Raw genomic sequence first — 69,615 nt, forward strand, 5'->3', positions numbered from 1 at the left:
AACTAAATTATAAATGCATTAAAAAACATTAGCTCAAACAAAAACCTAGCTTACGTTGGTCTTAACAGGGAGCAGTTGGATTCAGCCATATGAAAAGAGGCAGACCAGAGGGCAGTGTATCCACCCTAATCAATAAAACTAAATGCAAACACTTTCAAAATAAACCATTACGCCATTTTAATTAAACGAATACTCGAAGCAACAGAATTTAATTTGAATATTTTTTTCTAATCGAATACTCGAGTTAATCGATTAATCGTTGCAGCACTAGAAGTAACGCTACTCTTACTTGAGCTTAGCTACTCGACCCACCTCTGAAGATATCAGTTCTAACATCAAGGTCTTATTATAAAACAAAATAAAAATGAACAAGTTCCACGTTAATTTAGTGATTTACTGTATATTGACTGAATTGTGTGATGTGATCATTGTTGCTCTTGGATGAGAAGATGTGCGCGCCTGTTCGGAAGGGTGGGGGCTGAGTAGGCGCACTGTACAAAATGAGCGAGTGGGCTTCAGAGAAGAAGCAGATGCGAGAGGCGCACGTAAAATCCACACAATAAAACCACGGATATGTCAACTGGGATAATTGGATTATGAGGATTTGAGGAGGAGAAATCACTTGAATCCGGGATTGAATCGGACTCCTCCGGTGTTGTCGCCGCTATGGGGATAGACCGGCGGCGGAGAGCATCGCTGGCTCTCACCTTGAACTTTCTGGCTTTGTTCCTGGCGGTGTCGGCTCTTGGAACGAGCCACTGGTGCGCCGGCACCCGCAAAGTGGTCAAGCCGTTCTGCACCGGTCCGGTAACGACCAAACAGTCGTTCTGCATCAGGTTTAACAGCTCCAATTTAAACGACACGCGGCTGGTGCAGTACATCTGGGAGACCGGTGAGGACAAGTATGTGATGAGGAAGTTTCACACCGGGATCTGGTTCTCCTGCGAGCAGAACATCAACATGACCGGTAAATTGTTTTTACATTGATGCTGAACGTGAAAATGTATCAGTGTAAATTGCTGTTATAAAGCGTTTTCATAGTCTAATTTTCCTAACAGGAGGTTGCCTCTAGTGCATTAAAGCATGAAGAGAAGAGGTTCAAATTCTGAAACTCAGAATTTCAGGGCAGATATGAGCCTTATTAAAAATTGACTATCGTTATCTGCTAAGTTGAGGTGAGGCCAGTACCTTTGCAAAGCCGAGGCTGAGCACGGACTTGACTGGATCTTGTAATCCGGCTCGAAGGACCATTTAAATGTCAAGTTCAAATCCAAATCCTAAGGAGGACATTTATACACATTACGAAAATCAGGAGGGAAGGCACTCGGTTTAGTTGAAAAGCTTGCAAGGAGAAGGAGGGAAACTATACAATGCAATACTAGACTACAAAATACAGTTTCCACAATCATCCTGAACCTAGCCACCTTTCTTTTTATTTGGTATGGCCCTAGCAACAAGAGAGAGTGTCAACCTTAAAAGGAAGGCGAGCGGGCGACACCTCAATGAATTTGTTTACGTATGCATGTAGATGGGATAAATACATGTGTCAGCACATTTCAGCAAAGTAAGGCTGTCTTTGTCCTGCTGTCCTTGTCTCGAGGAGGTAAAGCTTCAAGGCAAAGCATTAATGATAAGCAATTACCATTAATAAGCAAAACATCTCTTCATTGCGAGCAATGCGAGCAATTGATTAAAGCAAATATATATTTTGGCTGTCGAACGTTCCAGGCGAGTACAAGAAGTTCAAGCCATAGACTTCATAATGATGTTGATGGGGCGCGGGGCTGATTAAGAGGGGGCCTGCATTCTTGGCGTGGAATCACAGACAAAGAGCTTTTTTTCGGTGAAAATTCTTGTAAATAAATGCTTAAATCCCTGAATTCTTTATAAATATGACGAAAAAAATCTCGATTCTTGGTTAAAAGCAAAAAAAAACAAAAAAAAAACGTGCAGTTAGCATTATTTTACGTGATTTGTCGAAGAATGATGCTAGTCTGTTAGTCAATGTGGCGACTGTGATATGTAAACAGAGCTTTTCCGGTGAAAATGTTTGTGAATAAATGCTTAAATCCCTGAATTCTTTACAAATATGAACGTTAAACAGTCTCGATTCTTTGTTGAGAGAGCAAAGAAACGGGCAGTTAGCATTTACTTTACGTAAACATGTCGAAGAATAATGCTAGTCTATTAGTCAATGTGGCGGACGCCATATGTAAACAGAGCTTTTCAGGCGAAAATTCTTGTGAATAAATGCTTAGGTCCCCGAATCCGGTTTAAATATGAACGTCAAACCGTTTCCATTCTTTGTTAAAAGAGCAAAAAATAGGCCATTAGCATTTATTTTACGTAAATATGTTGAAGAATGATGCTAGTTTGTTAGTCAATGTGGCGGCCGCCATATGTAAACAGCTTTTCCGGTGAAAATTCACGTGAAGAAATGCTTAAATCCCTGAATTCTTTATAGCTATGAACTTAAAACAGTCTCGATTCCTTGTTAAAAGAGCAAAAAAAACGGTCAGTTAGCATTTACTGTGTTTTACGTAAATATGTCGAAAAATTATGTTCGCTTAAGTCCCCAAATCCGGATTAAATATGAACGTTAAACAGTTTCCATTCTTTGTTAAAAGAGCAAAAAAACGGATTAAATATGAACGTTAAACAGTTTCCATTCTTTGTTAAAAGAGCAAAAAAATGGCAATTAGCATTTATTTTATGTAAATATGTCGAAAAATGATGCTAGTTTGTTAGTCAATGTGGCGGCCGCCATATGTAAACAGCTTTCCCGGTGAAAATTCACGTGAAGGAATGCTTAAATCCCTGAATTCTTTATAGATATGAACGTGAAACAGTCTCGATTCTTTGTTAAAAGAGCAAAAAAACGGGCAGTTAGCATTTATTTTACGTAAATATGTCAAAGAATGATGCTACTCTGTTAGTCAATGTGGCGGCCGTCATATGTCAACAGCTTTTCCTGTGAAAATTCTTGTGAATAAATGCTTGAATCCCCGAATTCTTTATAGATATGAATGTAAAACAGTCTCGATTCTTTGTTAAAAGAACAAAGAACCGGGCAGTTAGCATTTATTTTATGTAAATATGTCGAAGAATGATGCTAGTCTGTTAGTCAATGTGGCGGCCACCATATGTAAACAGAGCTTTTCCGGTGAAAATTCTTGTGAATAAATGCTTAAATCCCCGAATTCTTTATAGATATGAACGTAAAACAGTTTTGATTCCTTGTTAAAAGTGAAAAAAAAAAAAAAAAACGGGCAATTTGCATTTATTTTACCTAAATATTTCGAAGAATGTTGCTAGTTTGTAGCGGTTAATTTCTCCCATTGATTTTTTTTCACATTATTCTATGAAAAATATAATAATTACCTTGAATCCTCGAACATATCACTCCTGAGGCAATCCTTCCTGCTTGTATGCGGTACAGCTTTCGTACTTTTTCAACCTAAATCCGGCGTTAGATCGCTGCACTAACTGCGACCGACTGCGAATAACTAAAGCGGACTGTAGGACAGCCACCTACTTGAAGGCGTGGCACCGTGGCTGACGGATGTGACCCGTCAATACAATTTTGAAGTCTATGTTCAAGCTTTTATGTCCAAGTTAGAGTTGATTTTCTTTATTCACTCAGGAAAACCATATGCCCGAATAATTTTTCACTTCCAATTAAACCATCTGGGAGCAACATGATCCCCTCGCAGCATCCACAAAGCTTCTTGAGCATTTCTCTGGTAGACACAAAACCCTTCAAATCCCACAACACTTTTATATTCAAGATAGAAGGCCAGTTGTTTTGGGAACGGTCTGGCTTTTTCTGACACTCTGAGGAAATCCTTTCATGGATCGAACTGGATTATCCCAGCGAAACTTGCAGAATCCTCTAAAGCGAATGCCAATAAGCGAACTGTGACTATTCAATGTTTTGTCTTGCAGGTGAAAACTGCAGAAGTTTTATCTACGTTGCACCTTCAAATGAAAGAGGTGAGCCGGCAATGTTAATGGTCAATGATATTTCTATATGTGTTTTTGTATGGACAAACTTCATGTTTACACCAGTGTTGTGTTTGGCAGCCGTTTTAATTTTCGTCTCAGTCATATTTCAGTCATTTGAAAAAGTGTTTGTCTAGTTTTAGTCAACAAAAACTCAAATTTTGTCTGTGTTTTTTAGACCTGCAGCTATGGATTATTTTAATAGTCGATTAATCTATCAACTAGTTAGTTCGAATAATCAAGAAATTGAATTAGGAACATTTAATGTGTTGCAGAATACATTTTCGGGATGTAAAACAAAGGCTTGATATGATTGCGCTTTCAAAATAAAATTCCAGAGTGTTTCTTCAAACTTTGCAAAATTACACTTTCATTTGAAAATAAATTAAAATACCCGAGCTTTTTTTTTTTCGAGAGTTTGAGGCTAAACTCAGGTATTTCAATCTATTTTAATGAAAGTGCAATTCTGCATAGTTTGACAAAACACTTTGGAATTTTATTTTGTGTTCGGATTTAATGCTCATTTGAAAGTTTTAGCAAGTCTTTGTTTTACATCTCTTAAATTTTACTCTGCAGCACCTTATGTGTTCCTAATCCGATTACTGGCTGATTCGAACTAACTAATCGATATATTAAGCGACTACTATAATAATCGATTGCTGCAGCCCTAATCGAGATACCTATTACCAGATAGAAAGTAATTTTTGGACAACTCTAGTTCCTTGGCACCAAGATGCTACATGAAGCGCCAAAGAACTACTTTTATATTAGACATCTTGGAATGGCTTGTGTTAGTCAGTAGAGATTCTTTGGTTTCTTTTTGTTTCTGTGATAGACAAAAGCAAATGTGCTACCATTTTTGTGAAGCAATTCTGGCTAAATTGCCTTTGATAGCAGTCTACGGACCTTTTTTGTTCTTTTTCCCCATCACTACTTGAGGCACAAATCATTCCGTCTCCCGCTGCATATTTACTCCAAAATAGTGCAACACCGTAAGCTGCTACCACTTAGTGCTGATTTACCTTCTGCCAGGTAGGAGGTGAAAATCGATCTCCTGCATTGATGCATTCTCATTTGCCTTATCAGTTCCCTCAGCTGTGCTGAATCCGACATACAATTCCCTCCTCAGTGTTAACGCTGATGATTTTTTTTCTATCCCTGTTCCATTTTCTTTTTAATATTACTGGTGAGATTGCCGATGTTCCTTGAGATAAATATTTAACTTGTGACAGAAATGGTTATTCAGATTCAAACAGTGTTTGGCAAACAAACCGTAAACATGTCCCAACGGGCACAATGCACAACTTAATATGTAAATAGAAAATGAGCAAACCTGCAGCTACAGGAAAGAGATATATAGAGTAGAAACAGGCCAGATGGCTGCACATGGCTTTCCAGGGAACACTTAAATGCTCTTTCCATATTCTTCGGCCAGCAATCTGTGTATGCAGACAACATTAATTGGGAGGCGTACCAAAGGCCTCGGTTTGCATAGGGACGGTAGGGACATAACATTACCGATTTTTCAGGATGCTCAGATTGTCTCCACCAACTTTTAAGCAACCTTATTTGCATTATATAGTGACTTCAGTTATATAGGTAATTTCGACTGTCTTCCCATATGTTGTAAGTATAGATGTCCCGATCGATCATGTCTTTTTTTATCATATATATATTTTTTAATTAAATCGTTTTCTAATTGTATTTAACGTTACAGACAAAATGTCTTACACTCATCTAGAGTCTTTAGTTTTGGCTTAAACTAGGGCTATGATTGCGCGTTCAGTCTACAATGGCACCGTTTTACGTATACATAGAGTTAAAAGGCAATGTTAAATGAGTAGAGAGAATTTTGGCAGCCTTTGAAGCTTTTTTTTTTTAAATTGGCTAAAGCCTTACAATCCCTCTCTCAGCAATTAGAAATATCGTGGGAAGCAATGTGAGGAAGAAAGGTAGTAGTTGATCTTTTTCTTAACTCCGTATTTTATTTACCAACGTAGAGAAGATATATCAGCTGGTACCACTACGCACAGTCATGGTTGCACTTCCCAACATGCATTTGGGCAGAAGTTAAATGACTACAGTATCATTTACTGAAAGCTCAACAAATACACTAGATGGCAATATTTAGACACAATATACAAGGTCACATTTATCCTTTAGGAATTACAAGTCTTTCTATCCGTGGATCCCTCTCACAGAAAGAATGTTAATAATGTAAACGCCATCTTGAGGATTTATTGTCATAATAAACAAATACAGTACTTATGTACTGTATGTTGAATGTATATATTTGTCCAAGTTTTATTCATTTTTTTCTTAATGCATTGCCAAAATGTATATGATTGGGAAAAACTATCGGGAATGATTGGAATTGAATCGGGAGCACAAAAAAAAATCAATCAGATCAGGAAATATCGGGATCGGCTTGGGAGCAAAAAAACATGTTTGGAACAACCCCAGTTATAAGCATAGGCGGATCTACTATTCAGGCGAAGTAGGCCTTAGGCCCCCAACCAGCTGCCCTTGCCCCAACGAGCAAAGGCTTGGGCCACCGGAGCCAGCAGCACCCCCAACTATACGTCATGTATAATTATGTCAGCATAACAAACAAACAAATAACAAAACAAAAAAGAAAGCCATTTGAATGCTGCATTTATATTATCTCTCCCACACACACATGCACAACAATGGACTGTTCCACGACAGACTGAGTATCAGTCGCTTAGCTTCATTTAGCGCATTTAGCTTCGCTGGCTTAGCTCCGTTTAGCATCGCTTAGCTCCGCTTAGCTGTTTGTTAGCTTCACTTAGCTATTCCGCGTTTTTCACGCCACTAAGCTCGCTATTTTTACAGCTCACTTGCTACTTTGCACATCGGCTATTGTTTATTTCGAACACATGCGCAAACGTACTCTCCACGAGAGCCAAAGTGCAGTGAGGGAAAAGTTGATAACAGGCTGCTAATGCCTCTAACTTTCCTCTTCTTCTTCACACCAAACATCTGGCATTTGGTAAAACTTTATTTGACAGTGGCACCATAAAACTGTCATAAGACCATCATAGTTATGAAATGATACTGCCATGAGCTTTAATGACATCATGACAAATGTCATTTTGTGTCATCCGGCAAATTATCTCACTTTTGAATAGAATCAAAAGATCCGAGCTGGACATATATGGAGTGTTAGTGACATAATTTGCCAGATGATACTTAATGACATCTGTCATAAGCATTAATTAACGGCCATAATAGTGTCATAATCATGTCATAATTATGACGGTTTTATGGCAATCTTATGAAACCGTTGTCAGAGTGTTACCTATTAACCCAAATAAATCAACAAATAAGCCGCACTGGACTATAAGCCGCAGGATTCAAAATGAGGGGAAAAAGTAGTGGCTTATAGTCCGAAAATTACAGTAATTAATTAGATTACTCACTACTGAAGAAAATAACGCCATCAGTAACGCTGTTATATTCTAACGCCGTTATTAACAACACTGATTAGACTACCCCAAGAGATTGGTCCTTGGATATCTCAGATTTTCTTTCATTATTTTTTTCCCCCAAATCAGGTTTATATTACAATAATTTAGTTTGAGTCTAAGGGTGCTCCAGTGTCACATGAAAATTAATACAGATTTATTTTGCAGTGATCATTTAGCCTATTAATTAATTAGGTTAATATTCGAGAGAAATGTAGCTCAGAATCCCGTTAAATAATCTGTTTGGTTTTATTAATGTCCCGTCCCCAGCAAAAAGTGTACATGCATGTTATACTGTTATATCGTCCCTACCTAGCTATGCCCTTGCTTTTGCGCACTGTCTCTGTGGATCCGATATCCTTTCTCAGTCTGTGAAGGTTAATCATATGGGTGACAGGGTCACCCATCCACCTTTACTGACTCATTCCCCACACCCCTCTTTGCATGTCCTCTCCCATTGCCCTTGCTTACTCATCCCATATTCTTCAATTTCCCTACCCCCATTTCCCATTTGACTGCTTACACCCCCTACCCCGCATCAGTCACTCAACCACATCTTAATGCACTCCAAAACCTTGAATACGGCCTTCTCCCTCTACTTCTTTGCTATCTCCAATTTCCGTAGGCGTTCTGTGGCTTTGCATCGTCGCAGAGTGCCTGTACATCATGCTTTTGGCCACTGGGGGCGTGCTAATGTCGATCGAAGTGTGCCAGTTCGGCAACGTCATCGACGGCCTGAAGCTCAATGCCTTTGCTGCCATATTCACAGTGCTTTCAGGTGAGTTGAATTCAGACATCGAAAAAACGTAAATGTTAAAGGCCCTTTTAAATGCCCAGAATGTTGCTCATAACAGCTGGATTCGCAATATCAATATGCAGAGGTGTGTAGAATAGACAAAAATTTTACTCACGTAAGTGTAGTGTTACTTCTACATAATATTACTAAATGTAAGATATGCTTAATTGTATGACCTTTATATTCTGCGGGTCATACAAGAGTTCTCCCACAGCTATTATACTCGCACTCACATGCTATTATGAAGAATGCAGTTTTAGCCCATAATCATGTGCTTACATTTTTAGTACCGGCAGTTGCTCACATTCTGCTGAGAAATAGATCACACACATAAGTTGATTCATCACACAACGTCTCAGTAGTTTTCCACCACGCTACTTCGAGTGCAAATGTGTGTTCAAAACAAAGTTATCTTGCCCGCACAAGAGTGTGACTGTTAATTAAATCAAGAGTGTGACTGTTAAATCAATGACTACAAGAAGGAACTTGCCCGATCGAACTGCCACGTTGGACAACAGTGTTGTAACCACATTCCGCCCAGCAACAAGCCCTCAATAAAAGTCAGCAGCGCGGGGAGTCCGGAGAGAGACCTCGGTGAGATTCCGATTTGGCATGTTGCGCTCTCAGACTCTCCCCAAAACTGCAGTTTTGTAAAAGTCTACTCTCGGACTCCTGCCTCCTTGTGTCCTGCCTTTTATCACTTCACTCTGGGTCAACAGCTCAATTGAAGAAGGTGTTTTAGACCCAACACTAATGTAAAAGTAAAAGTTGTTATCCAAAAATTTATTTAAGTACAAGTAAAAAAAAAAAAAGTATTAAATGAAAAGAATCCTTAATAAATGAGTAACATTGTGAGTGACTGCTTACAATGTCAGATTTTTACTATTAGTATATTTTTTCAGCACAAGTTCATATATGAACTGTTATTATTACACTGTACTATAACCTATTACAATACCATAGAAGGCCAAGAGGATCACATACAAAAATTGTCAATTTCAGACCAGAAAGACATTATGAGACATCACCCGTCCAAATAGCATGAGTACCCTCTAGTGGAGAAAAACCATTGTTACCTCTGATTTAAGGCTGCAACAAGTAATCGATTCAAATCTCTTAATTATTTGCCAACTAATTTGACGATTTGATTTTTTTTTGCGGGCAGCTCTGAGCAGTCCCGTTTGGGTCCATGTTTGTGTGTAGTGTGAGGCTGCGCGTGCGTGCCAAAATGTGGCCCAAACACAAATCAACATTACTTCAATCAAAAAGTTGCTTCAATTAAAAAAAAAACGACTTCTACAAAGAAATAAATAAAAATGAAAATTAATCAAAGAAAAATAGCTTTCACGTGCATTTTTTTTTTGTTTGTTTTTTTTTTAGTTTTTTGAGTTACAAATTTTTTGGGCATTCAAACACTTTTTTGTTGAGGTGACATTTTTGGGGTTGATAATATATATTTCAATTGAAGCAACTTTTTTTTTTTTTTTTTTAATTGAAACAACTCCATATGGCTACGCCCAGGAGATACCATTTTTGACTGGGGTAACTACATTGGCACAACACCGACGGGCCTACCAAATTCAATGGGTGATGATTTTGACGAAGAGTATTGCCTAAGCAGCCTGATATAGAATTCTCCTCAAGAATGATGGGAAACAAAAACACTCATTGTCAACTTATTATTTTAAATATTCTTTTAAGTTAATTTTATTGACACATCTGTTTGGGGTCATCAACATATTGTGCCCCCCCCCAGCCCCAAAAGTCAAACTCCACCTATGGATAAAACTACTTGAAAGAAGTACATTTTTCTGGAAATATTTACTCTAGTAAATGTAACGTGTCACTACCAACCTCTGTATGTAATATTGGGTGTGTCCATCAATATCAAATACTGTAAAAGGCTAAATGTCTGATTCAGCCCATATCGGACATTGATGAGCGTCTCTTTGACTTATAAAAGTGATTGCAGTCAAATCACAAAACTCAGGTCACGCACTCATTTTTACCTATTTTACCATAAAACAGTGGGAAAAGATTGGAGTCTCGCAGCGGTAACCTTTTAATCTTTGTAAAATATTGAACACATGCACACTCACTCCTGAAATTTAATAGTTTCACTCCGCGTTTGGAATGACGATTTCCAACACTTCTTAACAAGCTGTTTTGGCAGAACTCCGTTCCTGACCCGTGGGGATTGAGTTCAGTCAAAACATTTTGAAAATGTACACCCCCGAAAAGCAAAATAATTTTCTCATCCATAATGCAATACCAGATTGACTTTGTTGCTACAATTTCCCTGAAAAAACAACAAGTCCAGAGGCGCAACTTGGATATCCTCATTTATTTAACATTGTTATTGTCACATTATTTCTGCATGCTTTACCTGCAAGGGATGGCTGAACTTTAGCAAAATGATTCGTTATGAATAATTCAGATAATGAAATGAGCTGAACCACTCCATGTGCTTAGGGCTATAAATTTACCTTTATTGACCCTATTTTGGATGCTGCATCATACATAGAGTACGATATGACCGATGTCCAATGGCATCTCTATTTTTGGATCTCAAAAGTTTCAATACAGCACAAGTAAGTCAAATACAATGATCCCTGTGAAAATCGAAAATCCACACAGTAAAGGCGGAGCCTATTTTCAATTATAGAATTTTTTAAAAATGTATGTTCAATGTATTTACTGTAGTTTGCGGACTATAAAGTGCCCCTGACTATAAGCTGCAAACCACCAATTTGACATGAAAATGGCATTTGTTCATAGATGAGCCGCACCAAACTATAAGCCACAGCTGTCCTCACTGTATTATGGGATATATACCCCAAAAGATTCTAACCGGTAACACTTTTTTTGACTGTGGCATCTTAAGACCAAATAAATCACTATGAAGCTTTGAACCAACTGGCTACAAAGCTTCATTGCTTCAAGAAGCTTCATTTGGCCATCACTGCTCCATTGGAGGAGAAAGTCAACCTCTGCTGCCAGCTGCTGTCAACACTGTTGACATCCAGTATGCCTCATAGCATGCATTGCAGCACTACAGACAAACAACATTCATGTCCTGTGCTAATTATTTCTTCAGTTACTGTTCTAATTGTTTCATTAATTGCTAGTTATTGTATTTTATTGTTTATTGTCATCATCATCGGTATCATTGATAGTTACAAGATACCATTGTGATCATATTAACCCGAAGAAAACCACATTTTGGCAACACATTCGACAGCGGCGTCATAAGACTGTCGTAAGACTGTCATAATTATGACGTGACACTGTCACGAGCATTCATGAATGCTTATGATGGACGTCGTTTAGTGTCATCCGGTAAATTATCTCACTTTTGAATAATATTAAAAAATCCAAGCAGGACATAAATGGAGTTATTGTCTCCTGGCAAATTTTGTCACTGACGGCAATGACGGTCTTATGACAGTCTTATGACACTGCTGTCAAATAAAGTGTTATTATATTATATCTTGTTGATTTATTTGGGTTAATAATAGGCAACACTTTATGACATGACATTATTATGGGCATTAATGAATGCTTATGACAGATGTCAGTAAGTGTCATCTGGAAAATTATGTCACTAACTCCATTTATGTCCAGCTCGGGTCTTTTATATCCATTCAAAAGGGAGATCATTTGCCGGATGACATAAAATGACATGTCATAAGTATTCATTAATGTTCATGGCAGTGTCATGTCATAACTATGATGGTCTTATTACAGTCATATGACCCCACAGTATTACCAAATTCCATGACTAGCAATTAATGAAACAACTAGAACAGTGACTGAAGAAATAATTAGCACAGAACATGAATTTTGTATTTATTTACATTTATAGTGCTGCAGTGCATGCTAGGAGGCATGTTGGACATCAACAGTGTTGACAGCAGGTGGCAGCAGAGGTTGACTGTCTCCCCCAAGGAAGCAGTGATGGCCAAATGAAGCTTCTTGAAGCAATGAAGCTTTAGCCAATTGGTTCATGGTGGTTCATTTGGTCTTATGACAGTCGTATGATGCCGCTGTCAAAGAAAGTGTTACCGGTTCATATCTTTCGGTGAAAATGTCCCATAATACAGTGAGGACAGCTGCAGCTTATAGTCCGGTGTGACTTATCTATGAACAAATGCCGTTTTGGTTTAAAATTTGGTGAGTGGCAGCTTATAGTCAGGTGCGCCTTACAGTCCAAAACTTACAGTAATTAATATTTACGATGTGCCTGTGAAGGAGTATGACCTTCCAGCCAGCCAAACCGCCGAATCCGCGCTGGCGCAGATCCAACGAGTCAGGTTGGCGGGATGCCGGCAATCCGGCCAGAAGACCAAACTCCTCACATTCACCTTAGTCATAGCTCTTTCTACTGACTCCATTTTGAAAGGTATAAAGAAGGCTCGCCGAGAACAAGTTGACAATTTATTCGGGTCGACAGCGAGCAAACAGAAAGGCGAAACAGACTCAGGCGAGGAGGCAAACTCCTTCCAAGGTCACCATATCAGAAGTCAACAAAAGGTTCCCAAGAAAAATGACAACGCTTCGTTAAACATTGTCTTTTGAAGGCTCTTGCTGGGCGGGCCGTGGGCAGGAAGAAGGATGTGCTTGGGCGTTGTTTAAGATTATTGTCTGTTTGTGGATTGGACAGGAAGATTCAGGAGTTACTGTTGTCAGGGCAACGAGGGTTTTTGATTTTGCCACCTCAGCATCAAAGGGGCTCTTGTAGTCTTGTCAGTCTTGTCATCAGTTGGATATCGGGTGTTTGCTTTCCTTGTATTGGGACAGGGCATCCCGCCATTTGTTCTGGACTGTACGGGAGAACTGATTGCAGAAAATATTGAATCAAATTTGCTGCTTCGAGTATTCGTTTAGTTAAAAGTGGCGTCTTTAGAGTTTGTTTTGACAGTGTTTGCATTTATTTTTATTGATTAGTGTGGAAACACTACACCAAAAGTGAAAATGAAATAATTTATTTAACATGGCTGAATCCAGTTGCTCCCTGTTAAGACCAACATAAGGTAAGATTTTGTTTTATTAATGCATTCGTAATTTAGTTATTGGTATACTGTACTTAGGCATTCTTTGTGGGAATATGTGTGTGAAAAATTTATTAAGATCATCGTAAAAAAAAAAAAAAAAAAAAAAAAAACTTTTTATAGCATTTACGCTAGCGAACTTTTGCTATGCAAGTTAGCCAATTGTTCTTTTGTTTTACTTGGAGCCTCATTTTTTTTTTATGTGTTCTTAATCCGATTACTCAATTATTCGAACTCACTAGTTCACGGATTAATCAACTACTAAAATAATCGATAGCTGTAGCCCTCATTTATTCATCCGAATTTTATCTGAGACTTTAAAACCGCTCTGTGTGTTGTCTGTGTCTTAAATAATTGGAAAGGGAAACGTAGCTCCTACTGTCTGTAGGTTTTTATAGCTTAGTAAGAAAAAATAATAATAAATTTAGCCTCCATTTTATAGCGCACTCCAGGCTTATCACTAAATTTGCTTGTAAAATCTTTAGACATAGCTATTAAATGTTGTTGTTCAACAGGATTAATTGATTGGAGGTGGTCATGGTCGTCAGTACAAGAGGAAAAAACCTCGGATTACTCTTTTATTAGCAATCAATCATCCATGGTTATAACACGAGGTATAGTAGCGTGACAGTTTGTGCAAGGACAATACAAAGATCAGTTTTATTGCCTGACGAAGTTGTGATGTGGATGGCAAGCTTTACTGTCACTATTAAAGCAAGGCTTTCTTTCGGCTTTTACTGTCTGAGAGGGTAGAGAAGAAACATAAAAGTCAGTCTATACAGACAAAAGAAGTTAAAAGTTGACAAAAGAGGCTGAAAATCACGTCTTGTGCCCAGAATTCAAAGTACACCCTTCTATAGTGTATCTGGCAGTTGAACTAAGAACAAACTGCTGCCATAAAGGGGTGTCCGTAATTAATTATGAAACTAACCATGTGACAAACATTCGATGCTTTGGGCCTGTATTTCTGTTATGCCTTGTTAAACTACTACACCCTGAAGGCATGTACTGTTGAAATTCTGCAATATGGAGCTATTGTGGAATTTTGCTCATTTAAAGAAAAAAGGCTTACGTTCCACATGAGAGAATGTGCCAAGACTAGAATTTCCGATGCGTACCACTCAATCTGACACAAAGCTATCTGAGCTGAGACTGTACGTACAACGGTTGGACAAAATAATGGAAACGTATTAAAAAATCAACAAAAACTAATTTTGATATGGTGTAGGTCAGCCTTTTGCAGCAATTACAGACGCAATTCTCCGAGGTTTTGATTCATACAAATCGTGCATCGTTTCCAAGCCATTCTTCAGTTAGAATACCGTCTAACCATAAGTGGAGTTTAAGGGGGGCCCCCGGTGGCCGAAAAGTATAATTGCATGCAATTGACTTTCCTTTATACAGTGATACCTCAGCTCACGAACGCTTAAGCTCACGAACTTTTTGCCTCAAGAACATTAAATTCGCGAGCATATAGTCTCTGCTGACGAACTAGTTTTCAGCGGACAAACAGCGCCACGAGAAACTGACGCACGCTCACGGCGTCCCAGTTCGTCCCCTCCCTTTCGTTGAGTGCGGACGTGGTTTGTGTTTGATAGACATTTTGGACCATATTGAGTGTACTTTTGCTATTATGAGACCGAAAAAGACCCCACCACAGGCTAATGTCAAGCCTAAGAAGACATTAAAGAAAATAAGGTATATTTTTGTGTAGTTTTAAGGCTTATTTAGTAGAAAATTATGTTTTATGGGGACCTGGGAACGGATTATTCTCATTTTAATGGTTTCTTATGGGAAATAAATGTTCGGAAGACGAACTTTTCGCCTTACACACACTTTCTGGGAACCAATTATGTTCGTGAGCTGAGGTATCACTGTATATATAAAAGTTGTAAAGCAAGAAAATAAACAACAAAAATTTTCCAGAATTAAAAATAGGGAAGGGCAATTTTATTTTTCAGATGATTTTTTTTCTTTGATTGAAAATGTTTTTTTTTTTTTTTTTGATTGAAGCAACTTTTTGGGGGATTGAATGATTTAGACATGAATATCCTCACCATAAAGGATTTCTAAAAATCATAGAAAATGTTTTTAATGAAAAATGAAATGTCCAAATGCAAAATTTTGAGTCTCAAATATTTTTTTTTCTATGATTGAATTTTTTTTTTTTTTTTTTTTTTTTTTTGATTGAAGTGATTTTTCTTTTGAAAATATTTTTTTTTGTATGAAGCAACTTTTTCTTTGATTGAATAATAAAGACACAAATGTCCTAGCCAAAATGATGCCCAAACACAAAACATTACTTCAATAAAATAAGTTGCTTCAATAAAAAAAAATTGACTTTGATCCAAAAAAAAAATCAAATAAAAAAAAAAAAAAGCTTTCAAATGCATTTTTTTTTTTCAAATTTATTTTTGCATTCAAACACATTTTTTTTATTGAAGTGAATTTTTTTTTCATTGAAAATATATATTTTGATTGAAGCAACTTTTTTTGATCGAATAATGGACACAAATCTACCTCCATATGGCTCCGCCCAGGGGATACAATTTTTGACTGAGGTAACTACATTGGCACGACACCCTCGGGCGTACCATACTCGATGGATGGTGATCTTGGCGAAAAGTATAGCAGCCTGATTTAGAATTCCCTCAAGAACAATAGGAAACAAAATAACGCTCCTTTGCAACTTATTATTATAATTATTCTTGTAAGTTAATTTTATTGCTCACACTGTGTTTCGGGGTCATCAGCATGTTGTTGCCCCCCCTGCCCCAAAAGTCAAAGTTCGCCTATGCGTCTAACTCTTTTAGCGGTGGAAATCGACATCTTAATTGAATCTCTAAAACTGACCATAAATGCTCAATATTGTTTAGGTCTGGGGTTTGTGTCGGCCATACGAGATTACCAACTTCATTAAAATGTTCTTCATGCCATTCTTTAACAATTATGTTCAGTGATTATCATGCCAAAATGTTAGGGGTTTCAATTAATTTGTCCAACCCCTGTATGTGTGTCATGGCTTTATTTAGTTATTTTCAGTCACTACTTAGATATGTTATATAAATTAGTGGCAAATGGAATATACGCACAGCAAGTGTCTATGAGATAATTCACCTAGTAAATTGTGGTTGGATGAAAAATGTAACACGTTAAATCACTAATACCATGGTTAGTAGTCCGACTGGTCCATGGTTGTTTCTAATGTGGTACTGACACCAAGTGGTAATGCCAGAGAAGTGCACCATTTAGACAATGTACAGGGTGGTTCAAAAAGAATGAGAATATTTTAAGATGAAATATTTTATGAAGGAAAAATATCAACAACCACCAAAAATTATGATAGAAGTATCTTACTAACAGTCTAGTTTTAAAGACATGTTACAAGTGCTTAATATGGCCACCCGTTGCAGCACGAACAACATCAATGCTATATGAGAATTCTTCCCTAAACACACTGGGTCATTCTTTTTGAATTGCCGTAATTAAAAAAAGAATATTTACTGATCCCCCCAAACACTGTTTTTTTTTTTCAATTTAATTTTTTATTCAAAACAATTTTAAACAAGTATTTATGTTACAAATATACTGTGTATATATAATATATATAAGGGCTGTCAAAATTATCGCGTTAACGAGCGGTAATTAATTTTTTTAATTAATCCCGATAAAATATTTGACGCAACTAACACACAAATGCCCCGCTCAAACAGATTAAAATGACAGCACAGTGAATGGTGTGCTTGTCGTGTTTTTCGGAGTTTTGCCGCCCTCTGCTGGCGCTTGGGTGTGACTGATTTTTATAGGCTTCAGCACCCATGAGCATTGTGTAAATAATTATTGAAATCAACAATGGCGGGCTACTAGTTTATTTTTTGATTGAAAATTTTACAAATTTTAATAACAAGAAAACATGAAGAGGGGTTTTAATATAAAATTTCTATGACCTGTACTAACATTTATCTTTTAAGAACAAGTCTTTCTATCCATGGATTGCTTTAACAGAATGTTAATCATGGTAATGCCATCTTGTTGATTTATTGTTATAATAAAGAAATACAGTACTTATGTACCGTATGTTGAATGTATATATCCATCTTGTGTCTTATCTTTCCATTCCAACAATAATTTACAGAAAAATATGGCATATTATATAGATGGTTTGAATTGTGATTAATTGCGATTAATTACGATTAATTAATTTTTAGGCTGTAATTAACTCGATTAAAAATTTAAATCGTTTGACACCCCTAATATAAATATATATATATTTATATATTTATCCAAGCATGTTGACAGGCTTTTTTTAAACGAATGAATCCATAAATATACGGTTTAAGTAGTAAAAAGTAATTGAAAGCAACTGAACGTGTAAAAGTAAAATGAGTGACTTTCTGTTGCCACTAGTTGGCGCTGTAGGGTTGATACAAATGACCCCTAGATAGAGGACCCTTCAGGGTACGACACATGTCGAGCACGGGAAGTTTAGGGAGGATATGTGGTATATCTGCCAAGTTATGATTGTTCAAAATTTGTGAGACAAAAGGTGACGGTCATTTTCACTTTCATGTTATGACCCCTCTGCTTCAACGAAAGCATGTCTTCAGGCCACAGATGGGTAAAGTGGCGAAAAATTTTACTCAAGTAAGAGTATCATTACTTTAAAATAATATTACTCAAGTAAAACTAAATGTAGTAGTCCAAAAAATTTACTCAAGTACAAGTTAAAATTTATTTGGTGAAAAGAATATTCAAATAATGAGTAACGTTTTGAGTAACTGATTGTATTTTTGTTGGATTTTTTTTTTTTTTTTTTTTTCAAGCCAAATAAATACCAAAAAAAATAATAAAATAAATCATTGAATTCAGATGAGAAAAAATATATATATATAAACAAAGCATTTTTTCGTCCAAAGAGCATGACTGCCCTCTGGTGGAGAAAATAATTTGAATAGTGTAGAGTTCCTTTATAATTACTATTTTGAAATTAAAAAGGTCATATCTGCGGTTTTCCGTGGTCAATCGGTGCCAAATAAAAACTGGTAGAGAGGCTAAAATCCACGCTTTCAAGTCATGTTGAGGACAGCGTTCTATATCCAATACATTTTTTACCGTGCTTAAATTGAACAGACTGGCGCGACGATAGAAAGGTAAGCTTGCATCTGATTGGTATAATGCAGTCATGTGATTATTGTTGCGTCGTCTCATTGGTAAAACCGGTAGAGCTACCTGGGTAATACACCAGGCACGTCTCTACAATTGGAATCGGCAAAATAAATAAATAAATCTAATACTGTATGTCGAATAAAGAAGAAAAATTTAACGACTCTTGTTTAGCCCAAAGTAGCGGAATAAGAGCAGCGTTTTTTTTTTTCTTTTTTCACAAATCTACTCAAGTAAAAGTAAAAAGTATAGCAAAGTAAAACTACTCTTAGAAGTACATTTTTCTCAAAAAGTTTCTCAAGGAATTGTAACAGAGTACAGGTAACACGTTACTATCCACCTCTGCTTAAGGCTCCCCTGATGTAGGTTTGAGGTCAATTGATTTTTTTTTCCCTTGGAGGAAGAGCCTGTCTAGTTAAAAAAAAAAAAAAAAAAGAAGAAGAAGCAGGAGGCGCCAGGCCTAAAAGGTAATATTTCAATGCAGTTGCGTTAAGGCTTAGGTACCTCACAAACATGCCAGTTGTAAAAAAGAATGAACCTTGTATCAGGGAATTATTAGTCATTTACTGAATTTGGCGTGTGTCCCAAAAAAATGGCTGACTTAGGCACCCCGCCCAGGTTAGGCCCGTGAATGAAAACTCACCATTGAAAACTTTGGCTCTCATGTGTCTCATTAACAGTCTTACCAATTCTGAGGAGGATCCAACTAACTACCTGCAGTAGGTGCCAATGTCTCAGAAATGCATCCAGTAACGCGATATAAATTTCACATTCAATCCAAATACCCGTTTTCCTGTACGGTTTGGAATATGGGTGCAAAGACTTTTTGAAGCAGTTTTGCACAAGGTATCGACTGCCCAAATTTTATCGCTTTATGTTGAAAAAAAAAAAAACTTAATAGGAGAGGCCTTTTTAAAAAATTCAAAGGAGTGCCACAGAGACATTTTGTTACGTTTTTTCGCAAGGTCACAAAATTTACGTCAAGCCACATGTACTGTATGTGCAAATTTTGGTGAGTGTTAGTGCATGTAAAAGCTTTAATGTTTTGCATGGCAGGGTTGCTGGGTATGGTGGCACATATGATGTTCACAACAGCCTTCCAACTGACTGTCAGTTTGGGCCCAGAAGACTGGAAACCTCAGACATGGGACTACAGTTGGTCATACATGTAAGTCACTGTGCATACGTTTGACATTTTTCCACACGAATGGGTGAACTGGAGCCCATCCCAGCTGAATTTAGAAATAAATTACTAGTGAATAGTCCTAATCGGCTCATATTCTCGAGTGTTTAATTGCTCCTTGCAATTACTTGCAATTAAACTCTTCTCATTTTTAGATTAGCATGGAGTTCCTTCACAGCATGCATGGCATCCTCGGTCACCACCATTAATCGCTATACCAAAACCATCCTGGAATTCAAGCACAAGCGACGGAACATTGAGAAGAACTTAAAGATCAAGCAGAAGCTATTAGAGCTGGACGCTCCCGAGCAGGTGTGGGACATGTACATCAGCTCGGTGCCGAGTACCGCAGAGGAGCTGCTGGACCTTTCGTCTAACGGCCGAAAACTCTCCAACACCTCCATCTTCTTGGACCTCAACGACCTGCCCGACCCGCAGGTTGAGGAGTACTGCTAGATGGTTAGGGTAATAGATCAAATGTTAACATTGCACTTTCATTTTTGTGAATTATTTTGGATTATTTATGGACAGGAGGAAGTACACCACCAATCATAAGAAATGCAGATTGTAATGTCTGATTACAAAAGTGTTTTAAAGATTTTACAGTAGCAGATGTCTCTATAGAATATGCTGAGTGCCTTTGCTCACAGCAGTATGCGTTTCATTAAATGCTCAAATATGGCGGAAAACACAGACAAGACTGAAAAAGCAGTTTCTGCTCTTGCACCCTTCTTTAAATTTAAGTGCTATATTCTAAGCCAAAACAACTGTTGTGTTTGATAGAACAATATGTCTATATGCTGCCATAGCAGATTCATGTCGCATTAAGCCCCCGAACTATTTTTAATTTGTCTGTTTTACCCTGAAAACCCCTGTTTACAGACGTCGCGCAACCGCTTTTGTTTCAACCTAGCCATAAAAATCAGGTAAGTAATTATATTTATTATTCAAAATGTCTGTCATTTTTAGCTTAGAATTAGGGCTGTCAAAATTATCGCGTTAACGGGCGGTAATTAATTTTTTAATTAATCACATTAAAATATTTGACGCAATTAACGCACAAATGCCCAGCTCAAACAGATTAAAATGAGAGCACAGTGAAAGGTGTACTTGTTGTGTTTTTCGGAGTTTTGCCACCCTCTGCTGGCGCTTGGGTGCGACTGATTTTATAGGCTTCAGCACCCATGAGCATTGTGTAAGTAATTATTGACATCAACAATGGCAGGCTACTAGTTTATTTTTTGATTGAAAATTTTACAAATTTTATTAAAACGAAAACATTAAGAGGGGTTTTAATATAAAATTTCTATAACTCGTACTAACATTTATCTTTTAAGAACTACACGTCTTTCTATCCATGGATCGCTTTAACAGAATGTTAATAATATTAATGCCATCTTGTTGATTTATTGTTATAATAAATACAATACTTATGTACCGTATGTTGAATGTACATTATATATCCATCTTGTGTCTTATCTTTCCATTCCAACAATAATTTACAGAAAAATATGGCATATTTTATAGATGGTTTGAATTGTGATTAACTGCAATTAATTACGATTAATTCATTTTTAAGCTGTAATTAACTCGATTTTAAAAAATTTAATTGTTTGACAGCCCTACTTAGAATCAATCATTGATGTCTAATATTTCGTTTAAAAAAAAAAAAAGACTTTAAAAAATTATTCACTCTCATATTTCAAACTTTTTAACAAATTATGTAACAATGAAAAATTTGGCGTCTGTAAAAAAGTCACGGATATCTACCTCATCACTATCGCTTCATTGTATTTTTATTTTTTTGTTACTGTCGCATTTTCCCTGATATGTTATATGATAAATAATCGATCCAAGCAAAGAAAAATTGAAAAATAACGTTTAAAAGGGTAATTATATGAAAAAATCTCAACCGCTCCTTGTTGTCTGCGATTTCTTCATCGCGACCCTTGTTTTATCACCATGTTTCACCCATAAAATCCCCCAAAAATCTGGCTGTGGCCATTCACAGCTGTGTCTTGACACTCAGTGATACATGCTACATGGAGTTTTTGGATCGAAACAAGGTAAGTACGCGATAATATCTCGTTAGAATCGTGGCGTCTTTAATTCTGCTCTTGCGTGCTCTCCCCTCCATTTAGGGTTTTATTGTTTTTTTTTTTGTTTTTTTTTAATGCCCTCCTGTTCAAATTTTTTCTTCCACCAGAAAATTGAAATTCTAAGCTTTCCAACGATGCATCACACATGCATACAGGACAATTTTGAAATTTGGCCAATTGGGGGTCTCAGAGCAGAACTTCAAGTCGCCTGAGTGTTTTCCGCCATATATAAATTAACAGGGGTGTCATGTGTCTGGCTCTTGTGTTGCTATATAAATGTACAAATGGTGGAACACAGTAGCAGAAAACAGTCATTTCAAATGCATTTATAAGAAAATGTTGTCTCTATATGACATTTGTTTGAAGTGAAATATGTGAATAACTATCATATGCTATGTTTTGATCATAAGTCATATTTCATTGGACTGAGTACTTCAGCATGTTTTGTAGTAATGTACATTTTTGTCTTGTTCTTGGTCATACATTATTTATTTGGAGTTAATATTAAAATTGATGTTTTTACCATGTTGGCCACAAGAGGGCAGAACTGTCTCAATTGTGTCAGTTGCCCTCATATATAAAATAATGGTTCCTCAGAAGTTTATATGAAACGCACTTGTAGACATAGGCGGAGTTTGGCTTTTGGGGCAGGGGGGGCACAATATGTTGATGACCCCGAAACGCAGTGTCAGCATTGAAATTAACTTACAAGAATATTCATAATAATAAGTTGATAGTGAGCGTTTTATGCTTCCCATCATTCTTGAGGGGAATTCTAAATCAGACTGCTGGATGCCCGCTGGCGTCGTGCCAATGTAGTTACCCCAGTCAAAAATTCTAGCCATATGGAGGTAGATTTGTGACTTTATTATTCAATCAAAAAAAAATGTTTGAATGCAAAAATTGAAACTCAAAAAAATGCATGTGAAAGCTATTTTTCTTTATTATTATTATTATTATTTATTTATTTATTTATTTATTTATTTTTGATTGAAGTAATGTCGATTTGTGTTTTGGCCACATTTTGGCTTGGACGTTTTTGTTTTTATTATTCAATTAAAAAATAAGTTGCTTCAAAAATATATATATATTCAAAAAGAAAAATCACTTCAATCAAAAAAAGAAAAAGAAAAAAAATCTTTAAAAATGTTTTTGAATGCGAAAAAATATTTGAGAATTTGAACACAAATATTTTCTATCAAAAAAAAATATTTGAAAAAGAAAATTGCCCTCCCCTAAAATGTTTTATATATAATTTATATATATGTATATATATACAGTGCATATATTTTTTTTTTTGTTTTTTTGTTTTTTTTGGGGGGGGGGGGTATGCAAATCAAATGACCGTCTAAGGTGTCTAAGGTATCTGTTCGAAAAAAAATAATTTTGACCCATTATAACAATTTTTTTTTTTTTTTCCCATTTCATTCATTTTTGTTGCACTTTTATTGCTTTACAACTTTTATATATACAGTATAGGAAAGTCAATTTCATGCAATGACACTTTTCGGCCACCAGGGGGCCCTGGCTCCCCTGCCCCCCTTAAAATCCGCTAATGCTTGTAGACCATAAAAACTGCATTAATCAAAAGTTGAAAACATAGTTGCTGCAATTCTAGTTTTATTTATTTTTTCAATAAATGGACATACAGTGCATACGTATTTTATCCTGGAAAAAAAACACCTTAAAAACAACCTGATGCAATATGATATTAATCACGTTTTAATCATGTAAAAGCAATCCCAACGAAATACGAAAATGTAACAGGTTTCAAGTTTCTATATGTTTTTTCCCTGAAAAAATAGTTTCCATTTTGTTTCAAACTAGTGCAAACACATGCAAAAATAAGACCCTGTCAGTCAATAGGCATCACCAAGCCTGGCATTTTTAAACATCCGAAGTGAGAACCAAGACCCTGCGTTGTTCTCAACTTCTCGTATGGGTTTGTCATCCATTTGGACATCTCACTCCCCCAAATGTGTTGACCCAAGCCACATCACACACACTTACAGCCCTGCCTACAAGTGCTTAGGGGCCAAGTGATGCACATCACTTCCACCACCTACATCCATTTAGCCACATTCATTATTCAAGAATACAAAACCACTCAGTCTGACGTGAGCTCATTTCAAGACCCTCTCGCTCCTCCGTCTCAGTCGTTAGCCACATAAAAGATTCATCCCTTTTTTAGAAAATTATACTTGTGTAATGTCACACAGTAGGAGCGGATTGATTGGCCTTGTGGAAAGTAGAAGTAACAGGTAAAAATGAGCTAAAGTTGCAACTATCATCGTGGATGTTAGGTGCCACTTTTATACAACTAACTGCAATGTGTTTTTTAGCACACACTAGCAATCCCAGGTTTTGCACTGCTCTCTAGGCTGCGTTCCGACTGGTAGCCAAAATCTGATTCCAGTCGTATTCAAGTGTCCAAATCGGATCTGGTCCACATTATTGACACATCGGACAGGCTGCTGTGGCAACAAAGGTGCCATCCAGCATAGAGTGATGTCACGGACAGTCAAATCCCATCTGAGCTGTTCAGATTGACAAAGCAACTTGTCCATATCTGATATGAAACTATCTCCCATATGTGGTTCCAATGCATCTCGCAAAAAACAGATGTGCGTGCTATGTGTTGAATCAGGCTACAAAAAAAAAAAAAAAAATCTAGTTTCATTTTGGATTGGATGATTTTTAGTCAATCCAGAATGAAACTGGATTTGAATCCGATTTTTACAAATCAGGTGTTGTAGCCCATCCAGATTGAAACTGGATTTGTATCCAATTTTTTAAAATCTGCTTTATAGTCCATCCAGATTGAAACTTGATTTGAATCAGATTTGTAAAAATGGTTTTTAGCCCATCCAGATTGAAACTGGATTTGAATCCAGTTTTTTAAATCTGATTTTTAGCCCATCCAGATTGAAACTGGATTTGAATAAGATTTTTACAAATCTGATTTTTAGCCCATCCTGATTGAAACTGGATTTGAATCCGATTTTTACAAATCTGATTTTTAGCCCATCCAGACTGAAACTGGATTTGAATCTGATTTTTAAAAATCTGAGTTTTAGCTCATCCAGATTGAAACTGGATTTGAATGTGATTTTTACAAGTTAGATTTTTAGCCAATCCAGATTGAAATGTGATTTTAATCCAATTTTTCAAAATCAGATTTTAGTCCATCCAGATTGAAACTTGATTTGATTCAGCTTTGTAAAAATCTGATTTTTAGCCCATCCAGATTGAAACTGGATTTGAATCAGATTTTTGCAAATCTGATTTTTAGCCCATCCAGATTGAAACTGGATTTGAATCAGATTTTTAAAAATCTGATTTTTAGCCCATCCACATTGAAACTGGATTTGAATGCGATTTATACAAGTTAGATTTTTAGCCAATCCAGATTGAAACGTGATTTGAATCCAATTTTTCAAAATCAGACTTTTAGCCCATCCAGATTGAAACTGGATTTGAATCAGATTTGCAAAAATTTAATTTTTCGCCTATCTAGATTGAAACTGGATTTGAATCAAGTTTTTTAAAATCTGATTTTTAGCCCATCTAGATTGAAACTGGATTTGAATCTGATTTTTAAAAATCTAATTTTTAGCCCATCCAGTTTGAAACTCGATTTGAATAAGATTTTTAGCCTATCCAGTTTGAAACTGGATTTGAATCCAATATTTACAAATCAGATTTTTAGCCCATCCACATTGAAACTGGATTTGAATCCGATTTTTAAAAATCTGATTTTTAGCTCATCCAGATTGAAACTGGATTTGAATGCGATTTTTCAAAATCAGACTTTACAGCCCATCCAAACTGAAACTAGATTTGAATCAGATTTTTAAAAAAGTCCCAAAGCACAGAAATCTGATTTTTGCGGGACTGATTGAAGCCGCATACGGGAGGTAGTTTCATAACCATTATGGACAAGATGCTTCTCAGTTTGAACAGCTCAGATGGAATTTGGAAACTTTCTAGAATAGTGTGAACAGTCAGCCCTAAAAATCCAATTTGAGGAGAATCCAATTGGAATCAGATCTGCCTTCACTCTGAATGCAGCTTAAGGTCCGACTCTGCTTCATATGGCTCGTATGTATTCATTTGCAAATGAGGCTATTTCTTGAGGAATGTTTGCATTCTCCCTGATAAGGGAGGATGAGCAACCGAAGGGGGGTTGCCCCCAACCTCAGACCCTTTTTGCAAAATTTGAAGGCGGAGGGAAATTAGCCAATTAGCATCGCATTAGTTGTCACAACAAACGCACATGTAAACCAGGGAAAAGAGTCAAAAGACTCTTCTCTGGGTTGCAGAGGTACTGTGTCAGGGGTCTCCAAATCGGTCCTCAAGGCCTGCTCTGTGTCCTGGTTTTTGTTCCAACACAGCAGCACAGACAGTTGAACCAATCAGGTTTCTGCTAAAATATTCAGCAACTGATTGCACTTGTCAAACACCAGATTGATGAAAAGGTGTCACTTTGTTTTGTTGAAATGAAATCCTGCACCCACAGCGGGCTTTTGTGGAACAGGTTGGCGACTCCTGCTGTATACGAGTCAAATGAAACAGGGCTGGGATTGCTATTGTTAGAAGCTTGAAACAAGGTGTCATTCGTGCGTCTTCAAGCTTTATACTGTATGTCCTAGTACCTACTGAGCTTGAACTGTAAAGTGAGGAGCTACCAGAAAGCAGGAAAGTACAATGAAAATGAAAGAGCAGTAGAAGAAAACAAGAAGCTAGGCATCTGTTACCGTACAGTGAAAAAGTAGTATTAACATTTATTAACGAGTCTCACAGAAAAGGCTTTTTAGTATATCTCCATTATTGAATGAGCTCATTGCTAACAAAATACTATTTGACGTCCTATTGCCACCCAAAGTCTTGTCCCGCCATCAAATAAAAACGCTGGTTGTGAGGCTTGTAAAAATCCCTCAGTTTCTGCATCACCTCCGGGTCGATTGAGGCATGCGTCCTTCCTTTGGTTTTCCCCAAGCAGTGGGGTTTACTGCTCCCCTCGGGCTTCTTCAGGCAGGGGAATCCTTTCGTTTTGTTGAAGTAGAAGTGCTTGTCTGTGACAATCCGCTGGAGGCCCAGAAAGTCCTGGACTTTCCCCACTTCCCCAGCAGGATCTGAGATGAGTCTTTCGCCGCTGACCAGATGGACCTGATTCCGAGGGAACCATGCCAGCCATCGCTCCAGGTGCTGGGCGTATAGGCCGATCCATAGAGGGCTCCACTGAGCGTCAATCTGACCTGAAACACATGTTTTCCTTATTATAGTTAGTCACCAGATACAGTAGGATAACTCTTACCTGTAGTACGGTTCTTGAAGGCGAGGCTCTCAAAAGAAGGGATGTCAGGCGTCTTGGAGATGATCTGAGTATAGTCAGATATAGCTCGGGTCACCGGATCCCGCACGACTACAATCAGCTTCACGTCTTGTGACATCGCGTGGACTCTTGAGGGTGTTTCCACGGTAACAAAGTAGCGTGGCGTCTTCTCCATGACAATCTGGCCATCCAGTGCTTTGGGCATCATACTCCTGCAAGTAGATTGCAACAAAGGAACTTGAATCTTGTCAAATATCAGTCATTTCATTTTTATTTTATACAAAGTGTGTATGACAGGATGTTAAACTATGTGCTCGTCTGGGCTCCAGTGTTTGAAGCTGAGCAGATGGTGTTCATTTAGAGGTAAATGACTCAAGAGGACCCACGGGACCAGACAGAGACATCTGCTGTTACACCTGCCAAACACCTGACCAAATGACCAAGCAGCATCAACCACTGAATCAGCAACTGCTATTGTAACCGTAGATGTCGGCACCTTATTTCTGAACCTCTCGAGATTACTTTTGATTCATTGTCTGAGACTGAATCCCTTTGTGATTAATAGCGAAATGTACGAATCAGTGATCGTGTCTTATTAACATCCACGGAAGGCATTTTTCAATTTTCATTCCATTGTTCTGAGTTGAACTAAAGACTTTCATCGTCATCCAGGCGCGAGGCCCTATTGTTTTGCAAAGGATTATTATTATTCCTTCTTCATGGCAAATTAAAATGGCCAATTTGGAGGTCTGAACATGAGCAAAAACTGACCAAAATTTGCACTTACTATGCGAAAATTTCGATAATTGTGCAACATTGCGGAATATGTTGTGCAAAGGTGCTCCAAAAAGTCTCTTGCACCCATATTCCAAAGCAAACAGGAAATCGTGTATTTTGGATTGAATGTTAAAAAACATGCAATTTTAGTCGAAAACCAGCGTGCACATTTGAGACCATTGCGTCGAGGCAGTTAGTTGGATACTCCTAAAAATTGGTGAGACTGTTGATGAGCCATATGAGATGTTATCAAAATGGTGAGTTATCATTCACGGGCCTGACCTGGGCTCGGTACCAAAGTCGGACATTTTTTTGGCTACGGGTCAATTTAGTAAATGACTAATAAAACCCTGATGCAAGGTGCAATCTTTTTCATATCTGGCATGCATATGAGGTATCTCAGCCTGAACACGACTGCATTGAAATATTACCCATTAGGCCAGGCGCCCCCTAGTGGGAACAGGAAACGCACTTTTTTACGAGAAAGGATCCTTCCCCTCGGGAAATAAATCAATTGACCCCAAACCTGCATATTGAGTTTTCGTTCTTCTTCTTCTGCATTCTTCATGGCAAAAGAAATTGGCCAATTTGAAGGCCTGAACATGCCTGAAAACTCACCAAAATTTGCACATACATGCGGCTTTGCGTATATATATATATATGCATGCATGAGGCATCTGAGCCTGAACACGACTGCATTGAAATATTACCCATTAGGCCTGGCGCCCGCTAGTGAGAACAGGAAACGCACTTTTTTACAAAAACGGATCCTTACCCATGGGAAATAAATCAATTGACCTCAAACTTGCATCAAGGGAGCCCTAAGACATGTAATGAGGTATGTGATGAAAAATATTGAGTTTCTGTTCTTCTTCTTCTTCTGCATTCTTCATGGCAAAAGAAAATGGCCAATTTGAAGGCCTGAACATGCTTGAAAACTCACCAAAATTTGCACATACATGTGGCTTTGCGTGAATTTAATTTATTTTTGCAACGTTGCAAAAAAAAAGTAAAAAAATGACTCAGTGGCGCCCCCTTAAAATTTTTAACGTAGAGTGATGAAATTTGTGGAGTATATACCTTGAGCATTAGTGCTCCAAAAAGTCTCTTGTCTCTCTCACCCATGTTCCAAACTAGTGCTGCAATGATTAATCGATTAACTCGAGTATTCGATTAGAGAAAAAATATTCGAATTAAATTTTGTTGCTTCGAGTATTCGTTTAAAACCCTTGAGAGTCGAAGGACGCGCGCGTCCTCAGCGCACGTCGTATTTGAAGCGCCCTCACGTTTTAAATACGTCACCCACATGCCGTTGGTTGGTCTCGTTTTAAAGTGCGGAAGTTGTGGTTTACTCTCGTTATTATTTGAAGTCAATCGACCAATTAAAACGTGAGATATTGTCATTTAAGTTTTATAGTTTTATTGTCCTCTCAAAAAAACATTAAAACGCTGCATGGATCATTTGTTTGTGTCTATATTTCCATCATTTCTTGTCCTTTTTCAAAACGGAAGCTCCATGAAAAAAACACAAATCAAACGAACCCTTTCGAAGTCACAGTGGAAGCACAAAATGCGTTTTTTAAATAAATATAACTGCCATGCGAGGTTCCACCGAACAAGAGGGAGGAGTGTTCTGAAGCAGCGAGGTGGCGAGCCGACGGCCGTTTGGATCGAGCAGCGACTTTGTGTGACTTTGAGAATGAACGGAAAACTAAATTTAGCGTAAGCAATTGTGCTATTTGATCAACGTGAGGAAGAGGATGGTCCAAATTCGTCATCATCGTCTTCTTCGGAAGAGTCCTCGAGTGAAGATAGTGACGTATTTGAACACGTGGGTGACGCCATCGACGAGCAGAGGTAAGCAAACTCACTTTTGTTTTTTTAGGCTGGAAAAAGTTTCTTTTGAAAGTTTCTTTTGATATTGCATGACAAAGTTCATTTTGATGCAATATAAGTGTGTGTTTGTGTATATAATAATAAAATGTGCATATCAGATCAAAGTCGTACGTGAACTGTGTGTATCCAAGGCAGGAATTTATAATTGTGGTGATCTTCTTTCTATATGAAGATTAGGGATGTAGCACATATTCAGCTATGGTATTCTTTCTATTGTCATACATATAGATTTCCATTATTATTTATTGCTGTATATATTTTTATTTTATACTTTATTATTTTCATAAATCCTGACTTTTTTTCATGTACATTTATAGTGACAATGAAAGTAAAGTGAAATGAAAATGGAAGGGTGGAAAGAGGACCAACACCCCATGGAAGTGTGGGCTGTGTGATGTCGCCCTGTTTCGAATTCCAGGACGAAACTGCTTTTCGGAGTGGCATGCCTGAAAAAAATTTAACTTGTTTATTGTAAATATTTTTGAAAATACTTTTTTTCCCCCAATGTTATATATATATATACATTTTTTCCCACAATCAGTCTTCTCAATTTGTGTATATAAATGTGTGTTCAAGAAGCTTGATTGTGTGTACATAGTTTTCATCAGGTGATGGGCCGCAATACCTAAACTCATAAAGAGATGGCCTCTAAACACTTTTTGTGTTAGATGGTATATATTTTTTCACTGTTCGGTCTGCTGTATATAACCTGTTTTGACTAGAGCATGTATAAAGGCAAAAAACGCCTATGCTATACCTGTTGTTTATGTTGAATTGTCAAATATAAGACTATTTATTCTAAATTTTTTTGGTTGAATGTTCATCCTAACATGTTGAATAAATATTACAAAGTTTCAAAACGGTTCGTTACGCATGTTTGGTTGTCAATTGGACATCAAAATTAAAAATTTTGACAAAACGATTGTGGAATTTTTGGTCTTTTTGGGCCCAAAATGATGATTTATAATTGGTCAGTGACGGAAACAACAGTTTGGACATGAAGTTCAAGGTGTCACAAAAAAAGGGACCAAACCAGGCCATCGTAAACAATTCTTTCTTTGAAATATAAAGGCAACTCAAAGGCATGCAAAATCAGACAAAATAGGCCCAGACCTTAAAGGGTTAAAGTGGTGTTGTAATGATTTATTTTGAAAGTGTTTGCATTTAGTTTTATTGATTAGGGTGGATACAATGCCCTCTGGTCTGCCTCTTTTCACATGGCTGAATCCAACTGCTCCCTGTTAAGACCAACTTAAGCTAGGTGTTTGTTTGAGCTAATGTTTTTTTTATGCATTTATAATTTAGTTTAAAGGCATATTTAGCTATTTTTTGTGGTAATATATGTCTGAACCATTTGTTAAGAGCATTTAGAATTTAGCAAAAACTTTAGCATTTCATAGCATTTGAGCTAGCGGACTTTTTCAATGTAAGTTAGCCAATTGTTCTTTTGTTGTAAATAGTTCATCTTTTAAAAAAAAAAAAAAAAAGGGAAAAAATTATACCATTAGAGGCTCAGCTCAGGTATTTTAATTTTTCATGTTCCTTATCCGATTACTCGATTATTCGAACTAACTAGTGAATGAATGAATGAATGAATTTATTGTCATTGTCATCATCATCAAAAAAAATCATTGACAGTTTCAGAGTGTGGAATTTTACCCGAAGGAAAGACGAAGACAGACAAAGAAAGACGGGAAAAGCAGATGCTTATCGAAACCCGTCCCCCATCAGCCCGGGACGCACAACAGCATATTGTGTATCAGTCCATCGATTAATCAACTACTAAAATATTCGATAGCTGTAGCCCTATTCCAAACACAACAGGAAATCGGGTTTTTTATCATCACTTTTACGTATTATTATTCCTTCTTAAAGGCAAATAAAAATGTCCAATTTGAAGGCCTGCACATGCTCGAAAACTCACCAGATTTTGCACATACGTACGGAGAGCGATTAAATTTTGGGAGTCAATACGTCGTGCAAGGGCCCATTCGGTCCTGCTTACAGGGCTAGTGCTGATTGTGTTTACAGGCTTGACTACTAGCACTCTAGTTTCTTTCCCTACCGAACAGCAGGTGCCGCTGAGCCACTCTATCGACATAAAGCACTCACAGGTGGACACACTTTTAGCTCCCTCTCATTGAAAGACCAGCATCCGCCACTGATGCCCATGGATCCCAAAAGTCGAAGAACAAACAGAAGGAGACATTGAGCACACAAGGAGCGAGAGCCAATGGCTCCGCCGTCGTGCCTCTGTTATCGGTAAAGGTTTCATGTGCTTGTAACTAAAGAAGCCATCAATACAGTCACATCCCAGAGCTGTCTGACTATTATGAATCGTACATACACACACACACACAGTGAATAGATTTGATCGGATCAGTGTGAGACACACAGTCTGCAGACTTCCTTTGTCCTTCCAATCGCCTGAGCAGCAGGAGCCTCACAGTCTGCACGCACGCACAGATAGACACTTAGTCAAGCATTTTGGGAGAAAACATCTGCTTTCTGAGCATTGTTGTGTGTTGTTCATACACACTCCTTAACTCATTCACTCCCAGCCATTTTCACCGGAGCAAGACCCTTCGCTCCCGGCCGTTTTACTGGATTTTGACTGATTTTGCAAGGCCCACAGAAAATTCTCTTCTATTGCAATATAAACCTGAAACCCACCAAAAGAAAGATTAGACTCACTTTTTTTCCTGCTGAAAGAAGAAAGTTCATATCTTTTTCCATTCTTTAGAAATCAGCATTAGAAAATAGCCTAGTTTGAGCAATTTTCCAATTTCTGATGAAAAAACGGAGAAATTGAGCTTTTTGTAAAAGCATACATTTCAAACATAACTGACTTTAACACAGCTATTTTTTTGCTTTTGTGACATAACAAACATCTGAATAATGTTTTCCTTCTACAAAATAACATAAACAGCAAGACAAATAGTGCTTTGATAGCAAAGTAACAATTTATTTACACGTAACTAAACTATTGAACTGAGAGATGATGCTGTTGTGGCCGCGACAGCTGGGTTAAACTTTTCCGTCATCGCCACCTGTCTCATCAAGATGAATTTTTTTTTAGCCTTTCTGTTGTGGTGACCACTGCCTCGTGGCGGAGTTCACCTGGGGAACTTGTGTGGGGCATGTTGTGTTTCTGGGGGGTTGGCTGGTTTGGCTGTGCACGTTTCTGGCTGAGTCACGGGACACTGGAGGGTAGCAGGAGACGACGGCGCGGGCTCTGCTCGGCGAGCAGCACGGACTCAACAGCATCGTCCGCCGCACTGGTGGTCCCAGTCGTTCTGCTCGGTTGTCTAACGTCTGGCATCCTGGGTGTCCTCCCGGTTGTTCTGCTTGGTCGTCGGCCGCCTGGCATCCCAGAAGTCCTCCCGGTCGTCCTGATCGGACTACCCGCGCCTGGCGTCCTGGTCGTCCATTTGATCGTCTTCCGTCGACGCCCCCGACGTGCGGTCCGTTCGGTCCATTGAATCGGGTCGCGGGTCTTCCTAAATGCACCACTGCCCTCCAGTGGCCAGTTTAATTGCTTTAAAATGAATTTTCAGCATTGTGTTTTGGAGCTAAGTTGCATCAGAACATAGAGATGTCTCTTGTGAAAAAACACGTAAAAGACGTTTATATACGTCTTTGGGACACTGAAACAATTAAAAATAGAACGTATTCATACATTTTTGGGAGCAAATTTAGTTAGGAATTTTTGGGTCTCAGAACATGTGAGCCCTGGTGTGCCTGGAAGAGCTTTCTTAATGAAAAAGCTGGGTGACAGATGAAGGAACGATGACACTGGATACAAATACACCCCCATTAGCAATCTGTCTGCAAATCGCCAGGAGCCAAGAGCATCCCATCACACCATGTCATTGCCTTAACACAAAGGACTAATTAGTGCCCTCAAGAAAAATGTAAAAATTTCATGTGTCATTTTATGATGTTGGACAGACATACTAATCGACTAACCCAAAAAAAAAAGAAAATCTATTCATTTATATGTTAATCAAACCATTGATCTCAGAACTGTGAGGCAGTGGTGGATGAAGTTCTCACTTTTTTTACTTAAAGGGAACCACGGATAGAAAGACTTCTTCTTAAAATATAAATGTTAGTATGAATTATAATAATTAGGGCCCGAGCACCAACTGGCGCGAGAGTCCTATTGGAATGCAAAGGATTTTTTTTTTCATAGCTAATGAAAATGATCAGTTTGGAGGCCTCAACATACTCGAAAACTCACCAAAATTTGCACATACATGCGGCTTGGCGTAAATTTGGATCATTTTTCAACGTTGTGAAAAAAACATAACAAAATGGCTCAGTGGCGCCCCCTTGAAATGTTCAAAAAGGCCTCTTCTATTATGTTTTTTTCCAAAGTAGAGCGATGAAATCTGGGGAGTTGATACCTAGTGCAAAACTGCTCCAAAAGGTCTCTTGCACACATACCGTATTTTTCGGACCAGTCGCACCAGCCATAAAATGCCCAACGAAGAGAATAAAAAACATATATAAGTCGCACAAGAGTATAAGTCACACTTTTGGGGGAAATTTACTTGATAAAATTTGACACATAGAAAAGATATGTCATCTTGAAATGCAATTTAATATAAAAATTAGGGCTGTCGAAATTATCGCGTTAACTGGCGGTAATTAATTTTTTCAGTTAATAACGTTAAAATATGTGACGCAATTAACGCAAAGAGTAATGTCCGCTTGTTACTTGTTTTTTGGTGTTTAGTACCCTCTGCTGGCGCTTGGGTCCAACTGATTTTATGGGTTTTTAGCACAATGAGTGAGCATGGTGTAATTATTGACATAAAAAATGGCGAGCTACTAGTTTCTTTTTTGATTGAAAATTTTACAAATTTTAATCAAACGAAAAAATTAAGAGGGGTTTTAATATAACATTTCTATAACTTGTACTAACATTTATCTTTTAAGAACTAAGTCTTTCCATCCATGGATTGCTTTAAGAGAATGTTAATAATGTTAATGCCATCTTGTTGATTTATTGTTATAATAAACAAATACAGTGCTATGTATCATATGTTGAATGTATATATCAGTCTTGTGTCTTATCTTTCCATTCCAACAAAAATGTACAGAAAAATATGGTATTGATTTTAAAGATGGTTTGAATTGCAATTGATTTTAAGTTTTAGATACTTTTTCATACCACTGTATATCGGTATCGGTTTGATATCGGTATCGGATTCAAGGCTAATTGCGCTCTGGAAATTGTGGTAATCATCAAATAAAATCTCCATGTATCTGTTTATTATTTCAATTTTATAGATTGCCTTTGTTACACTTGCGGTTGTTTTCTTTTTACCGTGACATATGAATATATCGCGTTGTTTGTCCCCGACACTCGAAATTTGTGAAGCATATCGTCAAGGTCATTCAATGACAAGTGTTAAAACGAAAAAATGACTCATTCTTTTCAGAATCATATGCTCCAATGACTCTGATCCATCTGCAATTCATTATGCACTCATTAAGAGGAGGCCGTTTGTGGCTTTGTGCCACCATGACATAGCGCACGGCGCTACTTGTGTTTTTGTGTATCCACAATGGCATGTAATTGCCATGCAAATCAAAGAAGAATGCCTGTCATAACATTGGATGTTCACCACGATTCGGTGGGCGGTTAAAATGCCGACTCAAGGTTGCCCGTATGCTCTCCTGCTGCCTATGCATATGTTGGTCATCTTTAATTTTTCAGTCCTCTTATTAACTGTTCTGATTTAGTAACTTCCACTTTGTGATTTTGTTTTATTAACTGGGGTTCAGGTGTGGTTGTTCTGGAGGTGATCGTCACGAGGCCCAGACGGGTCGTGTTGGCTCGGCTCTCATTAAGACACTCCCTGGAGACTCTGGGCACCTCTATGATGGATGTCTCTTGGAAGTGGACAGAGCAGAGCCACAATAGCTCGACCCCTTAATAGTCCCCCATACAGAGGCAATGAGAGGCCTCCTAATAACACACTCATGCATACAGATTCATATTTATGCAGTCAAATTGTGACTATTTTTCATAAACAACACAATGCGTGCTCTTTTTCTGTCTTATCAAAAGATAAATCAGGTAAATTTAGTTGTTTAATCCAACAAACCGAACAATACATTGCTGCATATTCCATTTTTTGAACAGCGTCGCATTTTTTAACACACTGCAAGACGGCTGATGAGGCTCTAGAGGGTCCTGACTAGCATATCTTCCACCTGCCACTCTTCGTTCCAGCTGAGGCCCAATGCTACATTGTTACCCTCAGTCTAATTCTCTTGTATTCAAACCTCTTTGTGTCAGTCATACCACCATCCTAGCGGTCGCTGTTCCTGGGTGTCGACCTAAGCCGCCGTGAAGATCAATACCCAGTGGCTTAGGCGATTCTGGCTTATAACTCACAAGGGAGTGTAGATGAAATATTGGGAAATTGCTAACTAAAGAGAACTTCCTCAAAGGCAAACCAGGGCTTATGATAAACTGCTGGATAAACCCTGACTTCATAATATCAGATGTTTGATCTTTCACTCAAAGTGCCAATTAATTCAGTTAAAAACTAGATTGCTTTTGTTAAGGGATTTCAATTCACATATAACCAGCTGTTTCCTTCAAATGAGAGTTTTTAAGATAAAAATGTGGTATTAAGAGTGAAAAAGAGGACAATTGTTTTTTTTTTTGTTGTTGTCATGTTACTCTTGCTGCAACGATTAATCTATTAACTCGAGTAAAGCTTCGGATCAAATTTTGCTGCTTCGAGAATTCGTTTAATTAGAGTGGAGTTGTAATGGTATGTTTTGAAAGTGTTTGCGTTTAGTTTTATTCTTTTGGGTGAATACACTGCCCTCTAGTGACAAGAGTGGGTATGATATAACTCATAGCCGAATTCACCTGCTCAATGTTAAGACCATAAGTTATTGGTTGAGGTCATGTTTTTTATGCATTCGTAATTTAAGTTTATAGGTATTTAGCCATTTTTTGTTAAGAGAATCGTAAACAAAAAATAATGTTAGCTGTTTATAGCATATCGCGGACTTTTGCTTTGGAAGTCCTCTCTTATGACATCTGTCATAAGTATTCAGTAATGCCCATGATAGTGTCATGTCATAATTATGACGGCCTTATGACACCTCTGCCAAATAAAGTGTCATCTATTAAACCAAATAAATGAATAAATAAGCCGCACTGGACTATAAACCGCAGGACTGAATATCAAGGGAAAAAGTAGCGGTTTATAGTTTGAAAATTACTGTACTTGATAGATTTATCGATTACTAAAATAATCGATAGCTACAGCCTTACACGTTACATTCACATTGAGTCAATTTAAACAAAACTATTTTTTTGATAGTGTTGTCAGCTGACTTAGGCGCAGGAAGCGGTTGTTCAATTCCCGCTTGATGATGGTTTGACTGGAATTGCGAATGGTTGTCTCTGCCCTGTGACCAGATAACTGCATAGGTCACTGTGATCACAAGTCCCAAGTCTTACCTGTTGTGGGCAAGTCGAGTCGAGTCAGGAGGTTATGTCGAGTCGAGTCAGGAGGTTATGTCGAGTCGAGTCTCGAGGTCATGTCGAGTCGAGTCTCGAGGTCATGTCGAGTCGAGTCTCGAGGTCATGTCGAGTCGAGTCTCGAGGTCATGTCGAGTTGAGTCTCGAGGTCGAGGCGGGTCGAGTCGAGTCGAGTCTCGAGGTCGAGTCGGGTCGAGTCTCGAGGTCGAGTCGGGTCGAGTCTCGAGGTCGAGAGTTGGGTCGAGTCTCGAGGTCGAGAGTCGGGTCGAGTTTCGAGGTCGAGTTTCGAGGTTGAGTCTCGAGGTCGAGAGTCGGGTCAAGTCTCGAGGTCGAGAGGCGGGTCGAGTTTCGAGGTCGAGTTTCGAGGTTGAGTCTCGAGGTCGAGTCGAGTCAAGTTGAGTCTCGAGGTCGCGAGTCAGGTCGAGTCTCGAGGTCGCGAGTCCGGTCAAGTCTCGAGGTCGATAGTCGGGTCGAGTTTCGAGGTTGAGTTTCGAGGTTGAGTCTTGGGGTCGAGTCTTGCGGTCGGGAGTCGAGTCGAGTCTCGAGGTCGAGAGGCGGGTCGAGTTTCGAGGTCGAGTTTCGAGGTTGAGTCTCGAGGTCGAGTCGAGTCAAGTTGAGTCTCGAGGTCGCGAGTCAGGTCGAGTCTCGAGGTCGCGAGTCCGGTCAAGTCTCGAGGTCGATAGTCGGGTCGAGTTTCGAGGTTGAGTTTCGAGGTTGAGTCTTGGGGTCGAGTCTTGCGGTCGGGAGTCGAGTCGAGTCTCGAGGTCGAGAGGCGGGTCGAGTCTCGAGGTCGAGTCTCAGGGTCGAGTCTCGAGGTCGAGTCTCTAGGTCGAGTCTCGAGGTCGAGGTCGAGAGGCGGGTCGAGTCTCGAGTCTTGAGGTCGAGAGGCGGGTCGAGTCTCGAGGTCGAGTCTCGAGTCGAGTCTCGAGGTCGAGAGTCGAGTCGAGTCTCGAGGTCGAGAGTCGAGTCCGAGAGTCGAGGTCGAGTCTCGAGGTCGAGTCGAGTCAGGTTGAGTCTCGAGGTCGAGAGTCGGGTCGAGTTTCGAGGTCGAGTCTCGAGGTCGAGTCTCAGGGTCGAGTCTCGAGGTCGAGTCTCTAGGTCGAGTCTCGAGGTCGAGGTCGAGAGGCGGGTCGAGTCTCGAGTCTTGAGGTCGAGAGGCGGGTCGAGTCTCGAGGTCGAGTCTCGAGTCGAGTCTCAAGGTCGAGAGTCGAGTCGAGTCTCGAGGTCGAGAGTCGAGTCCGAGAGTCGAGGTCGAGTCTCGAGGTCGAGTCTCGAGGTCGAGTCGAGTCAGGTTGAGTCTCGAGGTCGAGAGTCGGGTCGAGTTTCGAGGTCGAGTCTCGAGGTCGAGTCTCGAGGTCGAGTCTCGAGGTCGAGTCTCGAGAGTCGGGTCAAGTCTCGGTCGAGAGGCGGGTCGAGTCTCGGACTCGACTCTCGAGGTCGAGTCAAGTAAGGTCGAGTCTCGAGGTCGGGTCTCGAGGTCGAGTCTCGAGGTCGAGTCTCGAGGTCGAGTCTCGAGGTCGAGAGTCGAGTCCGAGAGTCGAGGTCGAGTCTCGAGGTCGAGTCTCGAGGTCGAGTCTCGAGGTCATGTCAAGTCGGGTTGAATCACAGGTTAGTCAAGGCCTTAACCATTGTTCCCCAGCCGACCCACAAAACAGTCAGGTTTATCTTTGAGGAAAACCTTACTGTCAATGTAAGTCAATATAAGAAAATAACAACGCAGTATTGTCTGCAGGGAATAAACCAACATTAAAGTGTTTTAAGCGGATCACTGGCAGGTGGGAACCAATTTACGATCCAAGTTTTTCCGAGTCAGCTTGTCAAGTCTCTAGTCATTGTCTTACGAGTCGTGTCTCAGACTCTCCCAGCTCAAGTGAGTGAAGTCCACATATGCGTTTTTTTTCCTCCAAGTCTGAGTTGAGTTCTGAGTCATCAAATTTGCAACTCGAGTCAGAGTCCCTGTGACTGGAGTCCAACTGTCTGCCTGTGACTGATTATTAGTTCAGTGTGTGGTCCGCCTTCGGCTTGTTAATAGCTGTGACAAGTTCCAGGATGAGCAGTATTTAAATTGAAAGAACAAAAAAAAAAAAAATGCATGACTATCAGAAACTTTTCATTTGTAGGACATATTCCTAGCCTCAACACTCAGCCATTCGTCCGTCTATCCATCTACACCTGGTGTTTTAATGGAGGAAGAACACTTTAAGAGCTCCAACTCTTGCATAAAAATACAGATATATCATTAAAAATGTGAACTCCTGGGTTATGCATTCTTTAACTCACTTCCATTGACCCTTAATGCACCTTCACCAAGGGACTGGAGTAGACTGATGTAGTTTACATGAACCAGATTTAAACATGAATGGCAACGTTAAAAAATGCAGAAAAAGAATTCAGGATCTGCTGAAAAACTTTCTCATGAATTGTAAAATAAACCCTGTCGGTACCAAGCGATCTTATTTCCAGGCAGTTCCCTGACTTTTCTCACGACATAATGAGGCTAGAATTCTCCCAACCATCTCCCACTGTCGGCAGATAGACTCCAATGCAATCAAATGGACCGCTTACAAAGGATGCCATCACGTTGGATTTTGTCACAACTCACAGCGATCAAAAAATGAAAGTGCACAATCACGCTTCGCATTCATTCATATGAATGGAAGAAGACTGCTTTTCGTCGCATCATGTCTCACTGAGCATCACAACGACACAGTGGTCCCATTGAAATAAATGAGAGGGGCAATAGTTCATGCTTCCGTCTCAGGCAATCCACAGCATCAATAGAAATTTTCCAGTTTTGAATTGTAAGACAATACATTCATACGGGTTTAACACAATGCGTTATTACTAGAGTTGTCCGATAATGGCTTTTTAACCGATATCCCGATATTATCCAACTCCAAAAATCTGATAACGATATCAAACCAATAACGATATACAGTGGTATGAAAAAGTATTTGAACCTTTTGGGAATTTCTCACATTTCTGCATAAAATCACCATCAAACGTGATCTTTGTCAAAATCACACAGATGTAAAAACAGTCTCTGATTTAACTAAACCACCCAAATATTTATAGGTTTTTATATTGTAATGAGGATAGCATGCAAACAATGACAGAAGGGAGAAAAATGAGTAACTGAACCCTCTGCCTAAGGAGACTCAAAGAGCAATTGAAACCAATTTTACTAGGGCTGTCAAACAAAATTTTTAATTGAGTTAATCACAGCTTAAAAATTAATTAATCGTAATTAATCGCAATTCAAACCATCTATAAAATATGCCATATTTTTCTGTAAATTATTGTTGGAATGGAAAGATAAGACACAAGACGGATATATACATTCAACATACTGTACATAAGTTCTGTATTTGTTTATTATAACAATAAATCAACAAGATGGCATTAACATTATCATTCTATTAAAGGGATCCATGGATAGAAAGACTTCTTAAAAGATAAATGTTAGTACAAGTTATCGAAATTTTATATGAAAACCCGTCTTAATGTTTTCGTTTTAAAAAAAATTCTAAAATTTTCAATCAAAAAATAAACAGTAGCTCGCCAATAGATGATATCAATAATTACACAATGCTCATGGTGCTGAAACCCATAAAATCAGTCGCACACAAGTGCCAGCAGAAGGCGACAAAACACCAAAAAACACAAGTAACATGTGGACATGACACAGTGCTGTCATTTTAATCTGTTTGAGCGGGGCATGTGCGTTAAATGCGTCAAATATTTTAATGTGATTAATTTAAAAAATGAATTACCGCCCGTTAACGCGATAATTTTGACAGCCCTACTTTTTACCAAACAATTTAAGTCAGGTGTTTGCCTAAGCACTGCCGAGTGGTTTAAAGCTGCCCTGCCCACTATAAGACACACACCTGGTAAGAATTGCCTTGATGACAAGCATTGTCGTATGTGCATCAAAAGAGCTGTCTGAAGACCTGTGATCAAGGATTGTTGATTTGTATAAAGCTGGGAAAGGATACAAAACCATCTCTAAAAGTCTGGATGTTCATCAATCGACAGTCCGAGAAGTTGTCTACAAATGAAGAGAGTTTGGCATTGTTGCTTCTCTCCCAAGGAGTGGCCGTCCACCAAACATGACGCCAAGATTTCAGCGCAGAATACTCAGAGAGGTATAAAAAGAACCCTAGAGTGTCTGCTAAAGACTTACAGAAATCACTGGCACAGTGAAATATATCAATGTTCACACATCAACTATATGTAAAACTATGGCCAAGAATGGTGTTCATTGGAGGACTCCATGGAGGAAGCCACTGTGGTTTAAAAAAAAAAAAAAAAAAAAAAAAAACATTGTTGCTAGTTTAATGTTCACAAAAAGGCACATGGACACTCCACAGAAGTTTTGCAAAAATATTTTGTGGACTGATGAAACCAATTTGAATTGTTTAGGAGTAACACACAACGTTATGTGTGGAGGAAAAATGGAACAGCTCACCAACATCAACACCTCATTCCCACCATGAAGCATTGTTGGAGGGAGCATCATGATTTGGGGCTGTTTTGCTGCCTCAGGGCCTGGACAACTTGCAAACATAAATGGAAGAATGAATTCAAAAGTTTATCAGGATGTTAAACAGGAAAAACTGATGTCGTCTGTCAGACAGTTGAAGCTAAAAAGAGGATGGATGCTGCAACAAGACAATGATCCAAAACACAGAAGTAAGTCAACTTCGTAATGGTTTCAGAAGAACAAAATACACGTTCTGGAGTGGCCTAGTCAAAGTCCAGACTTGAACCCCATTGAGATGCTGTGGCATGACCTAAAGACAGCGATTCAGTCCAGACCAGTGGCGGAGCTAGAGGGGGGGCCGGGGTAGCACTGGACCCCCCTAAAATCTGATTGGACCCCCCAGGTGCCACCCCAGATGATTGACAATGACATATCGCGGCACCGACTGCTAAGTCCTTCCTGTACAGTACTTGGCGCTATGTAGCATAAAGCGTTGCAAATTTGCTTTCATGAGGAGAAGGAGAATCGCCACTGAAACAGAGGAAGATTTGAGTACTTGGTCATCGTTGACAGAACGGAACACGGAAGATAAACAAAGTGACAAGAACAAACAAGGAGACGAACTTGGATACCCTGCCTTCAAGCCACTGAAATTCTCGTCGTAATGTAAGTTTTATGCTGGTGTCCTAATGAGTCAATGTTTAAATTTGTAGGGAGGAGATTTTTTGTTGTCGCTAAAACAGAGGCATCAAGCAAACGTTAACGTTGTCTCATGTCGTCCAGCTTCCAACAGCCGCTCGATATTAACGTCTATATTTAATTCATTTGGGTCGCTATACATGTTTCTCCAATAATTGTAGAGCATTAGCCAGCTGTCTCATGCTCTCTTGCCTTAAATGAAACGCCACGTGAACACGGTAGTTGGCCGGGCCTGCTGTCAACTAGCTTAAAAGTCAGAATATTAAATTTATGTCTACGGTGGTTTATTTGCCCTGAATTTTTTAAGGCTTGAAGTAGGGATTTAATCATTTACCAACATTGTGTGATTATGAGTGATGCTAGGAGTAACGTTAACAGGACTGGCTCATTGTTTCATAGGGAGAGTTCAGAATGAAAAGGCAGGGGGCCTTGACCAAGTTGTGTTTTACATTTTTTACATCGTTAAGATATTGATAAGAGAGAAGTGTGTGTGTGTGTGTGGGGGGGGGGGGGGTCGTGTGAGTAACTTTGAATGTGTTGGTGCATTTTCACCATTTTTGTAAAAAATAGTTATTATTAATGACTGATTGAAAAGTTGGTACAAAGTTGTGTTTTACATTTTTTACATCGTTAAGATGTTGATAAGAGAGAAGGGGGGGGTCGTATGAGTAACTGTGAATGTGTTGGTGCATTTTCACCATTTTTGTAAAAAATAGTTATTATCAAGTTAATAAACAAATTATATACATAAATCTCATCACCTGTGTGCTTAGTGTGTACATTTCAACATTTGACACTCTGATTGCAATTGATAAGTCAAGAAACAAATGTATTGTTATAGTCTGTGGACCCCCTGAAATAGCCTCGGCCACCCCCTGGCCTCCCCAAGAATAAAAGTCTAGCTCCACCACTGGTCCAGACATCCCAGGAATCTGACTGAACTACAGCAGTTTTGTAGAGAAGAATGGACCAAGATTAGTCCTGATCGATGTGCCAGACTGATCAGCAGCTATAGGAAGCATCTGGTTGAAGTTATTGCTGTCAGAGGGGGCGCCACAAAATAGTAAATGTGATAGTTCACTTACTTATTTTCCCCCCTCTGTCATTGTTTGCATAAAATCCTCATTAAAATATGAAAACCTATGAATGTTTGGGTTGTTTTAGTTAAAGCAGACATTGTTTTTTCATCTGTGCGATTTTGACAAAGATCACATTTGATGGTAATTTTATGCAGAAATGTGAGAAATTCCAAAAGGTCCAGATACTTTTTCATACCACTGTTTATCGGTATCGGTTTGATATCGGTATCGGATTTAGGGCTAATTGTATTGTGATTGTCTACTGGATGCTTTAACGATGATAATGCTCACATAACAAATCCCAAGCATCTTAGTTTGGAGACATCTATTGGTCAATTGGCATAACAGCTGTGCTAAGCTGTGACCAGCCCTTGTATAAACACAGATGGCTTCTACAACATGCATATTGGTCCAAAATCCAATGTTGATATTATCCGATATAATTTTAAAATGCTTTTATCACCCGATACTTTCTGCCAACTCTAGTAATTACAAATCATGCCTTCCTCCTGCATACAGTGGTATGTGTGGTACCAATAAATGTACTTACGAGTTTAGTGTGTGATGATCTCTCAGTACAGACCTTTAAAGGCTAAAGCAACATTGCATATTCTCTCTGGTCAATAAAAGTGATAAATCTCAATGTACTACCAGAAAAAATACAGTACAAAGCAGACAAGCCATCTGAAGGGCAGAACTGCCTCCGTTCTTTGACAGAATCTGAACAAGTTGGCCTTTGCACACAAATGCACACATACACACGCACATACGATCCTAACTCTTATCACATTCCCCAGGGTTGAAGCAGAGGTCAGCGCAGATGTGCGAAGTTGCTGTAACTGTAGCCACCGTTCAACCTCCAATCAAGCCGAGCATTATATCTCTCTTCCCTGCAATTTATCTCCCACTCCATTCACTTCCACCCCAGATCCATCAGTACAAAACATCCAAGTCAAACGTGAAATTTCAACCGAGCAATATTTTTAATGGAGCTACAGAGGTGGACGGAAGAGCCGTGTGTAACATGACCCCCGTATTTGAGATAATCCTGCTGCAGGATAAAGCTTCCTGCTAATTGTAAGAGAAGCTGAGCTGACCATTGCAAAGCGCTCTAATGCTGGAGTCAACCCAAGGTCAGAGAGAGGAGATAGAGGTATCGATCCCAGACAACATAGGAGGCAGTAAACTTGGAGGCCATCTCTGGGTTTATCACAGCATTTTTCCTGATCCAATCTACCTTCAAACACCATTAGGGCATCTATGTACGGGGATCTGATCTCAATTGCTGCTCTGCTTCAGGGAGGTTTGTTGATGATATTGTGAATACCATTGCCCATTTGCATTAATACATTGTCTGCTACTTTGGTCCAGTTCTGGCTCAAAACTGGTTGCTGATCCAGCAAGTGACTCCCTACTGAGTTTGGGCCATTGTTCAAAAAGACACTGGGGCAGATCAGTTTCATGAAATTGGGCCGAAATTAGCAGTACATCTGCTAATGTCTGCTACAATTATATTCAAGCAACCACCACTGCTATCTAGCTAGCTATCTATCTTGCTATCTAGCTATCAAGCCATCTACCCGAATAGCAGGCAACTGCGTGCCGGATCCGGCCTCAGCTCCCCAGATCCGCATAGCAATCACACCCGCTTAACAACAGTGCGCCAGTTGCGGCCCGTATCAGCACTATGACAGTCCAAATGATAGGTTACGCACTGTTCCGGGGCGGACCGTGCAGACCGGACGCGCTCGAAATCTAAAATTTAACGATCGACATGTGACGTCACCGTCAATGCGCACCTGAAAGGCAACTAAACAGAAGAGCACGCTGGAGTCAGGACACATCAAATCACATCAAATTTGTATGGTAAGTGCTTTATTCAAAGTCATAATTGCGTTTTGAAGTCACTGCTTGACTGTTAAAAAGTTATTCAACCGAGCGTTAATAAAATGGCCGGTGTATACAAGTGCACGTTAAGTAATTCAAAATTTGTTGCATAACAACTAGAGATGTCCCGATCGATCGGGATGTCCGATCACGTCATTTTCAAAGTATCGGAATCGGCAAAAAAAAAATCGGCCATGCCTTTTTTTAATATATATACTGTATATTTTAATTAAATCGTTTTCTAATTGTATTTAATGTTACAGACATAATATGTTACACTCATCCAGAGTCTTTAGTTTAGGCTTAAGGTAGGGTTAACAAAAATATCCCGATAACGGCGGCAATTACTTTATTAAAAATGTGTCACGTTAAAATATTCATCGCAATTAATGTATACGCTGCACGACCCTCTCACTCATTGCAGCGCTCAATCTGTAATGATGCCGTTTTTCCAGTATAGAGAGGTAAAAGGTAGCGCAAATTGAGTAGAGTGAATTTTGGCAGCTTTTGGTGCCTCCCTTTAATTAGCTAAAGCCTTGCAATCCCTCTCCCTGTGATTAGAATTATCATGGGAGGCAAGGTGGGGAAGCAAGATGGCAAATGATCTCTGTCATTACACCTTGAGTAGAGAAGATATATCCATTGGTAGCACGACGCACAGTCTTAGGTCCACTTCCCATCATGCATTTGGGAATCCCAAATTGGGATGGCCACAGTATCACTTACTGAAAGCTCAACAAATACAATAGATGGCAATATTTAGTCACAATACACAAAGTCACAAGTCTTTCTATCCGTGGATCCCTCTCACAGAAAGAATGTTAATAATGTAAATGCCATCTTGAGGATTATTGTCATAATAAACAAATACAGTACTTATGTACTGTATGTTGAATGTATATATTCGTCCGAATTTTATTCATTTTTTTCTTAATGCATTCCCAAAATGTATATGATTGGGGAAAATTATCGGGAATGATTGGAATTGAATCAGGAGCAAAAAAAAAATCGGATCGGGAAATATCGGGATCGGCAGATACTCAAAACGATCGGGATCGGATCGGAAGCAAAAAAACATGATCGGAACAACCCTAATAACAACATATGCAGGGAGATGGCATTTACTCTATGTTGATGTAAATGTTTCAATGGTTGAATTCTATTATTCAAACTGAGCCACTCCTCTTTGTGTTTGTGTATTTGTCTCACTGCCTTGATTGCACAGACGGGTGAGCCTGGGACCAGGTGCCGCTGATCATCGTCAGCAGCTTACTTAAACCCGTCCTTGGCCTCAGATCATCACCAGATCAACAACTCGACTACGTGACTTGCAGCTAACGAAGAATTTTGTACTCCTGACACTGTGTTCACTTTTTTCTTCAGACACTATCTGCCACTCCCTCCCATCTTCAATGAACTATTTTTACCACTGCCAGATTGCCTCTGACTCCTAAAAATAGGTCATCTTTAATGTGGAGTTTTTTGTTCCAATTAAAACATTTTGTGAATGAACAATGTATTGTTATGGTGCTTTAAAAAGTTAGCATTAATAAATGGTATGAGAAAGAATGTATGTTGTTATTATTGACTTTAATAGAAAAAATCTATTTGCTATATACGTAAACACAATACAGTATGATACATTCAACAAAATGTACCCCAAATTTAATACTGAAAGCGGTTTTGAAACAAATCTGGCCCAGATTGGGCAACGTGTGCCACATCCGGGTCATACATTAATGTATTGTCTGCTAATTTGGACCAGTTCTGGCCCAAAACTGGTGACTCCATACTGATTTTGAGCCATTGTTCAAAAAAGACACTGGGGCTGATCTGTTTTACGAAATTGGGCCGAAATTTGCAGTACATCTGGCCCATGTCCGCTCCAGTTATATTTTGCTATCTGGGTAGCTATCTATCTAACTATCCCACCCCAAATATTTACACAGCAAATGTGTTTTTTTTTTGTTTTGTTTTCTTGCTGTGACTGCATAAGAAATGAACTTTCCACACCAACCACAACATGCACTGAAAAACCATTCTTTTCAAAAGCCATCGGTCCGTCCATTCATCTACTTTACCCTTAATCCTCATTAGGGTCACGTGTGAGCTTGAGTTTATCCTCATTGACTCTAGGCCACTCTGAACTGAACACCTGCCAATCAGGCGGCATTTTTTCAAAAACGCAAATGTATTAGAACCAGACCACGTAGCAAGTTGTAGCACAACAAGTTCTCTGTCAACAGTCCCGGATTGCGAAAGACATCCTGGAATTTAGGAAGTTCTGATTGGTACTGCCTGCGTCTTCCTAAATTTCAGGATGTCCCACGCAATACAGGACTGTTAGCAACCCTATCTGTCAATGTCTTACAAACTATCGTACGTCTGAGTGTTATCCATTGCAGTAACTTTGGTATCCACCCCCAACCCAAGTCATAGTTGCCCCACATTTAGTGGCAATTCTGTTGTCCTTGTTCTGTGTGTACTCGAGGTGTGTGAGTTAATGTAGTGGTTGAAGTACATCATTAATTTCCAGCATGCCGTGAACTGAGGTTAGAGGTCAATTGACGGAGCTGACAGCGATGTCAAGTGACTCGATGTGCCGTGAGCCCCATCTGGCCAGCAAGGAGTTGTGACAGTCTGGTATCAGACTCGCATCACTCATATGCTGAGAGACAGGCAACAATACTTTTTTTGTACTACCGTATTCAATTGCTCTACTGAACATCCTGTGGCATTAGAAAAAGTACAAATGCCTTAAGGTAGAGTTGTTACGAGCACATATTTTTGGACCCAAGTCACCTGATTTTGCGGATCTGCCATTACAGAGTAGCGGATCTGATATTTCTGCAATTTGTTCATTCATCCATGAATTTGTTACAAAACAAACATTTTTGTTTCTATTGCAATATTCTTGTCCATCTTGATTATATTGTTGCTTTATAGCCATTTTTTTTTTTTTATCGTAACAACACGACCTTTTTCAACCCAATTCCGAGCTTTTGGATTGTGCGCAGGGCCGGCCCAGCCTATACGCAGACTATGCAGCTGCTTAAGGCCCCTGACCACTAGGGGGCCCCCAATCTGGCAATTGATTAATTTTATTCTATTTTGTTTACTACAGTTTGCTTTATTTGACTTTTGTGAGTTTTGATAGTTGATTACAAGCTTAAAAAAATAAAAGTCCCTTAACTTCCTTCTTTCTTTCCTCATTTAGAAAAAGGTTTGGCGCTATCTACTGTAAGTACTAACAATCATTTGGGGTGAGAAGTTTGAAATATGCAGTGCAACAAAATCTGATTAGTATACAAAATATGGACGTATGGCTTGGATTGCATGTATGGGTTTCACATTACACTGTGACGAATTTGTGGGCCAAAAATATGGGCCCCTTTGCATTATTTTGCTTAAGGCCCCCAAATGGCCTGGGCCGGCCCTGATTGTGCGTAATCCCAAACAACAGTACATTTTTTTGTTTCCTTTTACAAAATCCTTGTACATTTTATTTTTTGTTTTGCAGCATTTAAATTTTTTTTAAAAATCTTAAAAACCTGATCTTTTTCACTCGATTCCGATTTTCTAAAATGACATGCTTGGGCCTGATTTCCAGTCACGTGATCAGATTGGAGACAACCATAATCGTTACGCCTCTGAATTTTCTGGTAGCTTGGATATTGATGTAAGATTACTATGCCTTTAAGGTGTTTAGGAAAACCAAGGTTATGACATCATGTCTTCGGAAGGTTCTGATCCATCATCCGGTGTCTCAGGAGAGAAAAGTAGTGCACCATTAACACTGTGTATAGTGGACATGGGGTGTGGCTGACCTTGACTCGGGACATCGTGAGTCGGTGGGGAGAATACATTGAAGACCTACTTAATTCCACCGACTTTTAAGAGGGTGGACTGGAGGGTGTGTCCCAACTATAGAGGGATCAGACTCTTCAGACTCCCTGGTAAAGTCTATTCAGGGGTGCTGGAGAGGAGGGTCGATCGGGAGGTCCAATCTAGGATTGAGGAGGAGCAGAGTGGTTTTCGTACAGGCCGTGAAACAGGACCAGCTCTACACCCTCTGCAGGGTCCTCGACGGTGCATGGGAGTTCGTTCACCGGTCTACATTTGTTTTGTGGATTTTGGAGATGGCGTTCGTCAGTGTCCCATGGGGAGTCCTGTGTGGAGTGCTTCCAGAGTATGGGGAACCGAGCGCCCTGGTAAGGGATGTTCGGTCCTTGTGCGACCTGTGTCAGAGTTTGGTCCGTATTGCCGGCAGTAAGTCGGATTTGTTCCTAGTAAGAGTTGAACTCCGCTAAGGTTGGTCTTTGTTCCCGATTCTGTTCATAACTTTTATAGACAGAATTTCTAGGAGCAGCTGAGGCGTTGAGGGGGTCCGGTATGGTGACCTCAGCATTGCATCTCTGTTTTTTGCAAATGATGTGGTGCTGTTGGCTTCATCAAGCCGTGACCTCCAACTCTCACTGGAGCGGTTCGCAGCCGAGTGTGAAGCGTTTGGGATGAAGATCAGCACCTCCAAATCCGAGACCATGGTCCTCAGTCGGAAAAGTGTGGTGTGCCCTCTTCGGGTCAGGGATGAGATCCTGTTTAAGTATCTTGAGGTCTTGTGCAGGAGTAAGGGCAGGAGGGAGCGAGCAATCAACAGGCGGATCGGTGCAGTGTATCTGTAGCCTGGACTCCAGACTCACCGCTGTTCCAGCTATTGAGTCCGGCCACCATTAAGCGGATAAAATTTCCAGGGCGGAGCAAGCCACAGCAAACAGACAGCGGAGTGGACCAATCAGCGACGGGCGGATGTGACGTTAGAAACGCGACGAGGGACTCGCGTGCGGAAGTAAACATACAAGGAGAGCGGATTTTATTCAACATGGCTTGCGCGAGACGGACTGTTGTTAATGACTTGTGTCGATGTGTTTTTGGTCATTTAAAACTGATTTTACCGTGGATTGGAACATATTCTCGGCTCTCCTGTTCGCCATCTCTGTTGTTGTGGAGACAACTTCCGACGCAGAAGAGTGACGTTGCTCGTTAAGAAAACGTCACGCAAATAAACGAATCTGATTTGACGATTGATTTTGTACTTGGTCGAGAGGCCGTTAATGGGCTGGGTCCCAGACTATTCTCTCAGTGTTTGAAAAATACAGGGAGAACAGTCTGGCCGTGCCAGGCAAGTGTATCTGTAACTGGTGCTTACGTTGAACCGCGCGACGCCATCAGTTTCCCTTGTCCAGGTCAAGACTCATACCCACGCTGCACGATGCATCCACACGCCAGTCGGATGCGCTGACCACCAAGCCAAAAGCCCGGGATAGCAGCTTTAGCTGCCAGCACAACTACTTGAAAGCATTGGGAGGGAGGTTTCCATGCACCACACACTACAGACCCGCGTGTACCCGGTACATATGCAGTGATACGGACTATGTACCGGTTCGTTGTCGTGAAAAAGGAGCTGAGCCAAAAGACAAAGCTCTCGATTTACCAGCCGATCCACGTTCCTACCCGCACCTACGGTCACAAGCTGTGGGTTGTGATTGAAAGAACAAGATCCCGGATACAAGCGGCCGAAATGAGATTCCTCCGCAGGGTGTCCGGGCTCTGTTTTAGAGATAGGGTGAGAAGCTCGGCCATCCAAGAGGGATTCAGAGTCGAGCTGCTACTTCTCTGCGTTGAGAGGAACCAAGTGAGGTGGCATCTGGCTCGGATGCCTCCTCGACGCCTTCATGGAGAGGTGCTCTGGCCATATCGCACCGGCGGGAGGGCACGGGGACGACCCAGGACACACTGGAGAGACTATGTCTCTTGGCTGGTCTGAGAATGCCTTGGGAATCCCACCGGAAGAGCTGGTTGAAGTGGCATGGAAGAGGGAAGTCTGGGCTTTCTTGCTAAAGCTGCTGCCCATGCGAACCGACCCCGGATAAAGCGGTAGATAATGGATGGATGGTTGGATGGATCTGACAGATTACTGACAACAATTTACGTTGCATTGAACTACACTGCTTGTTTGCGTAGCATCGCGGGAAAGCCAAAAATAATTGGCTAAAATCTCAGGAAGAGAATTGGGAAACCTAATTTTTCAAGAGTAAGATCCAATTATCTAATACCCTTGATTAAGTTCTGTCTCAGATAATTATTGGTGCCTCTTCGTATGATTTACTCGACGCGATTCTGGATTTTTGTCATCCAACGATTGCTGGAAAATGGTGTATGTGCGCTACCACCAGTGTTGTCAGTAAAGCGTAAAATGCGTTTATATTCTACATTCTTCAAAGTATCCACCTTTAAGGTGTCGCCAAACCTTTGGCCAATACTGTTTATATTTTTCAAATATATAAAACTGTTCAAGCTCAGTTGTTGTTGGTTGCATTTGAAAGCTTAGGTTTACAGAAATTCTAAATATCCATCTTGCCTCCACAGGTGTAGTTTTGGCTTAGCAAAGCAAAAGCTAGTATCTTAGGTGCTAGTCAAATGATCTGCTCGAAAAATGATTTTGACCTATTATGAAATACGTTGTAGGATTCTTGTTCATTTCATTAATTTTTGTTGTTTGTTTTATTGCTTTACATGTTAGGTTTTGTGTTTGTTTTCTCCTAGTGTGACTTGTCCCTGTGATTGCACATTGATTTCACCTGATGTGCCTTCTCCTAGTCTATCCTCCTGTGCTCACCTGTTCCTTGTTGTCTCGTTACCCCTTGTCTGCTTGTGTGTATATAAGCTCCCATTTTCTGTTCACTCCTTGTTGCGTCATTGTCTATGTCAATGTCCGTGTCTATGTCTATGTCTACGTCAATTTCAAGTCCGGTCCAAGCCCTCGTGTACCAGTCCCTCCGATTTAAGTAAGTTTTGTTTGAATCTTGCCCTTTTGATCCTCAGTGCTTTCAGTTGTACTTTGTGTTTTTGTTAGATATCAAAACCATTTTTTGAGTTCTCTGCCACCTGCCTTGCGTTGTTGGGTCCACACAACCTGCCTGCCCGTGCGCTCCCTGACATTACAACTTTTTAGACAATATTTTAACAGCTAGGTCTTTATTTTAAAGGGGAAGTTCAGAATTTTTGACATTAGGCTTTATCTTGGAGTTAGCGGGGGTTTATTTAGTCGTTGGAGTTGATTTGAACAAATTCCGTGCAGTTTGTCAGTTATTTGTTAGTTTCAGGGCTCCGGGGTGGCTAAGCTAGCGCGAGTCAATGGTGGTTGAAATCAACTCCATCGACTAATTAAACCCCCGCTAACTCAAAGATTAAGCCTTATGTGAAAAATTCAATTACACGTGATGACATTTTTTTGTTGTCATTTTTATGTTGAGGCAGCGAAAGGAGAAAAATTGGTAAAAAGTAACTGATAAGTTACTTTTAAAGTAACTTAGTTACTTTGATAATAAAGTAATCGGTAAAGTAACTAGATTACTTTTTTGAGGTGTAATCAGTCATCAGTAATTAAATTACTTTTTTAAGTAATCTGTGACAACACTGGCTACTGCACAATTAACCTGCACAATTCATGGAATTCCCACGGACACATCTGCGGAATACAAAGCGCATGAAAGATTAAGATTTACTTGATACTGTAACTAGTACTACACACTTAATGGGTGTGTAGGCACTCTATTTTTCCAGATGCAATTAAAACTGTTTTCCATTAATTATCAATTTGAGAATCGCATGGAGAGTAAGTGGAAAAACTTGATTGCACAAGGAACCCACATTACCGTAATACTTTTATCTCCTAGCTAATGGAGAAATTTTAGCGTGCGTGTGCATGAGGATGAGCGTGTGTGTCAGGTTATTATTACGTCATGGAGCCAATGCCAATATTTGGCCTCAGTAATATACAGTAAGCTGGTTAGCATTTCATGACACAGTCCAGATTTGGGTACGTTTCAAATATGCCATATTAGGATCATACTTATGGGGATTTAAATGTGCTTCTTGCCCAATTCTAAAGAATCCAAATGCATTAATACGAGTTTCTGCTTATCAAGGCCAGTTATATTAGCGTGTCAAAGCCTCTCCTCCCCTTGTTTTAGTGTGTGTGTACTGAGTAGCGGAAGTTTTGATGGAGCAGCCTGAGAACAGTGCCACATGACAACAGTAACATCTGGCTCCGGCTCCAGAGATGATTATACTGCAGCTCTGCGAGGACTCATCCTGCAAGCCTTGCTCTCACCCTGGTTTACGCAGACATTCACAAACACGCACATATTGGCGGAGACAGATGGTACAGTCTCCATGACTGTCAACTGTATCTCAGCAGAATAGTTGCAGGGCTATATTTTGGTGTGTGATCACGAAGATGAGTAAGCTTAAGACCGCTAATTGCTGCTACAACTGACAGCGAAAGCTGATGATAGATTCCGATGCAGCAACAAACTACTTAAACTACTTTTATCCTTTTTCACCGAAGGATAAGAGAAGTGCAATTTCCCTTGATATTTATGACATTACATGAAAACATTGAGCTCAAAATGTATCTTTATACGGAGCCCCCAAAGGGACATCGACAGAAACAAAATTTAAATTTAAGCAATCTGGTGCGTACCAGATTGTTTTTAATGCGAGCAAGAAACTATCTGGTAAACATTGGCGTTATTTAGCATTTAAGTTAGCAGACTTTTGCTGTACAAGTAAGCCAATTGTTGCAATTAGCTAACCATATAATGCTAATGTTTACAACAATTGGCTATCTTGCGTAGCAAAAGTCCGCTAGCGTAAATGCTATATAATGCTAATGTTTACCAGATAGTTTCTGGTGCGCACCAGATAGCTTCTGGTGTGGTGTGCATTAAAAACTATCTGTTGAAACATTGGCATTATGTAGCATTTAAGCTAGCAGACTTTTGCTATGCAAGTTAGCCAATTGTTGCAATAAGCTAACTATATATAATGTTAATGTGTACAACAATTGGCAATCATGCATAGCAAAAGTCAGCTAGCTTAAATGCTATATAATACTAAAAGTCCACAAACCTCAATGCTATTTAATGCATATGTTTACCAGATAGTTTCTGGTGCGCACTACGTTGAGTCTGGTGCGCATCAGATTGCTTAAATTGATTTTCTGTCAAAAATGAAAACCAATGCTGAAATATTTAAATAAAATTTGAAATAAATATAAATTGAAATATATAAATATAAATTGAAATAAATATTTAAATAAATAAATAAAATTAAAACAAATGAATCAATATTGAAATAAATATATGTTGAAATATATATATATATATATATAGTAATAAATGAATAAATATTGAAATAAATTTTAAAAATTGATACGAATGTTGAAATAATTAAATAAAATTTGAAATAAATATAAATTTAAATAAATATTGAAATCAATTAATAGAAATGTAAATAAATGAATAAATGTTTAAATGAATTTATATATATTGAAATACCTAAATAAATATTAAAATAAATTTTAAAAATGGAAACTAATGTTGAAATAATCAAATAAAATATGAAAAGAATATAAATTGAAATGAATAAATATAAATTTTAGGTGAATATTGAAATAAATAAATGAAAATTTAAATAAATGAATAAATATTGAAATGGATAAATATATGTTGAAATAAATAAATATTTATTGGAATAAATAAAAAATGAGGAAATAAAAATATAAAAATGGAATCGAATGCTGAAATAATTAAATAAAATTTGAAATAAATATTATAAATTGAAATAATGAATAAATATTAGTGAAAATAAAATGTATTGAGATAAATAAATATATATTGAAATAAATAAAAATGGAAACAAATGTTGAAATAATTGAACAAAATTGAAATAAATAAAAATAAATAAATAAAATAAATATTGAAATAAAAATTGTAATACAGAAATAAAAATGGAAACAAATGAATAAATATTGAAATAAAGACATTTTGAAATAGAAGCATTTTTCATGACACATTTGATAATTTATTCAGTTGTGTATTTATTTGATTTTTGCACTCCTGGTCCTCCATACTTTAGGGGCTCAATATCTTTAAAACTTTACGTTAAATCATTTCAGAACGTGAAACTCATGCACTGTATTTAATCGTGATACATATATTGAATTAATTCACGTGATTATGGCCAACAGTTCATGAAAACTTGAAATTATGGGTCAAAAAAAAAATATTTGAGAAAACTTAAATATTAGAACAAGCATGAATACAATATTATTTTTACATATCTGAAAACCGACCACACAGTTGAGAGGTGTCAGTTCACAGTCTAAAAATCTTTAATTCATTCATTCGTTGATTTTCTATACCGCTTATCCTTACTGGTGCACAGTGCCTAAAAGTAAGTTCATCAACGTTTGTGGTCTGATGTTGAATCTATGCGAAATATATTCAAGGTTTGATTGTTGACAACTTGACACACTGCTCTTAAAACTCTTCAGTCTAAAGGTACACATATTTCCATGTCTAAGCAAATGAACAGCACAGACTTTAAAAAAAGAGAAACTATTACATTGCGGAGAATGACTTATGTGTTAGTAAGCATACCTGTACCATTCCAATCCTCGTGCGTAATGTCGGTCAAAAAAGTGTGGTTCGGAACCAAGAGCTCGAATATCAGGATGAAGTCGCAGAAACTCCAGAAGAGCTCTTGTTCCTCCCTTCTTAACCCCAATAATCAGCGCTTGAGGTAACCTCCGAGTGGCCGTCCATTCCTTCCCGGTGCCGTTCGCCTCTAGCGCGGCCTGACCAGAGAACGCACCCTCGCTGGATGACGCGACTTTGGAAGCCCCGGTGCCGTTTCTCTCGTACTGCAATCCGAGCACGGGTGACTTGCTGTCAGAGTTTTCGACAAGCCCCGAATGGCAGCATCCGGCCAGGAGGTAGACCAGGGAGAAGCAAAGGATGCTTAGAGACGACGCGATGGTGAGCCGGTGGAAGAGCCTCCGCAAGTCCGCGTTTGGAAGATGGTGATGATGATTGTAAAAAGCTGCCATCCCTCAGACATCCGTGAGATTGAGAAGCCATTCTATTCCATTCCATTCGACTCACATCCAGTCATGTTAACTCTCCGTTGAGGAATGAAAACTCTTTCGGGAAGTCTCTCGTCTGGTGCGCTTCTGTTCTTTTTCATAGCGCGCGTCCGATGCGCCCTTAGTTGGTTACTCAAAGAGAAGTCAGTCGCTTTCTCGTTCTTGATGTACTTTCTGCGGGAAATCCAGGATGACCTCACTTTACACGAGAATGATGCGCAGTAAACCTTTATCATTAGTTAAAGTCGTTGAATGAGTGTGTTTCTCGCCTTTTCAACCTCCACGGAATTAGTCTAACTCTCAGGGGAAATCTCTCTCTCTCTCTCTCTCTCTCTCTCTCTCTCTCTCTCTCTCTCTCTCTCTCTCTCTCTCTCTCTCTCTCTCTCTCTCTCTCTCTCTCTCTCTCTCTCTCTCTCTCTCTCTCTCTCTCTCTCTCTCTCTCTCTCTCTCTCTCTCTCTCTCTCTCTCCTCTCTCTCTCTCTCTCTCTCTCTCTCTCTCTCTCTCTCTCTCTCTCTCTCTCTCTCTCTCTCTCTCTCTCTCACATAGGGACTAGGGGTGCAACGGTTCGGTTTTGGGGTTTCGGTTTGCGTTTTTCTTTCTTTTTTTTTTAGACTGCCTTTATTTTGCTTTTAAGAAAATAAACACTTAAAATGTCAACATTTTCGATAGGGTTTTTCCAATCATGTTTTTTTGCTCCCAATCGTTTTAGTTTGAGTATCTGCTGATCCCGATATTTCCCAATCCGATTGCTTTTTTTTTTGCTCCCGATTCAATTCCAATCATTCCCGATAATTTATCACGATCATATACATTTTGGCAATGCATTAAGAAAAAAATGAATAAAACTCGGACGAATATATACATTCAACATGTTTATTATGACAATAAATCCTCAAGATGGCATTTACATCATTAACATTCTTTCTGTGAGAGGGATCCACGGATAGAACGACTTGTGACTTTGTAAATTGTGACTAAATATTGCCACCTAGTGTATATGTTGAGCTTTCAGTAAATGATACTCAAGGCCATGCCCGAATGCATGATGGGAAGTGGAACCATGACTGTGCGTAACGCTATCAATTGATATATCTTCTCTGCGTTGGGAAATAACAAGGTGTTAAGAAAAAGATCAATTGCTACCTTGCTTCCCCACATTTCTTCCCATGATACTTCTAATCATAGGGAGAGGGATTGTAAGGCTTTAGCCAATTAAAAAAAGGCTTCAAAGGCTGCCAAAATTCACTCTACTCATGTTACGGTGTCTTTTATCTCTCTATATAGGTAAAATGGCGCCATTACAGATTGAGCACCGAATTGCGTGAGTAGGTCATGCAGCGCATGCGTTAATGGCGTTAAATGTTTTAACGTGATACTTTTTTTTTTTTAATTAATTACCGTCTGTCACACCTGGGTGAGGGTTGTCACGTCTTGGTATATTCTCTTCCTGCGTTATTTTGAAGCCTCACCCTCCTGTTTCCACCACTCGCCCTTCCTGCTGTCTCACCTGTCTCTGATTATGATTACCAACTGTTCCCACCTGTGTCCTATTCATCATGTGCTTAAATTTTTTGTCTCTCCCTAGTCTCGTGCCAAAGTGTCTTCGTCCTTCGTCTTCACTACAGCCTATATTCATAGTCCAAGACATTCTACGTTGTGAGTTTATTCATAGTATTCTACAGTTTATTTTTTATGCTTAATGCAAAGTCCTTTGTTATAGTATTCTACTCCAGTGCGTTTTTTGCCTGTACCATTGTACCATTTTATTTCATAGCTCCTTCTGGAGCGCCCTCAGTTTGTTACTGCTTCTGATTATTTGTGTTCATTAAAAGACTGAATTCTGCACTTGAGTCCACTCCATTCCGTCCAAGTGTGACACCGTCGTTATCGGGATAAATTTGATAACCCTACCTTAAGCCTAAACTAAAGACTCTGGATAAGTATAACATATTAGGTCTGTAACGTTAAATAAAATTAGAAAACGATTTAATTTTAAAAAATAAATAAATATATATATTTAAAAAAGGCATGGGCGATATTTTTTTGACGATTCCAATACTTTGAAAATGACGTGATCGGACCCAATCAATCGACATCTCTAATTTTCGACTGTTAAAATGCCTCTAGCTCTTTGGCTATAGTGTTGTGACTGACTACTGAAATACACAGTAGTAAAAAAGTTCCTTGGCAAAGTAACTAGTGTTACCTATAATGTTTTTTTTTTGTTTGTTTTCAAAAAAAAAAAAAAAAAAAAAAAAAAAACATAGTAACCTTTGCTATGTTTGGAGGTCATTTAATGTTGTGAATCAACCGTTAAAGTTGATAAAATTGCTCCCGTTTTTGCATTAGTTCCCTTCAGTCTACTTTCGACATGTGACCATTTTAAAACTGTTTCATCCTTTAAAGATAGACTCAAGTCAAGATTTTGCCGATTTAAGGGGTATATTAGACAAAAAGTGACTTAGGTTCGCTAGGAAGGTTCACTACAACACAGCCTTTCTGAGAAGTTTACTGCTCTAAAATGGCGGCTGTTTATCAACGCTACCGAGTCTGTCATTTCGCATACATAGTTCTATATGCATGAGATATCTAGGCGTAGATTGTAGGCTGTCGGCTACAGTCAGGAAATTTTGGAGCCACCTAGCCTTGCATCGCGTTTGCTACAGCGTCACAACAAGCACTCTTCCCTCTCCGTGTCTCTGACTTTTCAGCGCGAAATCACCGCCATTGTAAACATTTTTGTACACGTAAAAATGGACCAAGCCGACGGGAGTATTGTCGAAGCGCAAGTCTCGTGAAAACATCATAAAGTTGGCCAAATGGAGCGATTGAATAAAAAAAATGGAAGAACCACCAAGACGTGTGTGTTCAGAATCGAGTGGCCACACGAAGCGGCCAAAAACTGCCAGCTTTTTATCACTTTATGTCGTATTTTTGGTTGGTGGACTTCATCATGAATTGTGTACATATGTTTGCTGTGAATCTGTGACTTATTTACGTGTCACACTCCAAGTATATGAAGAATAAAGCACAGGTTTGGTGTCAAGAGAGTTGTTTCGATCTTTAATTTTCAATAACAGACAATTCACACACGATACATCATCACTGATTGAGAGTGCCTCGGTGCTTTTTATGACAACGTTGACATCAAGGCTTCCAACTCAGTTTGGGAAGTTCAATAGACGCCAGAAATCTGCTATGGCTTCCCGCTGGCTGGTTGTAGGACACGGCAAACAAATCGGGCTGGAGGGCTTTGCAGACCTCGGACAAAATGCTGGACACAGTGCTCGATGGCAGTGTGAAGCTATCAGCCACAGCTAGCTGGTTTCCATCCAAGGCTAGAACTCTATACGGCATCAAAAGTTGGTCGACCGCCTCGAAACCGTCTCCTGCATCGCCTGCGCCAAAGCATTTGTAGGAGCAACATTTATTCAATGTTGATGAGCTGAAGATCCACATTCAAGCGTTCCATCTTGCATTGTTGATTTTTTTTTCTCCGTTAAACTAGACTAGCGGAAGTCAACAAACACGCCCCAAAACCGTACAAACATAATGCCACAGCCCTCTAGTGGCTTGGCGGTGAATTACAGAGCAACGCATCACCTGGCCGGAGAACTATCACATGTCGAATGATGCCATAGTCGCTGAGCCGTCAACGCAACGCGGGAGTATAACTCAGGTTTAAGTGATACATCCTACATGGAGTTTTTGGATCGAACCAAGGTAAGTACGCGATCATATCTCGTTAAAGTCATGGCGTCTGTACTTCTGCTCTCGTGTGCGCTCACCTCCAGATAGGGTTTTGCTGTTTAAATTTTTTTTTCTTTAAATGCCCTCCTGTTCAAAATTCCCCTCCTAGAAAATTGAGATTTTAAGCTTTCCAATGATGTATCAAACATGCACATAGGACAATTTTGAGTTTGGCCAAATTGGAGGTCTCAGAGCGGAACTTCAAGTCACCTGAGTGTGTTCCGCCATATATATTGTATATCTATATTCGTGCTGCCAAGCAATTAAATTTTATTAATTACAAGATTTGTAATTAATTAATCACATTTTAATGTACTGTATGTTTTTGAATATCTGCTAAATGTCCCCCAATAAAGACTTCTGGGACAATAAAAAAAAACTGTAGTCTATGGCTAATTATGGAGGTAGATTTGTGTCTTTATTATACCGGAGTACGGTGCCCTGCTGCTTAATGTGATTCAACACGGCGAACTTCACCCGCTGCCCTGACGTGACGGTTGGTAATTGTTTCCAACCGGAGTGTCCGCGACGCGCAGGTACAGGAGTGGTCTGCAAGTGGCCCGACACTAGCCTGCACAGTAAGCGAGTGGACTACCGGCGAGTCGCTGGCGTCCACGCCGGGAGCCCCATCGCTTCCGTCCACTCGACAGCCGGCCTCCACGCCTGGGGGGTGATATCGGGGTCCGATCAGTGTGCCGCGACAGGGCAATATACCGTTGCGGGTACTCCGGTGAAATGCCGATGTCACACCCCCGTACCGGTGCCCTATATTCGGCTTGGACTCCAGGAGACTCCGTTGGCTGGATGGATCCCTGGTGGCCATTATTCTTGCTTCACACTTTTATGCCACTGGCGTAATCAGCTGCCACTCAAACACACCGGAACTAGCGTTGAAGTTGAATCTTTGTGTCAAAATGATTAATCGAAAAAAAGTGCCTTCAAAACTTTTCCCACTTCAAAAAAAAAAAGTGTGTTAAAAAAATGTTCCACTTTGAAAAAAAAAAAAAAAGTTTCAAACTTTTTGCTTTTCAAAAAAAGATTTGAAATGATTTTTTTCTTTGATTAAAAATAGTTTTTTGATTAAAGCAACTTTTATTGCGATTGAATGATTTTGACACAAATATCCTACCCCTATTATGGCTCAAACACAAAAAGGATTGCTTCAATCAAAGAAAACAGTTTGAATGAAAAAATAAAGTGTTCAAATGCGAATTTCTGAGCCTCAAATATTTTTTTCACATTCAAACCTTTTTTTCTACGATTGAATTTTTTAAAATGTTTGATAGAAGTGATTTTTCTTTTGAAAATAAATATTTTTTTGTTTGAAGCAACTTAATTTTTGATTGAATATAAAAACACAAATATCCTAGTGTTGAAATTCGCCCCCCCCCGGCCCAGACGCACCCGCGGACAGCATCAACCAAAACAAGTGCCGCTCGGCTGACGTTGCCCCGCGTGCGCCCGCCGGAAAGGCCGAATCTTGCGCGTCCTCTTATTTTAACCCTTTGTACTGACTCCATGTTTCAAAAGCTTGAAGAACACTCACCGAAAACAGGTTGACAATTTATTCGTCGACAATGGTAAAAACAAGGCAAAAACAGACGACGGAGGGACAATTCTGGATCCAAAACAAGGCTATATGTTTCCAAGCAGAAAAAATCTGTCTTATCTCAGTGTCCAGTCTTTTTAAAGTCTTTGCTGACGCGGGTCATGTCGAAGGCGTGTCTGAAGGTGGGTCTGGGCGTTGCTTTTTGGTCTTCCCCTTGGTGGCCGGTTTTAGGCGGCTTCGGTTCATGCGCGGATTGGGACGCCCGCTATCAACTTTGCTGTCCGGGCTGGTTGTACTTGTTTTAGGACAAAGCGCTTTGTCCTTAGAGTTTGCTGGGAGAGCTGATTGCATGAGTTGGTGCGTCAATCTTGTGATAAGACAGCATTGTGTATCTCTTCGATTTCTTCTCATTAAACTATGGTGTGCTATTTATTTTATATTAGTAGTGTAGTCCTACCGTAAATATGAAACTGATATTACGTGTGTTTGAGTAATGCAAACAGTTAGACGGTGCCAACCTGTACCATATGTATGTGTTAGACTATATATGTGTTAGACTAATGCAGACAATTATATGGTGTGTGCGATGACGATATCTTTTCCCCTTTACTAGTCAAAATGTGGTCCAAATGCAAATTTACATGACTTCAATAAAAAATGGTGTTTCAATTAAAAAAAAAAAAAAAACTTGACTTAAATCAAAAATTCTTTCAATCAAAGAAAAATAGTTTTCAAATATATATTTTTGAGTTTCAAATTTATTTTTGCATTCAAACACTTGGATTGAAGTGACGTTTTCTTCGATTGAAAATATATATTTTGATTGAAGCAACTTTTTATTTGATTGAAGCAACTTTTTTTTCACAAATCTACCTCCATAGCTAATCATTTGAATACAGTAAGAAGAGAAGATTTGAAATCCAATTTATTATTGCTCTATGAACTTAGTCGCAACTTTTCCACCAGTCTGTATTTTGTACCGAATTTTCACAATCTTTTTAACGGATACGGCGTACGGTAAATATCAGTCGAGAGGGAAGTGGGGTGCTTCAGTTACAATTTTTTTTAACACAAAAGCTACAATACACCACACTTGTCGTTTTTGTCTTGTCAGTAACACAAGATGGGCTGCCCAGGACAGTTATGCCAGGGCCGTTTTTTGGTTTCAGTCCACCCCTGATGGCAGCGTCTTGCATGGAAGCACCACCACCCTTGGAATATGATTTTGTGTGTGATGGAAAGTATTTTGTGCACTATTAAAGTGTCAATAAAAGCACTATATAACCTACCTATTTATCATTTACTGCTTGACTTATGTTTAAAGCTGTAATGTGAAGTAAGGTTGGCCAACCATGTTTTTGAATAATATCAATGGCTAAACAGTTATAAGCATATTTTCATTATTTTTTTTAACGCAACCCTTCCAGATTCTTTGTTTAACCCATAGCAACGCCCTTGACAACGAAAATGCTTTTCTTCGGCACTCTTCGGAAATCTTCGGAAATTACGTCACACCTAGACGTGCGAGGGAAGTCCACCATAGAACAGTATTGTTTGTTGCATTGCTTCTCGGTACGATGCCACAGCGGTGTGTGGCAATGTTTTGTTCTCACTCAAACGAAAACTTGTATGAGTGGCCAAAGGATAGCAGGGCACGTAAATGGACATCTTTCGTTCGCACGACGCGAATGAATTTCACGCCATCATCGACTAGTGTTCTCTGCTGCAAACACTTCGAAGATGCCTGCTTCCTTAACCGGTCTGCTTATGATCAAGTATTTGCCAAAAAGTAAGTGTGATTTTTGGATAGATGACTGATGACTTTGTCAAAGCATAGCTGCCTACTGTTGTGGAATGAACAGTATAAGCTAGCGAAGTTAGCCGAAAGTTAACTCGTGGCAATCCCCGATCATAGTTGTTGTTGCGTTCGCTAGGTTAAGCGTGTTTAAATTGTGCGTCATCTACGATCGTGTCCGAAAGGGTTAATCCACTGTCAATCGGGAAACGGGTGTGGATGTGCATATAAACGGGTTGGCGTCGCGGTAATTCACGGTCGCGTTGCAGTAAGAGACACACACCGCCGGTGAGTTTGTGCACATTTATATGTATTTGTATTATGTATTTCCACCTTCATGCTACAAGCATTGCATTTGTACGGTTCAGCATTTCTTTCACGGTGATAGCTTTCTAGTTTGTTTCGTGAGAGCCGCTGACAGGTGACAATTTAGCGTGTTGGCATTGAGTCAATCTCGCAGCGAATCAGCGAGCGCGCAGGTCACTCAGTGAATCATGGGAAATGTAGTCTCGGGACAACACTGAAGCGGTGCTTTGTAATCTGTTCGCTTGTGTGAAAAAACTACATTTCCTCACGCCATTAGACGCCACTTCCTGCCGAGCTGTGTTCTTACTTCTCCATAAGAACTGCTCCATGTGTTAATAAAGAGACAATGTTGTCAGCACGTCATGTGTTCGATACATTTGTAAACAAAAAGCTCATAACAAGACACTATGCACGATCCGTTTAAGAGACGCTGGAGTAGGAGGCGAGGAGGAGATCGGCGAGAAGCAAAACTTCGCGGTCGAATGTGGCGGCAGTCCGTTATTATTTTGTTTTCTTATTGTTGCCACAATAAAATGGAGCAAGCCATCGATGACTCATCTCCTTCTTTCCCCCCAATGTTTTTATATTATTATTTTATATGCACGAGAGCTGCTGAATCTGCCAAAATGAACATGAAGTCTGATTATTATTTTTTTTTGACAATGTCATCAGATAGACAAAAACATAAAATTATGTGCAAATGCCTGCATCTTCAAATCATGAAAATAATAACAGCCTATATCTTACCAATGTTGTAATCTCGATGGGTCTTGTATCCATTCCGTGTCAGGTAGTCTAGGCACGTTGTTTGCATCCTGATTAGCGTCTGGCTAATACATGTTAGGTCCAACATAAAATTCCAATCTCCTCTTCTTCCTCCAACTCTTCAAAAACTTAGATCGAGCGCAAGGGAGGAGATCCATCGTTTATATCGCTGTTTGAATCATTGTTTGAAGGGCTTTGTATGGCGGCCGTATGTATTGAGCTGCCATCGCTGTTCCCGGTGTGACGTATCACTTCCGGGTTCATCCCCTTTCAGGCTCGAACTTTGGAAACGCGATTATTTTGTCAAATATAGAACATAAAAATTATTTTTTTCATGCTTTATTTGTCGGACAATGTTTAATTACTTTACTTGTGACCCTATTTGGCATGTGAAGAAATTACTTCACATTACTGCTTTAATAAGAATGCATGTAAAAGTATACACAGGTAAGCAAGTGTACAGTAGGTCATTGTCAGTGGGACCTGAATCCTAAATCAGATAACGTAGCGGTAATTGGCTTAGTGGTCAGACAGAATGCCAGTCAATTGATCCTGAACCATGTGATAGTCTGCGTCCTCCTCTCATGTCTTGTGTCCTGTTTTGGACTTTTTGCTTGTGAGACGAATCTAAATGGTGTTATCTTATTTGATCCAAACATCATAAAGTGTAGGGTTGACTGCTTCTATCAGCGGAAGTGTGCTGTTGTTATCGTTGTTAGGCACCACTCTCGGGCTGTATTATTGCAGAGTGGAACCAAGGTACAGATAATAGCTCATAGGAGACTCATTAATTCCCCCTTGCAACCCATACAGCTCAAACACATACACGCACACATTCACTAACACACGCAGGCTTCTTGTTCCATTTGGCTTACCCCTGTCATTATCCCATGGCAGATGTGACCTGTACCATAAAACCACTGCATCGTCCTCCTGTGACTAAGAAGAACCCGCCTTCTGTTTTTTTAGTCTCAACACAAAACTTTGCGTCAATCAAATTTCAAAACACAATATACCAGGCTATAAACCGTGTAAATTATGTTGCAGCGCAACACTGAAAGTCCTGTTTTCATGGACAAAATTGATTTAATCTGATCAATTCTTAGATTAAAATCTTGATCGGATGCACTGTTTTTTGGGAGGGACACTAAAAATATTGATCCAATTAGAATTTGCATATTCAGGTATCACACTTTCTGTCAATACAAATTATTTTAACATATGCAGATTGAGCAAATATACCGAAAATAATTTTAGAACAAAAAGCCGTAGCGACTGTCACGACGTGGAAGCTAGGTGGACCCAAAAGCAGGGAAACGGGGAGGCGAAGCAAGGTGAAAGTGAACCTAAAATGGTTTTAATGATAAACAAAAGTCCAAAAAAAAAAAAAAACTACTTACCAAACTCATCAAAAACGTACTTAAACAGAGGATGCAGGAACACGAGGCCTATGGACGGCAAAATAGACCTTGAACTCGACAGACCTTGTAATAGACGATGACCAAAGAAGAGCAGACATTACATGGGGAACTTAAAAACAGACATGGGGTTACAAGAACAACATGGCGCAGGTGGGTGTCACAAGAGGCAGCGGATTGGCCAACACACAAGGAGCAGGCCAAACCAGGTGAAATCAATGGTCACTCACGTGCACAAGAAACACCTAAATCCAAGGCATGACAGCGACCTCCATGTCAACAAATAATCCCTTCGACCATTTCTACTTTAGAACTTTAGGAGGGGAGGGGGGCTGGGGGGTTGCTTATATTTCCAGTTTGTTTGTTTTTTTTACTGTAAGGCAGGCCCAGATGGGCTAATTCGGGGACCGGGAAAAATCCTGGTGGGCTGGCCTAAAGTTTGGGCCATGAGGCCCGGTCTGAAAATACATTTTTAATGAAGCTGTCAGTTAAACTCGTCAATAACTACATTAAGCCAATCAAATGATCAGCTCATCAGCAAGCTCTGCAGGAGCCTGATAATGATCCTGATTATTTGAGTCAGGTGTGTTGGAGGAGGGAGAAATGGAAAACAAGCTGGATGGGGCTCTCGAGGACTGCACCCCTGCTTTAAGCCAATGTGGCGCCGCCTTATCACCACAAAGAGCTTCGTACGTTGAAAATTCTTGTGAATAAATGCTTAAATCCCTGAATTCTTTATCCATATGGATGTACAACAGTCTCTATTCTTGGTTAAAAGCAAAATAAATAAATAAATAAATAACAAGCAATTAGCATTTATTTTACGTAAATATGTCCAATGTGCTACTAGTCTTTAAGGCACTGTCACCACCACACCACAAAGAGCTTTTTATGTTGAAAATTCTTGTGAATAAATACTTAAATCCCTGAATTCTTTATAGAAATGAACATAAAAAAGTCTCGATTTTTGGTTAAAAGTAGGTCTGTCAAACGATTAAAATTTATAATCGAGATAATTACAGCTTAAAAATTAATTAATCATAATTAATCGCAATTCATTCCATCTATAAAATATGCCATATTTTTCTGTAAATTATTGTTGGAATGGAAAGATAAGACACAAGATGGATATATACATTCAACATACGGTACATAAGTACTGTATTTCTTTATTATAACAATAAATCAACAAGATGGCATTAACATTATTAACATTCTGTTAAAGCGATCCATGGATAGAAAGACTTGTAGTTCTTAAAAGATAAATGTTAGTACAAGTTATAGAAATTTTATATTAAAACCCTTCTTAATATTTTAGTTTTAATAAAATTTGTAAAATTTGCAAACAAAAAAATAAACTAGTAGCTCGCCATTGTTGATGACAATAATTACACAATGCTCATGGGTGCTGAAGCCCATAAAATCAGTCACACCCAAGCGCCAGCAGAGGGCGACAAAACTCCGAAAAATACAAGTAACAAGTGGACATTGCACTGTGCTGTCATTTTAATCAGTTTGAGCAGCGCATGTGCGTTAATTGCGTCAAATATTTTAACGTGATTAATTTAAAAAAATAATTACCACCCGTTAATGCGATAATTTTGACAGCCCTAGTTAAAAGCAAAATAAAACGGACAGTTAGCATTTATTTTATTGCGAATTATGACGCCAATGTTGTAGCGGTTGATTTCTTCCATTGATTTTTTTCACGTTTCAAAATTCACACATGGCACGAAAAATATAATAATTACCTTGAATCCTCGAACAAATCACTCCCGAGACAACCCTTCTTGTTTGTATGCGGTACAGATTTCATACTTTTTCAACCTAAATCCGGCGTTGGATCGCTGCATGTGTTGAATAACTGCGACCGACTCCAAATAACTGAAGCGGACTGTGGGACGGCCCCTCACTTGAAGACATGACGCAGTGTCTGTGGAATGTGTCCCGTCAATATCATTATGAAGTCTATGCCTCCCCTTTCACACCGTTAATTTTTTTTTTTTTTAATGCGCACTTAATTATGACCCTTTATTTCCCTTTATTTAGTCACTTTTATTTCTGTGTTGGTTTTTATTTATTATTATAGTTGCTTGTTTTTGCAGATTTTGCTTCTGGCGCTTTAGTTTCTTTCCCTACCGAGCAACATATGCCGCTGAGCCCCTCCGCTGCACACAGTGCTAGGTAGCGTCGAACAGTTTTTGTTTTTCTTTTTAAAAAATATTTATTATGTTACCCATTTAAAAAGGGAATGTTATATTTCCTTGACTTATATTTGTATATTTACCTATGCTTGATGGTCTTAAACATTAAAGGCTCCAAAAGAAAAGCCCAATCCAATAATAACGTGATCGCTCAATCTTTAAATTCCTTGTTTATTTGATTGCTTAACCTTTGTCCACGGACCACGGGGCAAGGTCATCAGGTGAGGCCGTGTGTCTTATGTCTGCAGATTGTTTCATGATGAAGTGGTCGTCGAGAAAACATGACCCTGAGGTCAGGGCCCAAACTAAGGCAGTGATTCATTATGGGACACAGTGACCAAGCAACCTGATTAATGCGGCTTTACATGCTGGGTTCTTAAAGGTGTAAGATTTTTTTCCTCCTTTTTTTAACAAATAACTCATCAGTCTGTGCGCACTTTCTGGGCGGGGGCTGTGTAAATTAGCTCCTGTCAGATTAGAGTTTCCGTCCTGCATGCACCGTGATCATCTATGAAATGATATTTGTTTAACGCTGCACCTGTGATTCGGTTACATTTCTCAGGCCTCGCTTGAGTGACAGTTCAATTACATGTAAGGTAGGGTTTTATATAATTGAGGCCAAATTGCAGTCATAGGTCACACTGGGACGAGCAGTATACACACTCTACACGTTGACAGTTGTTTTCAAAGTATTTCATAACGGTTTAATGTAATAACCTTTGAACATCACGCGCAATGCATTTTGTAACTTACAAAAAGGTCATTCACTTAAAAACAAATCCCTTAAAGGGGAAGTTTAGAATTTTTGACATTAGGCCTAATTTTCGAGTTAGCGGGGTTTCAATTAGTCGGTGGAGTTGGTGCACTTTGTTAGTCATTTGTTATTTGCAGGGCTCCGCAGTGACTAAGGGCCAGTTTACATGGCGACACTGCGACACGAAGACGAAATGATTGTGTTGCGGAGTGGCCTCGCCTGCATATGGTTTCGGGGAAGACGAAAAATTCTGAATCCTGCCTCCAAAGTGGAAGAATCCGATTGCGGGGGATTTAGAGCGGCTTCTTCTGCATGCATATCAAAGGCTCCCGCGGCACGAGACCGCACCGATAACGTCAGCACTCGTACACGTCACATTGGGCGTGCGCAGCGGTGCTACTAAACATTAAAAACAGCACATATGGCGGAATGTCGGCTTTAACACTAGAAAACCCAGCAAAGGCCGAATATGCCTTTCTCCAAGACAAATACTCCTAACATTCCCATATATGAATGGCTCTTGTCTGTCGGACAACGACTTGCCAATTCAAAAGCACTTAGGTCATTTTGGCCACCTCTGGGTTTTTCCGGGGTAGAGGCCAAATCGGCCATTGCTTGGGACT

The 69,615-nt window shown here is 39.3% G+C and overlaps 2 protein-coding genes across 2 annotated transcripts; one reads left to right on the forward strand and one right to left on the reverse strand.

Annotated features, from left to right (window-relative positions):
• Positions 1-514: 514 nt before the first annotated feature.
• gsg1l2b (gsg1-like 2b) lies at positions 515-21,356 on the forward strand. Its single transcript, XM_057826840.1, has 5 exons — positions 515-967; positions 3,946-3,993; positions 8,116-8,268; positions 19,557-19,668; positions 19,839-21,356. The coding sequence occupies exons 1-5, from the start codon at positions 667-669 to the stop codon at positions 20,137-20,139; spliced, it is 915 nt and encodes a 304-aa protein (XP_057682823.1). The 5' UTR covers positions 515-666; the 3' UTR covers positions 20,140-21,356.
• A 1,851-nt stretch (positions 21,357-23,207) lies between these two features.
• On the reverse strand, positions 23,208-56,746 carry hs3st3l (heparan sulfate (glucosamine) 3-O-sulfotransferase 3-like). Its single transcript, XM_057826182.1, has 3 exons — positions 55,966-56,746; positions 27,100-27,329; positions 23,208-27,040 (listed from the first exon to the last, which is right to left on the reverse strand). The coding sequence occupies exons 1-3, from the start codon at positions 56,412-56,414 to the stop codon at positions 26,652-26,654; spliced, it is 1,068 nt and encodes a 355-aa protein (XP_057682165.1). The 5' UTR covers positions 56,415-56,746; the 3' UTR covers positions 23,208-26,651.
• Positions 56,747-69,615: the final 12,869 nt, after the last annotated feature.

Source organism: Corythoichthys intestinalis, chromosome 21 (genome assembly GCF_030265065.1).
Source record: "Corythoichthys intestinalis isolate RoL2023-P3 chromosome 21, ASM3026506v1, whole genome shotgun sequence".
NCBI lineage: Eukaryota > Metazoa > Chordata > Actinopteri > Syngnathiformes > Syngnathidae > Corythoichthys > Corythoichthys intestinalis.

What these genes read in the sequence shown, in the direction of transcription:
- gsg1l2b (XM_057826840.1), top strand. Translation starts at nt 667, where the DNA reads ATGGGGATAGACCGGCGGCGGAGAGCATCGCTGGCTCTCACCTTGAAC. An exon ending in CATATTCACAGTGCTTTCAG is followed by an intron (nt 8,269 to 19,556) that starts GTGAGTTGAATT and finishes TTTGCATGGCAG; the next exon opens with GGTTGCTGGGTATGGTGGCA. An exon ending in GACTACAGTTGGTCATACAT is followed by an intron (nt 19,669 to 19,838) that starts GTAAGTCACTGT and finishes TCTCATTTTTAG; the next exon opens with ATTAGCATGGAGTTCCTTCA.
- hs3st3l (XM_057826182.1), bottom strand. Translation starts at nt 56,414, where the DNA reads ATGGCAGCTTTTTACAATCATCATCACCATCTTCCAAACGCGGACTTG. An exon ending in CGAGGATTGGAATGGTACAG is followed by an intron (nt 27,330 to 55,965) that starts GTATGCTTACTA and finishes ATCTACTTGCAG; the next exon opens with GAGTATGATGCCCAAAGCAC. An exon ending in CTTCAAGAACCGTACTACAG is followed by an intron (nt 27,041 to 27,099) that starts GTAAGAGTTATC and finishes CATGTGTTTCAG; the next exon opens with GTCAGATTGACGCTCAGTGG.